This window comes from Triturus cristatus, chromosome 3_2 (genome assembly GCF_964204655.1).
Source record: "Triturus cristatus chromosome 3_2, aTriCri1.1, whole genome shotgun sequence".
NCBI classification, from domain to species: Eukaryota; Metazoa; Chordata; class Amphibia; order Caudata; family Salamandridae; genus Triturus; species Triturus cristatus.
Window position 1 is genome coordinate 1,237,270,870 of NC_140584.1, and position 72,089 is coordinate 1,237,342,958.

A 72,089-nucleotide genomic window follows, 5' to 3' on the forward strand; every position below is an offset into this window, starting at 1 on the left:
GGTGCACAATCTTATATTGGTATAGAAGACATATACATTAACCAGAAAGCACACCTCTTACACACATCAAGAGCCAATAAGGAAAGCTTGAGATCGGATAGAGCCAATAGAGAAGGTTGTAAAACAAGGTGTCGGCTAACTCGAAGAGGCCTCTCCTTCAACTGGGTTTGCCACCCCTCCCCACAGGTTAAGGTATTAACGTGTCTGTAACTGACTTGCAGGTGGCGAGATACGTTTGTGTGTTTTGGAGGACAGTTGTGAAACGAGAGAATACGAGCAGAAGACAGCGAAGGCCAGAAGATAAGATAAAGTCAGAAGAGAATAGTGTGAACCAACAGATAGTTGAGACAGGGATCAGAAAAACCAGACAGGGATTAGTGTACTCGGCCAGTCCCTAACACCAGCTTTGTAAACAGAGGCAGAAGGCTATTTTGACACAATATTGCAGGAAAAGCAGAAAAGACTTCGTCCGTCGTGCTGCCTGAGTGAGGGCAACACAAAATGGTGGCGGTTTACAAAATGGCGGGTCAATACGATCGAGATCGAAAATCGAATTTCCTCATATCGAACTTGAACTCTGCATTCCTTAATTGTATCCCTATTTGCTAGTGGTCCGATCAAGGGGGGGTGTAGTGAAGGCGGCGATTTAGATACATACATTGCTATGTTAGCATAAGCGCGTTAGATGTTAGAGAGCCATCTTGCCACTTTTGATGCTTTTGCACACGACACTGCAGATACATGTTATTATTTGAAAACTGCTTGCTTGCCTTTTCTTCACATGAGAACTGTCTGTTGTTCACATCCCTAGACGTGCGCTGCGACCTTGGTCTGAACATTGTGTAAAGAAACAGTCTGGGTCGCCAGACAATGCATGTTTTTGAGCTCAGGTTGATCGGCCCACTATTTAGCCATAACACGCACACAGCTGCAAATACCTGAAAGTCGAGTGGTTTTAATATTGCAGTCTGCATGCTTTACACACACACACTGGAGAAGAACTTTCCCAGGAGCAGAGCAAAGCTGATCCTGTGATGTGATTCAACTAAGCTGATCTTTACGGTATGGGGTTCCCCATTCAAACCTAGAGACCTTCTATTAGTCTAATAATACTAGTTTACTAGTGAAAGGAAGGTGTCCGCATTCCACTGTCATTTATACTATGATTTCTCCTTTCATTTTCTATGGTATTGTAACAATGCTGATGGTTTTATTTTTAATCATTTGTCTGCTAATGTTAGCCAATGTACTGCATCTTAGGACACGTAGTTTATAAAATAAACGTTTTAAACTTTACCGTGTCTTTGATTACTCTTGATGTGGACTGATATGAGAATAATAACGAACAGGTATTTCTGATTCCCACCATTCCTGAGAGTACTCTAAGTCGCTTGTTCTGGGTTGTCTATACATTGGGACCTCTGATAGAATACGGATAACGAATGGGACACTGATGCTGGTCGGATAGGGGTTCTGGGTTCTGAGGTGAGTTTTTGGTACACCACAATTCACTGAGGTCCTGGTTTCCTGCGCATAGTTCTGTGCATGAGCAGAATCCCTGCAACATAGTAAAGTTTAAAATGTTTATTTTCAACTACGTGCCCTATGGAACAGTACTTTGGCTAACATAAGCAGACAAATGATTAAAAACAAAACCATCAACATTGTTACAATACCATAGAAAATGAAGGGAGACATCATATTACAAATGATAGTGGAAAACAACCACCCTCACTTCGCTAGTAAGCTAGTTTAATGAAACTAATAGAAGGTCTCTAGGATTGAATGGGGAACCCCATACCGTAAATATAAGCTTAGGTCAATCACATCACAGGATCAGCTCTGCTCTGTGGCTGGAAAAGGTTTTCTCCAAGTGTCTGAATCATGCATGCAAATGCCATATTAAATGCAACCGAGTTTCAGATATTTGCAGCTGTGTGAGTGTTATGCCTAGAGCATGGGCCGATCAACCTGAATTCAAAAGCATACATTGTTATTTGACCTTGACAACTTCTGCACACAGTGTTCAGACTAAGGTCGCAATGCACATCTAGGCATGCGAATAACAGACCGTTCTCATGTGAAGAAAAAGCAAGCAAGCAGTTTTTCTTGTAATAAGAGCTACATGCAGTGTCGTGTGCAAAAGCAGCAAAGTGGCAAGATGACGTTTTACATCTAAGGCGCTTATGCTAACATAGCAATGTGTGTACATCGAACCCCTTCTCCACTACACCCTCCCTTGATCGGACCACAAACAAAATAGGGAAGCAAAGTAGGAACACAGAGTTCAAGTTCGATTGAGACAGAACCAAGTTCATGTATTGTCAATCCATATAATGGTAGTGACAGTTCGAAAAATTTATTGGGAAAAGGTAAAAAACTTAAACATCTCTCAGGGGTGTGACACATCGCAATGTGGAGTAAAAAGAAAAAGAAAACATCTGGATTAGGACGTGCGGAAGATGGACAACTGCCAATTTAATCCATCAACGTGTAGGCACAATAAGTAGCAACTGCCTCCAAGAGGAAGTCATTATAATGTTCTGTAAAAGATTCAGCCATCCAGTCAAGTAAAGTAAATGAACAGATATGTTCTTTGATAACCAGAGCCTCTAGCACAATCAGAGAACAACTTGCGTGTTCTTCAAGATAACTTCTTGCCAAGAAGTCATATGCTGCCGCATATATATTCCCTAGGAGTCCATGTGCCGCTTCAAAGGCCATAATCCCGATGCCAGAACAGTCCAACTCATGAGCCACCAAGGGACTCATTAGTCGATCATAATCCGGGGCAGGAGACACCGTGTTCGAGAGGCACAAATCCAGAGCCCATTTGAATGGACCATCTAGGCAATGGAAAACAGGTTGCAGGCAAGTAAAGTAAGAGAACTGGAAGGATAATCCATAAACTACGCTTAAAGTGGCCAGTGGTAATGTTCCATAGTATTCAAGCATCCGGTTGGGCATCTGAAACAGCCGCGGCGGGATGTCGTGTGATACAGATCATGCAGCCATTGCGGAGCAAACAAACCAACAGGAGCACACCAACAGTCAGGGCGAGAACCAACGGTAGCCCGCCGAAGACGCTGGAAAAAATAGAATGAAAAAATGCCGGTATCACACCAAAGATTGTTTGGAAGGAGGTCAAGAGGCCGGAGCCCACAACTTTGAAATAATGCAGCAAGCCAGTTGTTGACGAGGCATTGAATATAGTATGAATCAGAGCACCGAAATGAAGGGGGAGATCAGTATTTAAAAGCGCATGCACCTCGGTGCGGGTGTTTGCCACATGAAGGACGAATGTTTCACGGGAGGAAGTCAGAGCGAATTCTTTTTGAGACAATAGAGCCCTTATTCTGCTCATCTTGTTGAACTCTGCTTTCAAGGTTGGGATGGAAGGCCAGATGTATACATCCAGTATCCCATGCGGGGGCGGGAAAAGGACATTTTTACAGCAGACTACACGTTGTGCGACAGTTACAATGTACGGAATCCCCATTAGCATACCGCAGCATGCCTCATTATTTAAAAGCAAATAGCTTCTGTTAGCTAATAATGTAAAAGTGGGTGTAATTTCTGGCACAGGATTTCCCTTCAAAATGAAAGCTAACTTTGGTCCCTGAACGTTGCAGGCGCCATGAAATTGGATGTTCCTACAGACTACTGAGTGATCAGGTGTGGAAGTACATTCTTCTCCTTTTAAATAAACTTCTTTACCCTCTCTCATGCACCTGTATGTAAATGAGAGCGACCAAACTTCATGCAGGAAGGTAGTACCCAACGGTTCATATCTGCCTAGCGCATAATGTTTCATACATGAACTGAACTTAAACAATCGAAACGGCAAGGTGATTAAACCGTGGATTAGCCAAACAGATGAGTTTGATTCGGCCACTGAGAAAGTTAAAGGTTCCAACTTTTCAATATGCAGTAATGAGTATGTTGCATCTTTCATGGACATGAACTGTTGTTTTGCAGTCAGATTAAATGGCAGGAGTAAAGATGATGTATTCATGTAGTCCCAGGGATCTTTTCCAGCCTTCAATGTTTGTGAAGTCCAAGCAAACTGCACTATAGAACGCAATTGATTTTGACCATGGTATAAAAAGACATGTAATCCTGTACAATATCCCCAACAGATGAAACTATATTATCTAATGTGTAAATTCTGGAACAAAGGGTGTTAAAGCTATTATCGATGACAGCTAGCACTTTTTCCAAATTTGCTTGATCAATAGCCCTTAAGCAGCTTCAATTTGAGATAATTTCCAAACTTCGTTATAAACAGCATACACCCATCTTTGGACCTGCCACCCACAGGACCCCAAACAAAATCATTCAAATCTACCCTGTCTTTTAATTTCGATAAATGAAGTTTAACAGATGCCAAGGTGGAATGTTGCAGCCAGTTCTGACATAACTTCCTGACAGAATAGGTAGTAACAGAATAGGAAGATTCAAATCGGGGGTCCACTCTAACCTGTGTATAGCCAGGGTACAGACCCAGAAAACGATATTGACAGGAATCTGAGCTCTTCTGCCATATCAACCACCCTTCAGGGTCTAGGTTGGAAATGTTGAAGGATTTATTAGTAATGAATGACTGCAACACATCAAGGGACAGATCTGTGTGATTATTCCATTCGGATAAGCGCCCAGATCAGGAATATAGGGGAAATTAATCTTTTTAGAAGTAGCCAATCCAAAGCAGGTGGTTTGAAAAATGGTAGAATTCAAAAACAACATGTGGTTTTGGATAAGGCAAGCACGATGTAGAGGTTCTGTACCTTGTACCTGCCACGCTTTCGAACCCCAAACAGACTTAAGATCAATGGTATCTTTCCACAGCTCATAGCCCCCTATAGCCAATTCATCCATAAAAGACTTGGAATACAATAATTTAGTGTGGGTCAGTCTAACTTTGGAAGCTGACTCAGCAGCCACTTTAAAACAAAAGGCTTCAGGTTCAGAAACACTGAAACCAGTAAAATATGTAAATTTGTTCACTAGAGATTTGGAGCTGCCTTCAATGGGCGCAGGGCAATATTTCCATTGTGTTTAATTGACAAAATTTCTAAATGTATTCGCTTTATGCAGGAAATGATTGCCATAGTGGTGGTATCAAAACAACTCCCCATAATTAGCCGTGTCTAAATACAAATCTTCAGCATAATATTTCAAATCAGATAAAAGAGCCTCTACGGCCTGGACATCCCAATCATCAGAGCGGATGTTTTGTTTAACAACATCCCACATAGAAACACGAAGAACATTGGGGACATTAATCACCTCTGTGGGACCATGAATTTGAAATTTAACAGCATCCCACACAATCCCATCTAACACAGGCCAGGCAGTATTATTAAAAAAAATCTGGTCCCTCTTCATGATGTGAGATGAGGAATGGGGAGCTAAAGTTCCATCAATTAATCTAATTGTAGATCTTTCAATGAGATAGTGTCCATTCACTAGACGAAAAAATACAACTACAAATCCAATAGACATAAACACAAAATAGTTATGAGCACCAGCCAAATGTAAGTCCAAGGGGGAATTTAAAAATGTCTTTTAAACCAAAGAGCAAAAATAGAAATTTTCGATGGGGCATTGGAAGTCAAAGAGTTAGTGTCAAATGAAAAATGTGACTGGTCAACTGCACTTGAATGTAAACCAGGCAACGACACATCTGTGGGATCAGTGTACTCAGTATCTTCAAGTGGACCACCAGGCAGTGGAGGCAATAAAGGATTAGTAACTGTATGCATCTCGATGGCAATGTCAGGTCTGTTGGTAGGTGCCGGAGCCGAAACAGAATTTCTCAGCATTGCTGGATGAGAGACCGCTGGAGTCATACTAAGAAGAATAGGCCACTCGCTGTAGTTTGACATTGTCAATGGAGATGTACCTGTTATTCTTGCGACCAGGAAGTGGAAGTAAAATGACTGTTCTTGTACCCTGCACGCCAAGCACTGTTTCTGGAGCACAATAAGAGGGGCCAAACTCCTTCTTGTTCTCTACCTTCTCACGGACCAGGTTACCAACTCGAGGTAGCCAGCCAACTACCGGAATTTGAAGCACAGCATCAGTTGTGGAGGGCAAGTGTTCCTTTGCAAGACTGTCTCTGGTCTCTTTTAGATTCTATAATACAGCACAGTGATAATCTACCTCAAAGGGTGCGGCTGACACCGCCATGTCTAGACCACCAAGGTCCGGGACAAATATCTTTATGCCAAAGAGCATTTCGTATGGGGTCCGCCCACCCAGAGACCTTCTACGGAGATTTTTAAGTGCACGTTGAACGCTATACAGATGGGCCAACCAGTTCCTACCAGTATTTAAAACACTAGCTGTCAGGGAGTGCTTTAAGTCACGGTTCATTCGCTCCACAACACTATTGCCGTCAGGCCGGTATGGAGACGAAAATTTGACTTGGACCCCCAAAGATCTCATGGCTTCTTTGTACACCTTAGAGGCGAACGCAGGACCTTGGTCAGAATGAAGGGTACCACATCCAAAAATTCCCACAAAGACACGCAAATCTCTGATGACAGTTCGAGCATCAGCGCTCTGTTGTGGCCAGACCCAAAGAAACTGTTATACTTATACGCAGTATCAGAGGAGAAAGGAATGCAGTGATCTAAATAAACACACCCAAGTGGTTTATTAGCTATGTACAACTGTGTTTGAGGTGGGCGTGCAGCAGTGGAAGGTTTTATCTGCTGGTAGATGTCGAAATTAAGAACATAAGTACGAGTCTGTTTATACAATCCATGCCACCAGTAACGTTGTTGTAAGAGAGTTACAGTCGCTGAAACGCTGGCATGGGCTGAAGCCATACCTTCATGAGCTGCTGTTATCAAAGAAAGTCTGCAGTCCACGTTGGGAATCAATCTGTCACCAACATCGTTAATTCTCACATAGGGAACTTTATCAGGACTTAAATGATAAGAGTATAGAAGGGAAACCTCTAGGGTAATCACTTCCCTTCTCTGTTGCAGCAATAGCTGCCAAGATGACATCATCAATCTTACTTTTGGATCTTGTAACTGCTGCTACTAGATATGTTTAATGCATTGGAACTATTCTATATCAACAGTAAATGGAGGGACAACTTCAATTATTTCTTCACAATGAGGTACACTCTCTGGATATAATCATATATCGATCAATACCATTGACAGAAAACACGTTTGATTTAAACACAAACTTTTTTATGTATTTACATGTACAAAATTATAATAAAGACACTTTTTATGTTTCACTATACATAAACATAAAAAAAAAAAATCCAAAGAAATTTTAAGTCACAAAACACTACAAAGGAGGAACATAACCTCTATTCCTTATTTCCCTGCTAGAGATTGTGGATGCTCACACTTTTTTTATAGGAGCATTCCATTTTTCAGAAAACCCTAATATAAAGTACTATGAGGAAATATCTCTATCCTCTGAACAATTGAATTAGTAGTAGTAGTAGTATAAGCTTTATTAAATATTAAAATATCATAAAAGCAGTTCAATTTTCGAATAAAAAGAGAACCTATTTACAGAATTATTTTTAAAAACAATTAAACCATCGCCTAAAGCAGCTTATACGTTACAAGTTCCAATACATATCTTATTCTTGTTTAATTTATAAAAACCATAAAAAATCTAAAACTAAAAATATAGGCTGAAGCCCTATGTCAAGAATTCCTGTCATGCGAGGGAAGGAAAACGGTAACCAGCGTAAACGGACTACATCTCCCAGGATGCTTAGCGGTTGAGAGGTTATGTAAACAGGAGAGCTGTTACATAACTCAAGGAAAACACGCCCTTATGTAAACAGGAGAGCTGTTACATAACTCAAGGGAAAACACGCCCTTATGTAAACAGGAGAGCTGTTACATAACTCAAGGGAAAACACGCCCTTATGTAAACAGGAGAGCTGTTACATAACTCAAGGAAAACACGCCCTATAAAGGGAGGAACCGGGAGGTACAAGGCTGTCGGATATTGTGTTTACACCGACGTACCTGCTTCGTGAAGAGCAGTGTTCCGGAGTGGTGCTCCAGTAAGGCAAGAACGGAGGTAGGTCGAGTCGTTACTCCCTGGGCCGTGTCTTGCCCCATCGTCACCTGTGAAGGACCCGGAAGCTCTACCGGTCAACCATTGAGCTTCGCTTTTTGACTCGGCTGAGTCAAGGCGCAGTGGCGCTTTTGCTGGTTGGAGTCGTAACTCCCAGCCCGACCAGAGATACAGGGACTGCCAGCTGTAACGCACACCAGGAGGTGTTTGCCGCGTTACAGACTCGGAAGTCCACAGGATCGATCGAGCGGCTGCTCTCGGTTCAGTCTTCTTGCTTTTGATTGGGGTATCGGTGACGCATCACCAGGAGGTGACTCCGCGTCCCGGTGCAGTCGGAGGAAGAGGTTGAGCGGCTGCTCCCTTCAGGTAGAGACCCCGGCTGGGTGTTTCCCTGACTCCTCGATTCTCCCCAACACTCGTCGTGCCCCTCACAGCCTACCGATTGGCATTGTCGGCCATTTCATTTCTGCCCTCTGTTGGCATACGCCGGGATCGGCGTATATGCAGAGGACGGTTAGGACCATCCGTGCTGTGGGCTGGTAACGTACTTAGCCTGGAGGATTCCAGTGACTATAACTTTTGTTTATTCGTTGTATTGTTTTTGCCTTCATTAAAATAACTAACCCTTCACAAGTGGTTGCGTCCTCATTATCGTGTCTGTTAAACGATCCTGAGACGTTCAGGGCGTTACAAAATATCCGACCGTAATAACACTAACTGTCTCCCGGTCGATAACAGACATGGCAACACTTGATGATGTGCTGGCTGCTTTAGCGACCGTGCAAGTTGAAGTGGCTGCCTCTAGGCAAGAAACAGCCGATGTAAAAGCCAGACTGGATGCTATCCAATTGGACCCGCTCACGCCCAGCACCTCCCTCATGAACCAGACCCCTGCGGTAGTAGTGGAAATGCCGGTAGCCATCCCCTTGGCAACACCAGAGAGGTACAGTGGGGATCCTAACACAGTGCAGGTATTCCTCACACAAGTGGCGCTACATTTATCGTGCAAACCAAAGGCGTTCCCCACGAGTCAGGCTCGTGTGGCCTTCCTTATTTCCTATTTGGCTGGAAACGCGGCACAATGGGCCGTACCACTGGTGAGCAGGGACGACCCCATCTTATGTGATTGGGGTGCTTTTCGCGAGGAATTCCTGAAGGTATTCGACAGAAGGGCTGACTCGTACACGGCGGACCGTGAAATGCTTGAGTTGAGACAGGGATCCAACGACCTGGTGCAGTATCTCAACGCGTTCCGACGGCTAGTTGCGGAAACCAAGTGGCCTGTTGCTAAACAGACGGCGCTCTTCCATCACGGGCTGTGCGATGAGCTCAAAGACGCCGTGGCTCATATTGACCCTCAACCCAAGACATGTGAGGGCCTTATCAACCTGGTATTACGGCTGGAACATAGGCTGAGTGAAAGAAAAGGGGATCATGGGAGAAAAGGAAAATCCCTTCCATCCTATGTGACGGTGGGAAGTCCTGAAACTTCCACCGCATCCAAGGGAGAACCCATGGACATCGGCGCAATACGAGCGAGCCTCACAGCCACGGAGAAAGAGTCACGCCGTAAACAAGGATTGTGCCTATATTGTGGCAAAAAAGGCCACTACGTACGTGAATGCCCTGCCAAACCGAAGACGTCACGTTATCGGGCCAACCGGTCGGTAACAGCCGTGGTGGACATACCGGCGGAAAACTAGAGGACTCCCAGACCAAAGAAGGGGCATCTCGGAGTCACTCATCCATCCCTTCACTCTCCAACTCGGTCACTAAGGGACACCGACACCTGTTTCTCACGGTGCACGTGGGAGTGCATGACCAGTGGATACCCGTTGTGGCCATGGTGGATTCAGGGGCCACTGGCGTGTTTATGGACCACAACGAGGCATGCAGGCTAGGGCTAGTGCTTCTTCCCAAAGCTGTACCCGAAGACGTCTATGCTGTAGGCGGAAGGCGATTGGTGACGGGGCCCATCGGGCAGCACACGGGGGTCCTTCCGATGAGATATGGGAGGAACCATTTGGAACAAATCGATTTTAACATCATCCGAGCGCCCCAATATGGCGTCATATTGGGATTGCCGTGGCTACAGAAACACAACCCCTCTGTGGATTGGCCAACACATCGCGTCGAAATGACGTCACCGTATTGCATCCTGCATTGTGGAAAAAGAACGGAATCCCTTGACGCAGATGAGAGCGGGAGTCAGACGGTGGCTACAGCGGCAGAAAAAGATGTGGCTCTCCCCCAGGCTTATCACAGTTTTGAGGATGTATTTGATGAGGTGAAGGCGGAAGTGCTACCACCACATAGACAGTTTGACTGCCAGATCGACCTGGTGCCAGGGGCCAGCGTTCCCAGCGGCAGGCTGTATGCCCTGACGGAGCCTGAAAACGTGCATCTCCGGGGGTACCTGGATAAACTCCTCAAGCTAGGATTCATCCGCCCGTCCAAGTCTCCGGCCGCCTCGCCACTCTTCTTCATCCCGAAAGCTCATGGGGAGCTGAGAGCCTGTGTGGACTTTAGGGCATTGAATGCGATAACCATAAAGAATCGGTACCCCTTGCCTCTCATCAGTGTACTGCTGGAACAGGTCAAGAAAGCTCGTATCTACACCAAGTTGGATTTGAAAGGGGCATACCATCTGGTGCGCATGAGGGACGGAGACGAGTGGAAGACCGCCTTTAAGACCAGGTTCGGCCTTTTTGAGTACCTCGTCATGCCGTTCGGTCTGTGCAACGCCCCGGCAGCCTTTCAGTACTTTTTGAATGAGGTATTCAGAGAGGAGTTGGATATCTACGTGGTCGTATATATCGACGACATCCTCATCTACTCGTCCAGTGTGGAGGAGCACGTACACCACGTCAATGCTGTGCTCCAAAAGCTGAGGGAAAACAAGCTGTTTTGTAAACTCAGCAAGTGTGACTTCCACGTCACGTCCGTGGAATTCCTCGGAGTGATGCTGAGTCCAGAGGGACAGGAGATGGCAGAACGAAAGATCAAGGCGGTGAAAGAATGGCCGGTGCCCCAAAGCGTGAAGGACGTCCAAAGTTTCATTGGCTTCGCCAACTTTTACAGGCGGTTTATAGATGGATTTTCAGGATTGGTGGCCCCAATCACACAGCTACTGAGGAAGTCCAAGGAGTTTGTCTGGTCCCCTGAAGCGAACACAGCCTTTGAGGCCCTGAAAAGCGCCTTTGGTAAGGCGCCGGTGTTGGCTCACCCCGATCCGGATCTCCCCTACGTGGTGGAAGCGGACGCTTCGGATGTGGCGCTGGGGGCTATCTTGTCCCAACGCAACCACGACACAGGGGTGCTTCATCCCGTTGCGTACATGTCCCGCAAACTCAACGACGCCGAACGCAACTACCATATTGCGGAGAAGGAGCTTCTCGCAATCAAGGACGCCTTCACCGAATGGAGGCATTGGTTGATGGGGGCAAGACATGTGGTATCGGTGTACACGGACCATCGGAATCTACAGTTCATGACGGCCACAAGACACCTTTCTCCCAGGCAGCTGCGGTGGATGATCTTCTTTGCGGGGTTCAACTTCCGCATCACATATCGGCCGGGGACGGAAAACCGGAAGGCGGACGCCCTGTCCCGTCAATCTGCAGTTAAGGAACCATTGCCTGCGACCGAGCGTTCCATCATTTCCCCGAGGATGGTATTGGGGGTTATCCAACCGGATACTTTCCTGAGGGGAATAAAGAGAGGGATCAGGTCATTCGCATGGCGGAGGTGGCTCCTCAGTCACAGAGAATGGCAGCTGAAGGACGGGATACCCCTGAAGGGCAGGTGCCTGTTGATACCCACGCCTAGGCTAAGGAAACAAGCATTCATCTGGTGCCATGACTCTCCATGCGCAGGTCATTTGGGCTTTGAAAAAACGGTGGCTAGCATGGGACGGCATTTCTGGTGGCCAACCATGAGAGTGGATGTCAGGAGGTGGGGACAGGAGTGTCCTACGTGTGCTACCATGAAGGCCGACCATGGCCGAACCCAAGGGCTCTTACATCCACTTCCGACCCCGGATAGACCATGGGATAGCATATCACTGGACTTCGTGGTGGGCCTACCGGTAGACCAGGGGATGACGGCAATACTGGTGGTGGTGGATTACTTGACGAAAATGGGGCACTTCATCCCCTGCAAGAGAGTCCCTACGGCCGGGGAATTGGCGTCACTACTCCTAAAGAATGTGGTACGACTGCATGGATTACCTGGGGTGATCGTGTCGGACCGGGGGTCGCAGTTTACTGCGCAATTCTGGAAGACTTGGTGCACTGCGCTGCATGTTAAGACCGCCCTGTCCACCAGCTACCACCCTCAAACGGACGGCCAAACCGAGCGCCTGAACCAAACGCTCAAACAGTATCTGCGATGTTTTGTGGACCAGGGCAGGGAAGAATGGGTCGACTTGCTATGGGTTGCAGAGATAGCCTATAACAACGCCACTCACAGCTCCACACAGTCATCTCCGTTCTATAGCAACTATGGCCAACATCCCAGGTTCTTGCCATTTCTACATCCGTTCAGAGAGGACAGGATTCCCGCCACAGCGGACAGGGTGGCACACATAAAAGACACGTTGATGCGCTCAAGGGCTGTCCTAATAGAGGTCAAGAGACGATACAAGGCTGCGGCCGACAGGAAGAGAAGGCCCGGGCCACTGTACCGCACTTGAGACTACGTCTGGATATCCACAAGAAACATGAGGTTTCGAAAGAACAGTGTGTTCCATCCCAAGTACATGGGCCCCTATCGCATTACCAAGTGTAGGTCCCGTGAACGTGAAGGTGTGCTTGCCCCAGTCATTGCGGATACACCCTGTCTTTCATGTATCATTGCTCAAACCAGCACCCTCCAAGCCGTCTGGGACACCTAGGCCGGTATGCGTGGAGTCGGAGGTGGAGTATGAAGTGTCGGGCATACGGGCGTCCAAATGGCGCAGGGGGAAGCTGTGGTACCTGGTTGCGTGGAAAGGCTATGGCCCGGAGGAGCAATCATGGGAACCGGCTGAAGGGGTTCATGCTCCGCGCTTGGTCTCCTTGTTCCATCGGCGTTTTCCTGCCAGCGCTGGACCCGTGGGGAGCCGCTGAGAGGGAGGATGTACTGTCAAGAATTCCTGTCATGCGAGGGGAGGAAAACGGTAACCAGCGTAAACGGACTACATCTCCCAGGATGCTTAGCGGTTGAGAGGTTATGTAAACAGGAGAGCTGTTACATAACTCAAGGAAAACACGCCCTTATGTAAACAGGAGAGCTGTTACATAACTCAAGGGAAAACACGCCCTTATGTAAACAGGAGAGCTGTTACATAACTCAAGGGAAAACACGCCCTTATGTAAACAGGAGAGCTGTTACATAACTCAAGGAAAACACGCCCTATAAAGGGAGGAACCGGGAGGTACAAGGCTGTCGGATATTGTGTTTACACCGACGTACCTGCTTCGTGAAGAGCAGTGTTCCGGAGTGGTGCTCCAGTAAGGCAAGAACGGAGGTAGGTCGAGTCGTTACTCCCTGGGCCGTGTCTTGCCCCATCGTCACCTGTGAAGGACCCGGAAGCTCTACCGGTCAACCATTGAGCTTCGCTTTTTGACTCGGCTGAGTCAAGGCACAGTGGCGCTTTTGCTGGTTGGAGTCGTAACTCCCAGCCCGACCAGAGATACAGGGACTGCCAGCTGTAACGCACACCAGGAGGTATTTGCCGCGTTACAGACTCGGAAGTCCACAGGATCGATCGAGCGGCTGCTCTCGGTTCAGTCTTCTTGCTTTTGATTGGGGTATCGGTGACGCATCACCAGGAGGTGACTCCGCGTCCCGGTGCAGTCGGAGGAAGAGGTTGAGCGGCTGCTCCCTTCAGGTAGAGACCCCGGCTGGGTGTTTCCCTGACTCCTCGATTCTCCCCAACACTCGTCGTGCCCCTCACAGCCTACCGATTGGCATTGTCGGCCATTTCATTTCTGCCCTCTGTTGGCATACGCCGGGATCGGCGTATATGCAGAGGACGGTTAGGACCATCCGTGCTGTGGGCTGGTAACGTACTTAGCCTGGAGGATTCCAGTGACTATAACTTTTGTTTATTCGTTGTATTGTTTTTGCCTTCATTAAAATAACTAACCCTTCACAAGTGGTTGCGTCCTCATTATCGTGTCTGTTAAACGATCCTGAGACGTTCAGGGCGTTACACCCTATATAAAAAAGAGACCCGGTTCTGTTACCAGCAGGTAAATGGACTCTAGTCACAATTAGTGTCTGAACTAATAAAACAGTTTGGCTTCCTTACCAAGATCTTGCTTCTTGTTAACCAGGCACAACCCAAGAATTTGGCCACCCCGCATATCAAAGTGAGTGATGAAGTATCTGTGCATAAGATGCGGAGGGCGTGGCGATGACTCATTGGACCCAGTAATTGGCAAACCGGCTTTAGCCACCTGTTTCTGGCAAGGCTATACGCCGGGCAGGCGAACAAAAGATGTGCAATAGACTCATTTTGGTAAGTACAACCCGGACAGGGTACAGGTGTCGTATTTGACCCTCTCCAGCCTGCAACTAAACTGTTGGTAGGGAGAGTCCCAAATCTCATCTTCATGTATAGTGCCCTATCTCTGGGGGTCTGGATAAAATCCAAATAAGGTTCCATTGTACAGGTGGTTTTGCGCTGGAAGAAACCCTCAGCCAATTCCCCCAATCTGGGATTTTGAGTGACCTGTATCTGCACCTGTTCCCAGTATATTTTTTTAAAAACCTGCTTTGTTTGTGGGGTCTGGCTGCACCATGCCTCATTTAGTCCAATGGCGGTTAAAAGTTTCCGAAGATCCGTTAGCCATTTGATCTTACTCCCAGTATCGGCTGCTACCAATTTATCAAGAGCTGCCGCATAATTGGACAGTTCAGCAGTCCTTCTGATGCGAGTCCAGAAGAGAAGAGGGCGCAGGCGTGCTGTATCTTGGATGGAGTGCCTACCTCGGTCAAAGAATAAAGGCTTCAGAGGCGTCGAGGTAGGTAAGGAAAGCATGTTTCTCATGAACTTATCTTCAGATGTGACAAGGTCACCAACATTCTGAAAGCCCCAGAGCTCAGATCCATACAGGGCCGATGAAAGCGCTTTGCCAGCATAGATCGCAAGCACAGGGGCCACTGGCCTTCACCCAGAAAGACGCTGTTCTCTCAAGATAGCCCCAGAGATCCTCTTATGATTTAAAATCATCTTGGCTAGGTGGGGACCCCATTTCATATCCTTTGCAATGCGAATCCCCAGGTAGTCAAAACCCTCCACATTATCCAGCTGGACAGCATCCAGGGTAAAGTGATTTTTAAAACGTATGGACGAGTTGATGCTCATAATCTTGGTTTTAGTGGTGTTGACTGTCAGCCCATGCAAATCACAAAAAGTGCCAAACCTATTCAAAAGCCTCTGGAGTCCCCCCGGTGATTTTGAAATCAAGAGAGTATCATCTGCGAAGAGGAGGGTCGGAGTCTTCTCCCCAGCCAGGGAAGGAGCGTCGGCCGGCTCAAGTCGCAGATAATCAACCACCCCGTTGATGTATAAGGAGAACAGGGTGGGTGCCAACACGCATCCCTGGCGGACACCCTGTTCACAGCGATTCTCTCGGTCAATTGCCCTTGGGACCCCCATCTTATTTTTGCATAATTGCCATTGTGCAAACGCTGTATGATGTCAAGAACCAGGGAGGGGATACCTAATTGTTGTAGGATATGCCAAAGTTTCCCCGTGGTACAAGATCAAAAGCGGTCTTCAAATCTATGAAGGCCAGATACAGACTGCCTTTCCCCAGTAGTACTGTCTTCCAATAGAGCATGAAAAATCTGAACACCCGATCGATTGTTCTCAACTTATTCCTGAAGCCCGCTTGGAAGTGGGAGAGAATGGTGTTATCTTCCATCCATGTTCCCATCCTGGCTAGTAGGACCCTGCCAACCACTTTCTGAATCACATCGATTAAACTAATCGGTCGGTAGTTGGCAGGGTCCTCCCTATTCCCCTTTTTGAAAATGGGGACCACCTCAGCGCCTTTCCAGGAGTCAGGCACAGGTGATCCTTTCGCTATTAACTTCAGGGTCAATAGGATGAAGGATGCCCATGTCTCAGGATAATGCAGGAGCAAGTCTCCAGGGAGACCGTCAGGGCCCGCCGCCTTGCCTGGGGCTATACTATTTATTGCTGTCACCACCTCAGCTAATTCAAAGGAATCTAGATGTTGGGCGGGGACGCCAGTGGTGGGAAGGCAAACGGTGTCAGGGGAAAGAGGAAGGTCATCATCCGCAGAGTACAACTTTGAAAAATGGGCCAGCCATTGGTTAGCAGTTACATGGTTAGAAATTGGAAGGGAGGTACTCCTAACCCTTTTATTGATAAGATCCCAAAAGTCTTTTGAATCTTTCTCAATGGACGCTTGTTTTAGGTCTTGCCAATGGTTCTTGTCCCAGATTTTCTTAGCCTTCCCCTGAGCCCCGGAGTATTCCTTCCTTGCTTTGGAGACTGCCAGGGGATCTTTTTTCCTGACTTCCAGTATAAGGGCCGCCCTTTTTTCCTTACATTTGGAAGAATACCAGGGGTTACCAGCCTTTGCCCGTGGGCCTCTAGTACCTGAATTACCTACAACAATAAAAAAGTCACTCAGTTTAGTAATAAATTCATGGTAAGTCGTGTGGAAATTTGGTTGAGCCGGAGCTGATTTGGAAAGGTTTGTAAATTTGCTAATCTCAGCATCTAAAATGCCCTTAATACTTTCCATTTTATGTTCCTGGATGGCAACTTTCGGCCATTTGAGGCGTCTGCAGCAATTGGTGGGGATTACTTCTCTGCTGGACAGAAGCGGTCGAGTACTTGCCTCAGCGCCAGATACCTGCGAAACATTGTTTAGTTTTAAACATAAAGGATTATGGTCGCTATCTGTGGTAGGTTTAATTTCCATGTCTAGCAGATCGCGCCATAATCTAACATCCATAAGGATGTAATCGATCCTGGACGGAGAGCTAATCCTATTAAAAGTATGAGCCCTGTGTAAATCAGAGGATGATCTCCTGTTTACCGCTCTAAGATTAAATTCCTGTGAGAGTGCATTTAATTGGATGGCCCTCTGTGACCACTTCCTAATGGGGGGTAGCGCGAGGGCGGGAATATTCAATTTAGCATCTTCTTCAGCGGTGCCAAGAAAATCCTCATCACCAAGCGGTTCGAAAGTACAGTTTAAGTCTCCCCCTATGATAGTGTGAGAAGTAGGGAGAATGCCGGAAAGCATACTTTCGAGAGCTGAAATAGTTGCGGAGCCCAGGGCACTCTTAGAGCCCCTAACATAGATATTAAAAAGATCCAATGTGGGTCTATTGGAAGCTCCACGTACTGCTAAGTGCAAGATGTCTTGTGAAATGCAATTATGGGAGGAAATTGACCAGTTCAGGGAAGTACTAACCCATATATGGAGACTCCCAGATGGACGTCCCTTGCTTGAACTAATAGCCGTGCAAAAATAGGTGGAATATCCTAACTTATGTAGGGGTTTTAAACTCCAAGTTTCCTGGAATAGACAGATCTCATATTTTCCAACTCGGGCATTCCATTCTGGTAGTAGTAGCTTCTTTTCTAGTCCCGCTATATTCCAGGAAAGAATGTGAAGTATGGGCTTATTTAATGAATCTAATAACCTTGGGTCACCTGTAATGTCATGTGATGTCAGGTTACTATGGGATGCCCTGCTCTCACAGAAGTCTAGAGAGGAGAGGGCAACTGGGGCAATGTGAACACTAGGGCAGGTTAATGGAAAAGCCACACTGTGGCCAATGCTGGTTGGTGATGTCAGTCAATCCACCCTGTTCAAGCCTGAATCCCCCCTAGTTTCCCCAGGTGACAGATGGGATTTCACCCCCATTGGGGCCCAAAGGGGTGTGCGCCTGATTTGAATAGACGAGGGCTCAGCGGAGGAAGTGCGGAATTCCAAGGCCACTAAATTCTCACCCAAAGTAGCGTCAGCTAATTCCAACTCAATACAGTCAAGCGGGGAGTTATGGACCGACAACCTCTTGGCCCTGATAATGCCCTCCCTAATGATGGATCTACAGCCCCTAACCTGGCGCAACCAATGTATGACCTTATTGCGAAGCGATTCGCCACCTTCAAACCCCCGATTGAGGGGGGGTTTGGGGACTTTAACCATTGAATTAGTACTTCTTAATCTATTTACAAATAGTTTTAATTTGTAAGGGGCTTCTTCAATTCCTAAAGTCGACGCGTTTCAGCCCAACTTGCTTTGGGCCTCATCAGGACTAGGCTATATAAGGAATGGACCTGGGTACTGTAGGGGCAGAGAGCTCATGCTCCTGTGCTCACACCACTGGTATAGGGCACCCAGCTAGAGGGGTGGCTGATGTATGCCAGGGCAGTGTAGGTGGTGGGCATGGCACACAGGGATGTGTGCCATGTCGACTCTTTGTTTTGTCTTGTACCCAGACACTCAGCCTGCAAGGGTAGTGTGTGTGTGTGTTAGGGTACAGGGCCTCTAAGGGTGGCACAATGAGTGCTGCAGCCCTTAGAGGCCTTCCCTGGTCACTAGGCCCTGGGTACCTAGGGTACCATTTACCAGGGGCTGACATATGGCCAGGGTTTGCCAATTTTTGTTTGAGGTTTTTAGGGAAGGAACATAGGCCCTGGGCACCTGATTGTCAGAAATGTATGTTCTCCTCCAGCTAAGTTACCATCTTTATGTTCTCCTCCGGGTGTTGATTTCCCTGTGATTCTCTGGTTGGAAGCTGACTTATTTGGAGTTCTGTCCTTCTCGATGTCCCATATCCCAATTCTGCTGGTTCTGTCCTCTGCGTCCACCTCTGTTCCAGTTGTATCCTCAACCCCTCGGGGGTCTCCAGTGGGTATCCTCTAAAAAGGGTTGATCGACTGTTGGATGGCCCTGTGGTGGTTGGTACCATGAATCCTGGTATTGATGGCTGCTGCTGGGCCCTGCTTGCTCGCTGTCACTGCTGGTGCTATATGATGAATCAGAGAAATTAGTGAACCTACGGTTGCCTCTATAGCCTCCTCTGCCTCTGTAGAAAAAACGGCCTTGATTATCTTGTTTGAAGTAATCTTCCTGTAGGTAAGGGTATGTTATCTTTTTGTCATAGTAGCGGACGTCTTTAGCGAGTTTATCAAGTTTCTTCGCTTGAGTATTGATGTCGAATTCCTTAATGGTCTTTTCTAGCCACTCCAGTGCTTCCTTTGCATTGTCCAGGGTAGAGTGACCACTTATTTCTTGTTTGAGGTCACTGATTGCTTTCATCAATTTCTCCACTTGTTCAAGTGCTGTTTTCACCCTCAACACCATCCAATGGAGTGAACAATTGTTTGCCACAAAACTTAACCATTCTTTGAATTTGGGGTTGTCTACGAAGATTGCAGGTTCATTACGGACCTGTAAGCCCGTTGGTATGATGTTCGCTTGGATATATTTGGTTAAGAGATGTCCGTGGAGGTGAGTTCGGATCAGTTTTTTCTCTAGGTGCTCTAGTTTATTTATTTTCTCATTTAAAGAGAAATCAATGTTGAGAGTATTGGATGATAGAAAAGATGCCCCAGATTCACCTTCTACTAATCTGGTGATGCATTCCTCGGTGTAAGCGAGTGTTTCCCTATCTGACATGGTATGTCTCACTAATTTAAAGTAAAGAAAGGAACCCTGCAAGTGTGCACTTGCTCTGAGAGTGTTGAGTTTCAATGGGGTGTCCAACACATGACAGTAATGTCCTTTCTTTTTTAAACAAACACAATTTCACACGCTCCTAAAACAACCTCTTTTCCAACTACCCCTAAACAGCAAACCTTCAGGATCTTTCATATCATCCCTTGACGTCTGCCGGCACCTTTCTGATTGGACAGCCACATACGAGCCCCCTAGCAGCATGAAGCTGCTGCACGAGCGCCACGCTGTCATTACCTTTTAAGCGTGAGCTTTGGCAGCTGCATGCATCTCTGAGTCCACCGGTCGTGTAGGAGGTACTTCATAAGCGATCTACAACAACTATCTTTGACATGCTTTCTGCTAGGTGATACGCGCCGATGTGAACATACTTGATAAGGGATTTATTTTTGATACCCACAGCAACAGTAATGTTTTGATTAGACACGCTTAGTGCCCCTCGATGTCTCAGCACTAATGAATTTATTACCCCCATCACTTAATTCTTGGCAGCCACCGCCTGGAGCTTATTAGCGGTATGCGAGTCACACGCTCCTACAGCGGCACGCACCAATTGCCAATTTTTCATATTAATAAGGGCCCGCGTTTTGCAGACGCCACTGTGATCGTATCGACAACTGGAGTTTCTCCTTTCTAGATACTCTTTTAATGATCTTCGCCACCATTTCTTTTCCCAAATAATTTTTTAACACATAGATCATGCCCCTCAGATGTGTTTTATTAAGTTCTCGATGGTATATTAAATGGTCATAGGGATGCGTAGGCAACCAACTTGCACTACCTCGAGTTAGGCACCAGTGTTCTCACAGGAACACGAGGAGCACCCATGACATCCCCTGCAGGCACGAGTGAGGCACTCCCGTTTTTAATGTGTTTCACTGTACTCGCTGAATTGTTTGTTGTTGAGCCCATTTTGGTGTGTATTTCCTCCGTGTATCAGATTGTAAGCGGATTAAGTCCCTTGGTTATCTCATGACATCACCTGCAGGCCCGAGCACACGAGTGAGGCACTCCCTTTCTTAATCTGTTTCACTGTACTCGCTGAGTTGTTAATTGATGAGCCCTTTTGGTCTGTATTTCCTCCATGTATCAGATTGCAAATGGATTAAGTTCCTTGGTTATCTTCTGTCTGACGCTCGCCTGTTCTATTTCCTCCGTGCACTAGATCTAATGTGGATTAAATCCCTAACTGCGATTGATTTGTCCTCAGCAGTTCCTTTTCCAGAGTAAGCGTTACATTGAGTGTCATATCCGAACTTAATGGAGCTTGAGATTAGGATCGTTGATTGTACTCACATGTGTTTTCCCTCTGACTTTAACAGCTACGTATGAGCCATTCGCGTCCTTGAACGTACAACAAAGTCACACTGCTGTTACCCTAAGTAGGTAATATTTACCATACAAAACATTTTTAAGTGCCAATCCCCTTATATTTACAGTTTTATCTCTCACACACACCTTTCGATTATTCACAGGTGCTCTTCATGACCTTGTCCTGATGAAGACCCCACCGTGAGGACTAATCTACCCTCTACCACAGGGGTCGAAACGTAGACAGTCCAAACTTCAACACAAACTCTAAAGACAAATTTGTAAAATAATCATGTTCATTAGAGTTATGTATTTATCCAGGAACAATTGAACTGTGTTAGGCCGGAAAGGTCCTATACTATGTACAAATGATGTATATATGTCACAATATACTTTCCTTGTCCTTCACTCACATATCCAGCACCCTCTACCCACTTCTCTTCCCTTTTTCCTAAATCACCAAGAGCACTGTAAATATTTTGCATCACAATGTACTGGCGCAACTGCGTTGCCACAAATGAAATGCTTTGAATTTGAATCGCATTTGAATGCCCTTGGAAATAGGAGGGTGAACCAATGTATGGGTTCACATGCTGACAATTGCAAACTCAACATACTAGCAAACATTCGCGTTCAGGAGGGCGAACCAATGTATGGATTCACACGCTGACGATAGCAAACTCAGCATACTAGCCAACATTCACGTTCAGGAGGGCGAACCAATATATGGGTTCACATGCTGACAATAGCAAACTCAACATACTAGCCAACATTCACGTTCAGGAGGGCGAACCAATGTATGGGTTCACACGCTGACAATAGCAAGCTCAACATACTAGCAAACATTTGCGTTCAGGAGGGCGAACCAATGTATGGGTTCACATGCTGACAATAGCAAACTCAACATACTAGCAAACATTCGCGTTCAGGAGGGCGAACCAATGTATGGGTTCACACGCTGACAATAGCAAACTCAACATACTAGCAAACATTCGCTTTCAGGAGGGCGAACCAATGAATGGGTTCACACGCTGACAATAGCAAACTCAACATACTAGCAAACATTTGCGTTCAGGAGGGCGAACCAATGTATGGGTTCACATGCTGACAATAGCAAACTCAACATACTAGCCAACATTCGCATTCAGGAGGCCGAACCAATGTATGGGTTCACACGCTGACAATAGCAAACTCAACATACTACCAAACATTTTAGCCATATGACTGACTATCGCGATCACTGATCTTCTACATAAAGACCAGAGTGGCTTCACGCCAGATCGATCAACCCAACACGACATTTGTAGACTTTGCAATCCAATAACAGGGCCCGACCCAATTCAGGAACACTTGGTAATACTGCAAAATGACTTCAGTAAGAAGCATCCACCAGTCTCTCCTGGCACCTGTTTTCACTATTGAAAACTTTAGGCTTTGGGCCTATATACCTTGCATACATCGAGCTCCTATATACCTTACCATGATCCTGTGTCAAAGTTGGGGGATCACTTTCCCGCTCTTTCCCATTTCTGAGAGGTACAAGGCAGGGATGTCCACTATGGCTCTTTTTATTGGCATTGGCTGTGGAGCTCTGAGCACACCTGATCAGGACAAATAGGCATATAAAGGGCTTTGTATGGTTGGAGGCCCCTGAGGACAAATTTCCTTTTATGTAGACGACCTCCTCCTAGATGTGGAAGAACGGGACCAGCCTGGACCGGTAATAATGGAGACTCAGGGCACCTTTGGAGATTACTCTGGACTTAGAATTTATTGAAGCCAAACATGGCTCTTCCCACTGGGGCTGGGAACCAACAAAGACTAGGGCTTGAATCCAGGATTGTTGCTTGCAGTAGGTGTTTGGATGAAGCCTCCCTTCTTAAATAGGAGGTTTCCTTATTCAGGGGACCTTCCATTATGTGGTCACTGGAATAATGGCCGGAGACACTAGAGGGGCCTCCAACCCTGAAGGAAGGTACCAGAAACCCAGGGGTACAGGGGGGGTCATTGTTTCACCTTGTCAGATCCAACTAATGCATATGAAAATACATCCGTTGCTCCCTGAGGAATAGAGCAACGTCAGTAGTCTGTGTGGGAATTGTATCCAAATTAGAGTACTGCAACTAACAGTCTTCAGCATTTGCAAAGAAGGCAATTCTGAGCCTTCAACAGATCCAAACTGTGGCCACCAGAGATCTGCTTAATCTGCCCACAGTTTGCAGCACAGCAGAGAATATTCAATTCTTACAGTGTTTTCTGGAGCAGAAACAGATTCAGTTTACAGTTCTCCACTTCTGTCACAGAGCGTGATGAGGTAAGGGGCCAGGAGAAGGTCAGACGAGATTGCTCTAATCTTAACTTCTGTTCACCAGGGAGAGAACCTGGCAATGATTCTGAGCGTTCATCGTGTGAGGCAGGATGGCAAATCCTTTTCATACATTGTATTGAAATTATGGACTTCATATGTAGCCACCTCCATGCTGAAGAGAATCACAACAGATTCCATGAGGGGCTAGCAACGCGCCTGTTCATCTAACATAATCCGTGGTACCTAGCACCTTGATGCCTTTATTGATAGCTGCTGCACCATATAAATGATCATTCATTCACTCATTTATTCAATAGGGTCATAAATTGTTCAAGAAAAACTTAGTCTCTAGAGAGGGGCATGGAGGGGCTTGTTGTGGCCGTCCTACTAGTCACTAGGTATATCAGCGGAGTTAGTCTGATGGAGAAAGGAGAACCTGATGTCCCAAAGAAAAAGTGTTGTCTGTATAAGATATTAGCTACGGCCCACCTCTAAATCAAAGTTTGGGGAACAGGCACATCTGCAAGTTTATGGTGGTTGTTCCGCTTCCACTAAAGACTAAGGGGCATATCAGCAACAACCGGCGATAATTATCGCTAAGGGCACTTAGCGCTAGAATAATTATCGCCTGCTAGCATGGATTTTTATTGCTGAGATAGTGTCCTATGAGCAACGCGTATCTCAAAAGTGATAAAAATCCCAGCGCTAACTGCCAACTTGTGATTATCACTGAAAACCCAGCGATAATCCCACGAAGTTTGGCGATTGCTTGCTGATAGGGCCTCACATACTTAGCCATGATATCCACCTTCCATAGGATATCATGGCTAAGTAAGTTTCAAAGCCGGCGTAAGGAAAGTAGCGATAACAGAGGTTATCGCTACTTTTCCTGTCGCTATGCTGCTTTGCGTGAGGCTTGATGATAGGAGAAATGTTGCTTAGCATCATTTCTCCCATTATCCTGGGGAGGAACGGCCACTTTGCATCTCATTAGAGATGCAAAGATGGGCGTTAAGGGAAATGGAGATAAGGCAAGGTTTCACGCGATAGCGTGACCTTGCAGATAAGGCTAAAAAAAAATTATCGCCGCTTTTTGTCTGAAAACGGACGCAAAAGCGGCGAGAATTTTTAAACGCCTGCTTGCTGATGTGCCCCCAAATTATCCTCTGAGACATGTTAGGATTATTTTGAAATATGGAGGAAAAAACACAAAAAGAACACTATTATCATTAATAAAAAGCATTTCTGTGCACGAATCCCAGCCAAAATTCAATAACTCCACTTGTGAGTTTGGCACTTTCTGCCACGAGAGTGGGATCTCAGATTTCAAAACAAGATTCGGTCAAATATCTCACCTTCACTGTGCAAAATACCTCTGTGTGATTGCCTCCATTTGTTTACTGATGCTTCTGGTTTTTAGACTCTGTGCTCTGGGACTCTGCTAAAAAGGCTTCAGGGTATGTGCTCTGACCCTTGAACCATGCTGATATTGGCTATGCTCCTATTTGGAATGTTTAACTTGCCTGTAAGTCCCTAGTATATGAGACAAAGCGTACCCAGGGCTTGTAAGACAAATGTCACTTGTGGACTGCAGCACGCATTGTGCCACCACTATAGTGAAATGCAAAGCACAGCCGGCCACCGGTAACCTGGCTGAGCAGGTTTAAATTCCAAATTCAACCTGTTGAACTAACTGCTTTTGATGGGCCTAACTCTCCTTATGAACAGCAATAAGCCACCCCTAAGTAGGTCTTAATTAGGCAGAGTGCATGGTATTTAAAAAGACGATGTGTAAAGGTTTAATGCAAAATATATTTTTCAAGTGACAAGCCCCCAAAAGCAACTTTCATTGTAGCAGGGTGAACCATTGGGATATTTTAAGATAAAGTAAGTTATCTCAGCCTAGGAAATAACTTCGAAGTTCATTCTTGAACTTTTAAAAATGTTTCTTTCAAATCTAATTCAGTGGTAAGGTTTGGTGTTTACAAAATATTTTACAAAAGATGTTTTCCTAAAGTCCCCTTCAACCTGCCGAAATCTTTTAGAAGGTCGTTTGCATCACCCAGGAGCTGAGTAGCTCTTTGGTGACGTGTGAATTGTTCTCAGAACTGAGACAAAGGCATTGGGAGTGGGGATGTGTTTTGTTCCTTTGACAGGATGGCTATCTTGCCAGTGGCCATGAACATAATTATCTTCAAAGAGGTCTACCCTGTCACAGGTAGATGTAGCTTACTCCTGGACCTGCCACCTCTGTTGTCCTGTTAGCCAGCCAGGCATGAATGCCAGTGGGAGAGGAGCTGATCCCAGAACCAGCTTTGAGTGACCACAAAGAGACCCCAAGAGCTCTGCACAGGGTAAGACAGGTTCTGCTATCTTGGGTTTAGGAAGAGAGGGGCACTGTAGAAGTGTGTGCAGTAGGGCACACTGGAACGGCTTCCAAAGTGGAATGAGGCACCCCTTGCACCCTCTTCAGAACACTACTGGACCTGTGGATGGCAGAAGAAGGACTGCAACTGCTGAAATGACCTGTGAGGAGAGCTCTGAGGCCTGGACCAGCTCACATTTGGACCCAGTAAAAAGACATGGTCTTCAAGGATCAGTTGGCTTACCTCCTGTTGAGCTACAGGGACTCAAAATCTGCAAGGAGTCCACTTTTCTGAAAGTGTCCAGGCTAACACTTTCAAGTGGACCAGCCCTGGATGGACACTGAAGGTGGATTCTATTGGTGTGCATTTTGACCCCAAAGTACTGTTCTTGAGGTACAATAACCCTTGACTGGTGTCACAATGTACTCTTCCTGCATACATCAAAAACCTAGAACTTCGAAACTTTTTTTCAGATTTTATGCTCGTTGCCAAAAGTACCACGAGGGTGCATCACCAGTGGGCCTGACTTAGCAGTTGTTTCCTCTACGGCCTTCCTTGCTGCAGTGAATCTCACTCAGTGTGTCCGACACTTAATAGCTTCTAACAACGTATATCCAAGCATTGCCCTGCTGAGGAAATCCGACTTCCAGAAAAAAGTTTAATGCAGAAGGTAGAAATCTTCACTAGGTCTGACAAAGAGCACCATCCTATTTGCCTGAACGGCTTCATGGTTGTGAATTACGGACTTTTTTCGCTCTGAGATTTTCCAAACGACTTTTACAGCTTCACCAAGACCTCATCCTTCATCAACGCATCACCGATGAGCTTGCCTTCAGATCCAGTCTGCAGCCTTTCCCCACTGAGGACCCAACCTTCTTCAAAATGTTTGAAGTCCGAAGGTAATCCTTTCACTGTGACCAACCTGGTCCTCGCATCTGACCCACACTCAATCGCGTTCAGCCTCAACCATTAGCCGTGACATGGTCGATCAAAAACTGCTGTTCACTCTTGATGCTTTGTCAGTTTTGAGGATATTTAAAACTTTGAAAATTCATATTTCCATTGCCTTTATTGGATTTTTGTCATATTTAAATCCTTTTGTTTATTAAAGTATTTTCTATTTGTATAAATTGGATGTGATTTGATTGTGTTTTTTGCTTTTTTAATTGTTTTGGTATTTCAAATTGCTTAACACATTTTCCTAAGTTAAACCTTTCTGATCTGTACCAGAGAGAAAGATACTTTTATTTAATTTTCTTAAAGTCATGAAAGGGTGGAACAAACTGTCATGATCTGTACAATGCAACACAATTAATCTAGATTCAAATTACAATAAAACGATTCTACATGATGTAATTGATTCTAAGGACCAACATTTTTGTGATAGACACTTCAGCCAGTATTATATAAGTTGTTCGCAAACGTGTCCATTCCTCCTGCATGGGAGTGCTTGGGCTGATAGGAAAACAAAATACTGGGGTGAACTCAACAAGTCTGCGGGTAGAATACAGTTCATCTGTCATTCTTTTCTAGTTGTTTTTCCGCTAAGTTAAAAAATGTGTTGCTTTCCAAGACAGTTGAACAGAGGAACCACCAAGACATTTTATGACTACGGCTCTGCAGGTCCTTGTTTGTTCTCTCATAATTGGCCGTAAGAGGATCTTCCTTAAGTTTTGTCGAACCGGACAGATGCATAGTAGGTGCAATATTGACTCTTCTCCATCATTGCCACAAAGGTGGCAATCCGTAGTCGACCAGGTCCGTTCTGTACCATTGCTACAGGGGTTGAGCTGGGGTTTAAATTACTGAGACCTTTAGTGATTGAAGAGGAATAGTGCCATTATTACTTGTGGTGGACCACCCCCCACTCTAATAATCCTCATTCTCACACCCATGAAGTAGAGTTATCTGTATCCTGACTCCTATATCGCCATGCTGTATCTCCCCTTGCTATGACAGTGCCTCTTGTCTGTGATCCCCAAAAATCAGCGTCACCATGAAGGTTTCTATATCCCAATTTCTTTCCATATATGAAATGAAAAAGCATTTGTTAAGCGTAGGGCTACCCAAGGGCATCCCAGTGCTGAGAATGGCAAGTAGTGGGAAGCCAGCCGGTTATGGGGAATAGCCAGGTTTTTAACAATTTACGGAAGGCGAGATGGTTGGGTTTCTTTTGTAGATAAAGAGGGAGGGTGTTCCACAGCTTGGCTGCGTTGTAGAACAGATGACCCCCACTTCTTGCTTTCCTAAACCTCGGAACAGTAGCAAGGTGCAGATCATCTGAGCAGAGGCGTCTGTTAGCACGGTAGGGCCGAGCAAGAGAGTGATTGATGGCTGGAAATGAACTCTCTCCCTGATAGGGAGCCAGTGAAGAGACTTCAGAGCGGGTTTAGTTGATTGATATTTCGGGACATCCATAAGGATTCTGGCTGCCCAATTTTGTACAGTCTGAAGTTTTGAAAGGGTTTCACATGGGGCCCCTAAGTAAAGGGTATTCCCATAGTCAAGATGCGACAAAATAAGAGCCTGGACCATAAGTTTCCTTGCTCATGAAGGAAATAGGGGAAGGTCTTTACGCAGCATCTGTAGGATGCCATATCATGAGGCTGCCACATTACGTGCCTGGACCTTGAAAGTCAAGTCTTGGTCAAGCCAGATACCCAGGCTTTTTTTCTAGGTCCTGGGAGTCGAGGCTGGGCCCAGAGCAGCTGGCCACATTGTATTCAGGTCAGAGGGGGACCGATTCCCAAGAATCATGATTTCAGTTTTTTCACCGTTCAATTTCAGGAAGGAGTCATTCATCCATTTGGCTACCTCTTCCAAGCATGGACTAAGGCTGGAAGGAGAGTTATCAGCATGGTTGAGGCCCACCACAAGTTGTGTGTCGTCTGCATAGGTCACTATATGAACCCCAAATGGCAGCACAATTTCTGCTAACGGGCACATGTAAATGTTAAATACGTGGAACTCAGGGATGATCACTGAAGCACTCCGCAGCCGAGCAGCATCTGTTTTGAGGCTACATCAGCCTCGAAGACCTGGAAAGATGTATCGCCCAGGAAGGATTGTAGTCATGCTAGTGCTGCCGCGGGCACTCCCAGTTTTCTGAGTCTATGGACCAGGATTTGGTAGTTGACTGTGTCGAAGGCTGCACTGAGGTCGAAGAGAATGACCACAGTGGTACCTCCAGCATCCAGGATTTTTTTAGACTCTTCAACAACTGAGAGCAGGGCCGTTTCTGTTCCTTGAAGAGGACGGAATCCCGTCTGCGAAAGGTAAAGGAGACTATGCATCTCTAGGAAGGTGGACGGCACAGAATTAACATATTTTTCAGCTATTTTGCTGATCTCTGGGAGTGAAATGGGACGATAATTTCCCAGGGAATCCAGGTCAAAGCTGTTTTTCTTTAGGAGTGCCTTCATCATGGCTTCCTTCCAAGGTGGAGGAACCACTCCGGAAGCAAGTGAGGCATTGATCAGCTCCAGAATTATGGGGGAAACAGTGACTGCAACTTGTTCTAAGATTTTCAGGGGGGCCGGGTCTTTGGGAGACCCGCTTTTCACCTGGGATGAAATACTACCAAATGTCTCACGGTCCAACAAAGGAAATGTGTCCAAATATGGTTCAGTACTGTTAGGACTAATTTCCAGTATTTGGCTCTCTGTCAGAGAAAAAGAGGTATAGATTGTTTGAATTTTGTTAAGAAAAAAGTCTGCTAGTTTGTCACAGCATGAGCCTGAAGTGTCGGAGATCATTGGGGGAATGGGGATTTTGAGCAGTGATTTTGCAATGCGAAAGAGCTTGCACGCAGAATTAGCTGCCAACGAGATTTTGTCATCATAGTACGCCGCCTGGGCTGATTTAATTTCCACTTTGTATAGTTTGATAGCCTCCCTATATTTCAATTTCTTTTCAGGGGAAGTCCTTCCTCCAAATTCTTTTGAGCTTCTTACAAGTTTGTTTTAAGGCCCGAAGGGGGATATTTTCAGTTCCTGGCGATAACTATCACCAGCGCCAGTTAGCGAGAGTTTTATTATCACCTTCTTTCCCTGATCATTATTGCTTGTTATCGAGGTATTATCAACACGTCGGTAACAGGCGATAGTGTCAGGGAACGGCGTAGAAAACTCCCGCTATCTTCTTAGCGATGGCGATAGGTATTTAGGCGATACCTAGTGATCGCCGCGTTAGCGACTGGAAAGGTGCCGCTAACACGGCGATAAACCCATGATGTTATGCCCCCAATTGATATCTTCAAGAGGATCGAACGTTACATCATTTCTTTTCCAGTTGTGAGTACTCTTTATGATCAATGTGCCAGGGTCAATTCCGAACCTAAAAGTCAAAGGTGTCAATAATTAATATATCGTGAAAGATCATATGGTATAAGACTGTATCAAATGCTTTAGTCATTTTGGCAATAGCTGCAAGATGTCTGGCTGACATTTAAAACCTCCATATGCAATTCCACTATTGTTTTTCTCTGGGCAGTGGATGTCCAGAGAGGGTTGGAGGAGCGTGCTGCTTCCATGAGAATTCCTGACAGTAACCGAGAGCCAATAGGAATGCTTGGAGACTGCGTCGTTCTCCAGGGGGGCAGAGAGGCCTGACGTTGGGGTACAGTGTGTGGCACAGTAACGCCTGTGGAAGATGACTGAAGGGCTTGGTTAGGCAGAAGAAGCGTGTTTTGCGGTTGTGCATGGGAAGAGACTTTCTCATAGTGAGGCTTGTGGCGAGGAGAGTTAAGCGGGTGTACTAAGTAAACAAGCATTAGAAAGTGAACAAGTGGGCTTCTGCATGACAGCTATTGTGTGACCGAATGAATGAATATTGATACAAAATGCCAAAAGAAAGAGCATGTTTATTGGAGCAGTGACACTGCACAGCGGTGCATTTTCTCGGTGAAAGCGTGAGCAGCACCACGGGTAGTAAGTTCCATGCAGAAGAGTTGAACATAGGTACAGTTCTTTATAACATAAGTATTTTCAAAGCGCTCGTTCACGCAAATATCAGATGTTTATTGTTACACAACTCGATGGTACTCATTTTATCGACCTCTGAAGGATGCAACGCTGAGTTGTTTGCCGGGATGTGAACCTGTGACCATGAGGTCAAATACAGGCCCCTACAGTGGACTCATCAGTCCACTAAGCCCCCAGGCCCGGCTGTATGGACCCTCCGAGTGCATTCACCCTGCGACATGGAATCGCATTTCACCCAGTGCTTAATTTGTGCCGGTGCTTTCTGGTGCTTAGCACCGGCACTTATTTCTTAGGGCCGGGTCTACAGAGTACAATGGTCACAAAAGGTGTTCCTATAGTTCTTCAAAAAAAGGGGGGAATGGTGTCAACAAGAAGGCTGACATTAATTAGAAGCACCGTGTAGACCTAGTCGGAAAATCCATATGTCGGATTTAAATGCCCTCACACACCCTTGCAGGTGTCATGCTTCATCATTTGGGCTGCTCCTCTTTGGGTCGGTGGTGCAATGCCCGACGGGCTCCCTCGAAGGGGCACTTTAGCGGAGATCTTTAATCCGACTGCCATATTGGTGAAGTGCGGGTGTGGGGCCTGATAGATGAAGATATGAGGTAGTGTGATTAAAAAAAGGTAAGGAGTGTCTAGTGGGAACGAATTTTATTCAGGTAGCCTCCTACCTAGGGTTAAAAGTGTGTATACATAGCACTTATGCGGGTGTAATGTCCCTGGTTAAAGTGGCATGTAATTGTCAGAAGTTGGTCAACATGTTTCTCGCACAGAGTATCTCTACTAGCGATTCTTCAGGACCTTATCAAGAAAAGATATAGCTACATTTATAAACCAAATCTGGTCAGGGTTGTAAATCGTCTACGTATTTAGACTCTATACCTGTTGGTGTCAGGAACTACCCCAATCGGTCATAAACCTGTCATCAACAGTACTCGGTGGACTATACATGAGATTGTATTCCTAAAGGTCATAGGAAGCACTTTTTCCCATGTTGCGTGAGTCGACCTACCCTCTCCATCAGTCCACGAAGCCACCAGACCCGGCTGTATGGACCCTCCGAGTGCATTCACCCTGCGACATGGAATCGCAGTTCACCTCAGCTGTTCCTGTGTCACAGCAAAATCTTGGCAGATTTCTTATTTTTCACAAGTAAGTGGAGTAATGGACTGTGGGGTGACTGCATATGAAATGCAAAGGTATCTGCAGATTAAGACAACTCCAGGGATACAATAAGTGATAGCTTCCCACGCAAGCAGATCCTTCCTTCAACGCAATACGAGGTGCGAGGCAGCTCTAGGAAAGCCTGTAGGTACTTATCTCTCTAGCTTACAGTACATGATTTGTGAGCATGCCTGTGCTATAAAACAAATCAGTCATTGTGTCTTTTAGTTGTATGTGGGAAGTGCCCTTGAGAGAATGTGCCAATCAGTCTTATCTCCAGGTGACAGTTCCTGCTTAGCTTGTCAGGTCAAGCATTAGCAACCGTGTGTACATAACCAAATGACCTTTAGTAAATACGTCATGAGGCTCAGGTTCAGGCAGAACCCTAGACTCCCGCTGGAGTATGATGCTGTGCACCATGGGAACTTTGAGGCCCATTCTGGAAGCTTTAGAGCCAAGCATTGCAGGTGTTGTTGTTTGGTGTCTACAACACGACAATCCTTTGCTAGGGGTCGGTAGTCGGGGAATAGGAGGCTGGCGGCCTGAAGAGCCTGAAAGGTGGACATGCGAGACAAAACAGTAAGCTGTATGATAATCTCATGAAGTTACTTGTGTGCCACTTAATTAGGTTGATGGTAAAATCTTCATGTGGAGAAAGTCATCCATGAAATTTAATAGGAGACAGGCTAGGATTAATTGGCTATTGCATAGTTGAAATCCAACTTCAAAGGAGAGCCCGATCGGCCTTTTAACAGCTCTAAAATGTTAGCAAAAAACATTTCCCTGCTTTTATCTCCAATTGCGTAAATCTGAGTGCGTTATCTGTGGTTCTCTTTTATTTGATTCCTGGCAAATATATCTAAATGAATGTTTAAAGTCAGGTCACGTCTCCATTCTGTGGCCTTCCTGGATTGTTGGCTTTGGCAAGGAAGAGAGGGGCATATTATCAAGGACTGGCGATACCTATCGCCAATGCCAGTTAGCGCAAGTATTTTTACCGCCGTCTAACCCTGAAAACTATCACCACGTTAGTGGCGTATTACCAAGCCGTTGCTACATGGCGATAGTACCAGGGAACGGCGGTGAAAACTGCCGCTAACATGAGCGCTATAGGGATAGGAAATCCTGTGTTAACCGACAATACCTAGCGATAGGCCCATTATTGGCAGTAAAGTGCCACTAACGCAGCAATAAATATCTGATAATATGCCCCCTTGTGAACATAGTCAGTGCACTTGCACGCCAGGGACCACCGCTGGGAATTAAGGACCTGCACCAGTCGAAGGAGGGACACCCCTGTGAACTGGAAGAGGTGACGCGTGGTCAATAATTCATGATTGGCATGTCATTGTATTGCATGTTGGGGGCTGGGCACTGCAGTGATCGGTGCTAGGGTGGGCGTGTGAATGCCCATTGTTGCCTCTGGTGTGCGTGGGCCACACCAAAAGAAGAATACACAAACAACCACAACATGCACTTGTAGGCACACATATGACACAAGAGCACACGCACATCACCGCGCACACACACACGCACTCATACAAGACAGAAGCATGCCTACTCGCACATGCGCTGCACAAGAGCACACACACACATAAAAACACACTGACACACACATACAAGACAGAAGTATGCATACTCACAAAACCAGAGTGCAGTAACATATACACACCTAAAACATCCACACACATACACTCATAGAAGACATAAGCACGTATAATACACAGCACAGGAACACGTAAACCCTAACATTGACAGTAGCATGGTAAACACACTCAGGCCCCAAAAAAAATAGGCATGTACATACAAACACGTGCACAGGTACGTGCAGTCATTCCCTCACTGTAACATCCAGGCCAGATTGATGCGCATACACACAATACATGCATGCGTGCCGACACTGCACCAGAAGGGCTCACAAAAAGCACAGGTGTACACCCCAGCACAGATTAAGGTGCACACCAAAGGTGGTAACACTCACTAAAACACTAACCCGCATGTGCAGTTCATCCAGTCACAGAGTCAAATATACACATGCACCGAACAAACACAAGCAAACCAGAGAGGTACCCTGTGTGCCATCCTTGGGGCTGCCACCTTTGGTCCTTGTCACACCCACGCCCCAGGAGCTCGTCTCGTTCACTACACTAATTTACAGTGGAAAAAGTAGCCACCCCAGGGCTGATGTCCGAGTGTTGGCTATTTTTGTTTCTTTTATTGTTGATTCCTATCCCTTTGGAGAAGGTGAAGAGAAGCTGCGCGCCACTTCCTGTGTGGGGAAGGAATGAGGGTGGAGTCTCCGGTAGTAGGTGCAGTTCCTTGGCTTCTGACGTGGACATGGTTGACGGCGACATTGCATATACCTGCCTCTCTGCGCGAACTGCAGGGGATGGATGCATAAATCATGCCCTACGCCAGCCAGAGATAGCCATAGGAACGCCAGGCCTCCGGGAGCGGGCACCTCTAACCCCACCCACCTCAGAGGGCTGATCTGTGCGTCTACCCACAGGGCCTACCAACGGATGGGGGAGGGAGCGCTGTCTGCCAGTCCACTGATGTCCATGCAGCACCGACAGCCCTATCAGGGCCAGATCGTTTCAGTTGTAACACGAACAGATCATGTTCAAAAACGGTCACATCTTTTAGAACCTGCAGCCCGGGGCAGACGTGGCAACGAAGGCAGTCTTTTCATTACAGGGCTGCCTGTCCTTAAAGAAATCCTCATTTTAAGGCTGTGGCAGAGGAAATGCCGATGAGAGGGCGGGCATCGGCCCTTGAATGGGCATGATTCACGATCTCGATTGCATAAGCTTGCACTCAACACGTTTAGGGGTATGTCTCAGTAGCACTATAGAATGCCTGGGGCAGGCTTGTTGGTGCCCCTCTCCTGGGCTACACTCCCAGGCTGGCCAGTGCCACCTCAAAGACTACAGTGCAGGCTCTCTGGTGCCCCCAAACACGGCAGCCTCTCAAGACCACCATGTGTCCCATCATGAACTACACACCTAGGTTCACGTGCACCTCCCACCTCGCCTTCCCCCAGGCGATCAAGCACAGTGTACCCTCCCAGGTTACACGATGCCCCCTCATGGGATACCTACACAGGTTGATCTGTGACCCCTGGAGGACTGAATACGGAGGCTCTGCAGTGCCCTTCTTGGGGGTTCCTTTCCCAGCCATCCCAGGGCCGACGTCAAAGTCTGCACTTCCCTAGGTGCTCTTGGACCAGCCACCCAGGCTTCAAAGTGTGCCCCTCATGGGCTTCAGGACTCCCAGTTCTACCCTCATGTGATGCCCTTCATGCCCCCAGGTTCCACCCATAATGGCTGTTCCCCAGGGTGAATAAACCATAAAGATCCACCCCAGAGAACAGTTTATTTATGAATAAGTAACTTAAATGGCCTCCCGGGTCGAGAGCGTTCTCCACAATGGTAGAGAGGAACACACAGTGTTGTTAAAATACCCCTCACACACCGAAAGAGCCCTTGGTGTCATGCTTCATCATAGGGGTCTTCCCACCCCTCTACGGGACGGGGCGTGCTACTACCTACGACTACGTGGGAGCACCTTTTGGTCTGTGAGAAAAAGACTATGTGTTACGTGAGGAGTGAGGGTCAGAGGTGGATAGGTATGTGGCGTTAAAAAATACCTGGCTCGTGAGTTATAAAGATTTTTTAATGGACTTGTGAGCTGGTACTAGTAAAAATAGGGGGGCGGAGGTAAATATGCCTCAATGAGCTGTTCCTCCTTAGTCTGTCTACATGTTTCGAAGCTCCCCAAGCTTCTTCTTCAGGACTTGAAAGATCCCTGTCTACACTCACGAATGTACTATGTGATGCAAAATTATGCTAAGAATCATGAGAGATTGGGTGCATATCGACTCCCAATGCACCAGTTGGATACATAATTAAGTATCATGAAAATTACTCTTTCAAAATGCGAGGTCAAATTGCCCCATGAGCCTTTAACGGGATGCCTGAATAGTCGACTGTTACTGGGATAGTTTCCCGTCGTCTTAGGTCCCCCCGCTGCTCCGATGTTCCCCAGGGTGCCCTCCTCATGGACGGACCTTCCAGGTTGCCCTCGTCATGGGCTGCCTTCCCAGGTTTCCGGGTGCCCTATGAAGGGCCGGCCTTGAAGGATACCCGGTGGACTCTCGTAGGCTCACCACCCAGGTGCTCAGATGGGCTGACCTCCAGGGTTTACAGGTACCCTCCCTGGTTGCCCGGTGCTCTCTCACAGACCTCCTTTCCAGAGTGCTCTGCCTCCTCAAGGACAGCAATGCAAGGCACCTGTTCCCATCCTACCCACTATCTCCCCTCCATCCCTCAAGGGCCACCCTGCCTAGGCTCCCAGATGGCCCTTATGAGCCCCCTTCCTTGAATGCCCTGTGTTGCTTCCTCACCCCCTTCTAGGGGTTTCCTTCCAGGCTGCACTGTGCACATGCTCTTACTGCCTGCCTCTGTGCCCCTCGGGACAGGCTTACCCTTTTCATACTGGCTGGTGCTTCTTCATAATGCCCCTTCATGCTCAAGGCTGCCTGACATCAAGCCGTTCACCCAGACTAACCCCCCGCCTTCCCTTATCAAAGCTTTCCGTCTCATCACCTCATGGTCAGCCCTGAAGGACCGCCCAGTGGCACACACCCTTCATGGATGGCCAACCCAACACTGGAGGACACCCGACAGCACCTGTCCCTTATCACCCAGACTAACCTCAGAGTCACCCGATGCCCTCCCACCTGGCTGCCCTCTCAGCTGTCCAGCCCCCCCAGCACTTCTCAATGCCGGCCGCTGTGCGCCCATGCACAGCGGGCGTACCACTCATGTGCCAAAGGCCATACGTAGTGCGAGGCATGCCATGACTTCGCATTCCATTTCAATGCGTACTAATACTAGGAACATTGCAGCAGTAGAGTAGGTTTATCATAGTGAAGACATAAATATCACTGTTCCCACTTCAGTGAGTGCAACCCAAAACTTACCTTTGCACCCCAAACCTCACAGTGAACCCTGGAATTACATTTTGAGCCACCAAAACACACCCAAATTTCATATTTGACCCCAAAATTCAATACAATTTTTCATATTTGAACCCAAAATTCAACCCCATTTTTTGTATTTTACCCCAAAATTCACATTTTTCATATTTTACCCCAAAAACACCAAATTGTTCAAAATTTTCCCCCAAATTCACCCCATTTTGCATATTTTACCCCAAAAAACACCCCATTTTTCATATTTTACCCCCAAAATTCAACCCATTTGTCATTTTTTACCCCATAAACTCCCCATTTTCATATTTTACCGCCATAAAAATATAAATGTTCAAATTTTACCCCAAAACCAATACACACATGAGTAACTTTAATCACCCCATTACTGATCTGCAATGCATTGTGATCAAATGCGATGTTAAAGCACCCGCGTTGTCAGAATTGCATTGTTAACGATGTACTACCAGCTTTGTAATGGTCGTCTCCCGTGCCAAAGGCAACCCATAGGCTACGACGTTTGCGTCCGTCTGCTCCTGGACCATGCTCAGCACCAAGCAGCATTCCTCTTGGACACTCCACCGCTACAACGCCAGCACCCTCGTCGCCATCAACAATGGACGCCACCTCACCTGCCAGGACCAACCTCTGCTCCATGCCGGACATCGCCTTCACCGTCACTGTCGGCTGGAGTATCACCCACAAGGAGCACCCAACCGTCAAGGAGGAGGCATTGCCGTTACGCGTCACCTACAGAGGCACACTATGACTGACATTGCACTCTAATGTGCCAAGGGTGACCATGGACCATGTCAACTCCCAGATCCGGACCAAGCTCAAGAACATCCTCTGCAGCACCCTCATGTGTAGGCGCCCCGGGCCATGGCCCCCCATTCTCAAATGCCATTGTAGACCTCATTGCACCCCAGGGTCTCTCATCCACCAACAACATCCAACTCTGTGTACTCAAGTTCCACCTGGACAACCCCAGTGACCAGAGCACCACCCCCTCCTTTGGAGGGTCACCGACATCAGAAGCAAGCAGCAAGTCACCTCAACAGGCCACATAGCAGCACACACGGTCGGGCACGTCACCTTCGCCAGCGGGTACTTCAACTGCAGCCACAACACCGGACTCTCCTGGACCGACCATCATTAGTAACATCACGTCTTCACCTTGCCCACCGGACGTCACCGCCATCATCGCACCCCCTCGCAGCTGGATCAAGGCCACCCTAAGAACGTCTTGTTAACTCTCTCCGCACCAACACTCCACCAATGCTTCCAAACGTTGACACCGCAGCGCGCAACCACCACCAATGGATTTCCAACAGCGTTGACATTAGGGCAACCCTCCTGAACAGCACTGCGTCAGTACCTTCCGCCTGCCTAATGGCAGGCGTGAGGGTGAGGCAGTGCCACAGGGATAGGCTGGCCCCATACATTGCTTGAGTTGCATCATGGTTGGTTGTGACATGACTGCAGCAATGAGTGACTTTAGCGCCAGCAGATACGTGAGGATTCCTGACGTGTCTTTCATTACTTTGCATCATGGAGCACTGTCCAGTGATTACAACGCATCCATGCTGTCGCAAGAAGGGCATAGTGAGAAGTGTTGCAACGCTGTCTTGTCGCAGCGCAGTTTTCATGACTGTGGCACAGGAATGCGTACTATCTTATTTATTGTGTACATTCCTGCACTGTAGTTTTGTCACAGGGCAGCGCTGCAACATTGCTTGCAGCGCTGGCCAGAGCCAAAACCTGCAGAGATATCGGCCCAAGTTTTATCACCATTTTTAAGACAAGCTATTTTCTGGTCTTAAGTAACTGGCTCTAACTGCAGTTAGAGACAGTTTTTTGGCTCTTCAGAATTTCAAGGAGCCCCTTGATAATATGGAGTAGTGGTGTTTGCATGCCATTGTGCACAGGAACGCCTACTTTGCTTGTCATTAGTGATACAAATCACTAACATGCTTTGAGAAAAAAAAAATGGGCCGCTATCGCCCAAAAATGCATGTTAAAGCTCGTTAGCTACAGCTTGCTAATAGGGTGATAACATTTTCGCCGCTTTAGCGGCAAAAAAGTGCCACTAAAGTGCCGATAGACCCTTGATAAAATGCCCCTTTGTATCCATTTATTAAAGTTCTCATTAGCTGCTACAGCATCAGAATTGGGCGCAGGATTTGATATTTCTAGTTCTAAAATCTATTGTTCTATTGAAAGTTTGGACCAGGGACGTGACCTTATGCTGATAGGTTTAGTGTAGGACACTGCAGAGTTGGGAGTCCAAAGAACTGGGATGAGAAAATGGTCGGACCATGGTACTGGGATGGGGTTCCCTCCTGCTAGGTCTTCCAGATTGGAGAAAATAGAGTCCAACAAGTGCCCTTTTGTATGAGTAGGATTGGCAACTTTTTGCAGAAAATGATAGGCTGCGAGTTCATTTGTGATCTCCGCTGAGGGATCATTGAAATGGAGAATAAAGTCTCGCAATAAAGTAAAATTAGCGGGGGTGCTGGCTAAGTTGGCCACCAGGTCGGGAATGGATTTTCCAAATTGGCCCAAGGACCCGGGAGGTTGGTAAATTAGGAAACCTGACAGGGTGAGCATAGTTGTAAAACCTATGGCGAAAGCAAGGTTCTCACAGTCTGGTAAAGGGCTTCCAGCTGTACGACAGATGAGGTGGTTTTTATGAATAACTATCCCATCACCTTTCCCTGTAGTCCGATCAAGCCTCTGGATGGAATAGCCCAAGGGAAGAGCCTGGACTAGATCGGGTTCCGACCCTGGGTTGAGCCAGGTTTCAGTCAAGAACAGAACCTCCGACTCTTCTTCTTCCAAAAGAATACAGATTTCCACCATTTCCACCGCATGCTTTGGCAGTGACCTGCAATTAAGCAGGAACATTTTATAAGATTTGGAGTTTTGAGAATTAACGTGTGGGGCCCAAGACAGTTTAAAGGGGCATTGCATACACTCAGTAGAACTGGTGGCAGGATGAATGGAGTTTTGGCAGTTCCCCGTGGTGGCCCATTTAACTGAAGCAGCTCTTCTGCTTTGTAATCCAACCGTTTGGAAATGATAGATGCAGGGTTTCTAGCCCCTGGTCCCGGCCATAGCAGATGGGCGCGGACGGGCGCGGATGGGCGCGGACAGGCTTGCATTTAGCATGCCTTCGGAGCGCCAGCGCCAGCGTCTGGTCCGCTGCGCATCCGTTGCAGCATTTCTCTTAAATGAGAATTCCGCCCCCGGAAGTGAGGATCTGATGGGAGGGGCCATGTCCTTCCGCAACAATCGGCTGTTAAAGCAGCGGCGGACCGGGGACCGGTTTCTGGAAAGTGCGAGGGCTGGGGTAAAAAGGTGACTACGTTAAAATGCCCTGACAGCGAGGCTTGAATTATTAAAAGTAATTTTAAAATAGTGCAATACAATTGTTAAAAACTGGTGTTTAAATCAAGGTACTGGCTTCAAAGTTTGACACGCGCTGCTGCATATAGACTCGCCTGCCGCTTGCAGGCGAGGTCATTGCTTCCTTTTTAAAACTGCTGTTCTTTTACTTTCATCGCCCACGGAGCTGCTGGCTGTGACGATTTGGAGGCGCTGAGGTGCATTTGGGGATTAGCGCGTTGCCGGGACTGCGAGGACCAGCGTGCCCTGCCTGACTTTGTGCCTCACGCACCTGGTTCCTCTTCTCGGCCCCTCCCCCTACTTCTCCATCTCCTACATTAAGCCTCGCGGCCCCCGCTTCGCGGGTGCCGCTTGCAGGCGAGGTCATTGCTTCCTTTTTAAAACTGCTGTTCTTTTACTTTCATCGCCCACGGAGCTGCTGGCTGTGACGATTTGGAGGCGCTGAGGTGCATTTGGGGATTAGCGCGTTGCCGGGACTGCGAGGACCAGCGTGCCCTGCCTGACTTTGTGCCTCACGCACCTGGTTCCTCTTCTCGGCCCCTCCCCCTACTTCTCCATCTCCTACATTAAGCCTCGCGGCCCCCGCTTCCCGGGTGCCGCTTGCAGGCGAGGTCATTGCTTCCTTTTTAAAACTGCTGTTCTTTTACTTTCATCGCCCACGGAGCTGCTGGCTGTGACGATTTGGAGGCGCTGAGGTGCATTTGGGGATTAGCGCGTTGCCGGGACTGCGAGGACCAGCGTGCCCTGCCTGACTTTGTGCCTCACGCACCTGGTTCCTCTTCTCGGCCCCTCCCCCTACTTCTCCATCTCCTACATTAAGCCTCGCGGGCCCCGCTTCGCGGGTGCCGCTTGCAGGCGAGGTCATTGCTTCCTTTTTAAAACTGCTGGCTGTTCTTTTACTTTCATCGCCCACGGAGCTGCTGGCTGTGACGATTTGGAGGCGCTGAGGTGCATTTGGGGATTAGCGCGTTGCCGGGACTGCGAGGACCAGCGTGCCCTGCCTGACTTTGTGCCTCACGCACCTGGTTCCTCTTCTCGGCCCCTCCCCTCCACTACAATTAAGATTGGAACTGCTCACGCGTTAGCGGGACGCGAGCGGGGCTAAGGCTGGGGCTAAGCCTGGGCAAAGGGTGGGCCGTCTGAGGCCGTCCGAGGACGATCGTGGACGGGACGGGCCACACCTTTAACCTCCTCAGCTTGGTGAGAGAATTGTTTGTGTATTGCCTAAAGTTTTAGTAAATTGTGGACATTTTTTGATCTTAGAGCACATTTGGACTGTATTTTTACGCCTATTTTCCTCTATAGCTTATAAGATGCCTCTTGACGCTGAAAATCCCCGTACCTTAACAGTTAACACCTCTAAAGGTCCAGTGTCAGGAACAATCGATCAGTTCTTCAAACGCGTAACTACCGTTTTGGAGAAAGAAATAGCGGACACTGAAAAGCGTTTATCTTTAGATCTCCTAACAGGCAAGCGTTCCTCATTGGGTATGATTGGTAATGCTCTCTCCCCAGATGTGCTAAATGAGGGCACAGGTACCTTCAAATCCCACTCTATGCATGGAAGGACAAAAAAAGTTCCACATATTGATTCTTCAGGCGTGGTTCCTTTATCTGATAACATAAGTAGCCTAACACTCTCAGGGCTATCAGATTCTCCGAACCTAGTTATCACCCCCCCGCCGATTGTGGAACCAGAGGTCAATAGACAACCAGCAAGAAAGAGACGATGTACCTCAATGAAGTCATCTGTGGCTAAAAAGAAGAAGGCTAAACCCTCAGCCCAAAACCCGAATCTACTAGGTTCTGTACCGCAAAAAAACTCCCATTCAACTATTAACGCTTTGGGAGTATCTTCTAGCCATGATATTATGACTGACCTACTTACAAAAATAGAGATTTTGTTTAAATCCCTTTTACTTCCACTTTTGGAAAGGTCTAGATTGATAAATGCACACCTGGAAGATTTAAGTAAACAAGTGGAAAGAAACAACTCAGTTACCTCTGAACTGCTTAATATTTACACCAAAAGCAGTTTTAATGATCAACACCCTTCTACATCTTTCGTGGCAACGCAACCCCCACCTACTGATAATTTGCCGATATTGACTATTGCTCGGGGGGAAAACTCTGTGGCAACATTATCTAATAAAACCACAGAGTCTGACAAATCCCACCATGCAATAAACGGCAAAGAATTGGACGGGGAGAAAAAGGTAGTTAATAGTTCTAAAATCGGCTTCCCAGAAGTAACTGATGAGACAAAAAGCAAAAATGCTAATATTTTCCCGGGAACAAATAATGTGAGGAAGAGGCCTATAAAAGATCAAGAGAATAGCGATTGGTTACCCCAGTCCCAATATATTCCGGCAAGTAGAAGAGTGGACTTACCCCCAGAATCAGCCCCATACACAATTATCCTGACAGGGGTTCCTGAACTACCAGAAGGTGTAAGGGAGGACTTTTATGCGTTAAAAAACAAAACCATTTATTGGTTGACCCATAATAGACCCCTCCCTGCACATATAAATGGAGAAATTCTCATGGTGAGACGTACATGCTGGGTAGGAACAAGACCAAAGGAAAAAAAGGGGGACGTGATTATCATAAATTTTAGAGATCACAGAGCGGTTAGATGCATAGGGGATTGGTATGAAGCTAGAGGGGAGGAAGCAATTTCCACACACCTTGTCAACTACTTCTACCCAAGAGAATTGATTTCCCATCTTAAACCCTACGCTAGAAAAGATCCCCCATCTAATCGGAGGGCAGTAGAGCGTTATTCCTCCTATCAAGCCCCTCGCAATCACTTTTCCAATCCCCAGTTAAGTGATGGGTTCCTGAATAATAACCATCAGTTCTGTCAGGATTTAAATCCATCTTCTTGGAATAATTATCCTTACACACATCAGAGGTTCAATATACCTACTGCTAATCCCTACGCAGTTTTGTATAGTTTGGAAGATGTAGACTGACTCAATGATGGAGATACCCAACCATGGAAACCCATAGAATTTTGTCAATCTCCTTCTAATGTTAAGGATCCTGTAACTGAAAACGTGGAAACTCAAATAACAGAAAACACTGGTCCTCAAATGGTACAAAATCCTCTACAAATTGGTGGCATAGTCACTACCCCAATGAGGAATATTTGTAGTGTCTCTCATGGACAGCTGGGGCCCGTACAATTAAGAGCTTCAGAGAACCCCATTGTAGTGGAAGCTATTAATATAAACAAAAGCTCTAGTATAAGAGAATCTGACATTATATTACAAATTATGTCATGGAACATCGCTGGCCTACGCCCCAAAATAACGGATGGGTCCTTAATGGACTTTGTTGAAGACCACCATGTAATCTGTTTACAAGAGACATGGTCCACCGATGAACAACATTTGATGGGCTATAAAACATATTTTTCACCGGCAGTTGCGGGCCCTCATGGTAGGGCAAAGGGGGGCTTGACGATATTTATAAAAAACACCATACCTGGGTTAAAAGTAACCCCCCTTAGACTCCATACTAATTATCAGGTCCTGAAACTCACATTTATAAGGAAGGGGGTAGTATTTCTAGTAAACTTCTATGATAACCTCCCTGAATGTGAGAGACTAGAACTGTTTGGGGCACTTCGTAATAAACTCCTCACATTGACAAGAAAAATACAAGGGTCAGAAGTCCCTAGCATCGTTTGGGGCGGTGACTTTAATCACCACCCCTACAGCGTGAAAAATAGTAACATTTGTGGGGTGGGGGAAGAAACTGATAATCATGTGACTCATTTTAGTCACACAAAGTTAGGAGATTCTCTTAATGAAATGATGTCAGAACTAGGCCTAGTGATTTTAAATAAAATAAATACTTCTTCCGGACAGTTACAGCCTACCTATTTGGGTAGGGGCTGGGAGACAACAATCGATTATTTCTTGGTCTCAGCTACATTGGAAAATAAAACTCAGGGCTTTAGATTAATAAATAATATATTAAGTGATCATGCAGCCCTGGTTTTTACCTTGACCATCGATGTGGGGAAATTTAACCCATATACGATGATGACTGTTCTTGCTCAGAATAACATCCACCTTACAAAATTAAATGGCTTCACCATAGGTTGGAGCAAGATAGAACCAGAGGCACTAACCAAGAAGGTGGTCCAGGCGGCATATCCCGCAATTGGGAAATGTTTAGACAGTGATACTAATCAAATAGAATTACTGCACAATTTTAGAACAATATTGGAGAAAGTAAAAGATCTTTTAACCCTCACTAATAAAGGGGAAAAGGGCGAGAAAAGAGGGTGGTTTAGTCATGAATGCACCCTAGCTCATAAACTCTTAAAAAAAGCCTTGACAAAACCCGTAAGAGATCAAGAGGAAATTAGTGATTTAAGGAGGTCCTACCGCCTAGCCTGTAAAAAAAGAAAACAGGAATTAAAAAAATCTTTATGGGATCAATTATATGAGAGTTCTCAGGCAAAAAATGGTGAGATATTTTGGAAGGTGGTAAAGACCCCCTTCCTGATGGATAGTTGTGATCAGCCAAGAGTTGAAGCGGCGATTGATGGCGTAACATGGGTAAACCACTTCTCTAAAGTCTTTAGTAAAACACAAGTAGTGGACCCATTAGAAAAGACGAATGATAGTCCTCAAGAAGTCTTATTTCCGATTCCATTAACCTTTGAATTACAAGAAATCATAAATGCCGTTAAAGCAAGTAAATCTGGAAAAGCCCCCGGACCAGATGGTGTACCAGTCGATTTTTTTAAATTTAAACTTGACCTGTGGGCGCCAATTCTGAAGGGGGTGTTCGATGCGGCAATGAATCACGGGTTAATTGAAACTTGGACTCAATCAATTATGATTCCGATTTTCAAGAAAGGAAATAGAGAGGAGGCCTCCTGCTATCGGCCAATATCATTACTAGATTCTCTTGGCAAAGTTTTGGGTAGGGTGGTATTACAGCGACTTCAGGAGTGGGCAGAAGACCATAACATATTATCTGTTTTTCAGTTTGGTTTCCGGGAGGGCTTTGGTACAATTGAACAGGCATTGAATTTAAGCCTATTGATGGGAAAATATGTCACAGCAAAGGAAGGAAGACTATATATGGTCTATGTCGACCTTACTGCGGCATTTGACTGTGTTTCCCATTCAAAGCTTTGGTCCGTTCTTACTGAAATGGGCATAGATCCAGCCCTGGTAAATCTCCTTCGTGCATTGTACTCTAACGCATCGTCCAGGGTCCGTTTTGGAACAAAGGGTGAAGTATCCGAGTCCTTTAGGGTGGAACGCGGCGTGAGGCAGGGCTGTGTCTTGGCCCCCTTTCTCTTCTCACTCTACACTAATGGTCTGGAAGTAGAGATGCTGAGAGGGGCCCTTGACCTCCCCCAAACAAAAGATCACCTCATTCCAGCGCTTCTGTATGCGGATGACGCTGTAATTTTAGCGCGTACTCCGCGAGAATTGCAGAAATCCCTAGATAGGTACTCGACGTTTATGGGCACCCTGGATCTGAAAATAAATATAAAAAAAACCTATGTGATGGTGGCAGGAAGGGATATGAAAAGAGGAAAGTCCATTTTCCTAGACAAAGAGAGGCTGGATTCTACAACCCAATACCCGTATCTTGGAGTCATGATTGATGAAAAACTTAATTGGAAAGCGGCTATTGAAGCTCGTAAACACCATCTTATGCGAGCAATAACGGCACTCAAAATTTTTTCCCAGAAATTAGGAAAGAGACCACCCATAGAATTGCTTCGCATCTATGTAGCGAAGTGCCATTCAATCGCACTCTACGGGGCAGGCCTGTGGGGGCATAAAAATACGACCGCGCTGCAAGTTGCAGAGAATACCTTCATGAGATTTCTCTTGATGACTTCCAAACGCGCATCCACTTTTTCCTGTCATGCTGAACTTGGTATGGCCCACATTGAGGATCTGGCCAAAATTCAACCTCTCCTCTTGTGGCGCCGTATCTGGACATCATCAAAAAATGTCCTTACTAAGGAGATTGCAGCAGACTGTATGTCTCTGGAGCATGCAGGGAAAATTGAGTGGCTGCTTTATGTAAAGAAGTTTTTTATTGATGTGGGTCTGTCTAAATATTATGTTAACCCTGAACTAATGTCCGAGATCTCTAAGAAAGAATTAAAAACAATAGCTCTCTCCTTTTTGGAAGAAATACGGTTAACCAAAGAGATAAGTAAGACATCTGTTCAACACTCCATAATAGTCGCAACCACAATGTACATTGAACCATACTTGACCTATGTTGATTCCCAATTTGAGCGCTTCTTGTTAACACGTTTTAGACTGAATGTTTTTCACAGGCTCGTAGCATTTCCTAAATGTAACTCATGGAAAGAGGTTCTAGGGGCGTGTCCCTGTGATGAAACTTCGGTTCAAACAACAATGCACATTGTCCTGTTCTGCAAGTTTTACGCTGAGCACCGTAATATATGGCTAATTCCACTATTAAGAACTCTTGGTTTCAGACGATGTCGCCCTGCTATGCTGCACCTACAATTTTTGAATACTGTACTTATCACAAAAACTGTTGTGACATTTTTAAAGTGTATCTATCATCACAGAACAAATCTTGGTTAAAATAATCGCTGTTATTTTAAATAATTCTATACACTGAGTTTACTGTGGATGATATGTTTTTTCTATGTACTTTTATGGTTATAACTGTTTCTATATAACCGAATAAAGATTTAATAATAATAATAATAATATAGACTCAGAAAATGGCCAGACCCACAGTCAACAAAACTGCTAACAAATTATTAAAGACAGGGGTGTCTTGGCTGAAACAAAAAAGATAATTAAGTGTTCCAGACTGCTATAAATATAATAGTTGATTACAGCGGATGTATGAAATCTTTAATTTTTAAATGTTCATTATTATAGTGAAAGGAGTTTGTGGCCCAAGGCTACCTTGAAACTACACTACACCCTTCTACTTGTTATGAACAGTTTGTCTCCATCCTCATTATCCGAAGCAACCTACAATGATGAGAGGACATGATCCACATCTGCCTCTGTGGCCTCAGACCAGTTAGGTAGGACACTGTCTGCTCCACATGGTGTCTGGTGAAGGGGAGAGGCTCTGATGCCAGCTTTCTCTACTTTGGAATGTTCTTCTTGTCAGCCACTGTGTTGGCAGTGCAATGTAGGATGAAAGCTTGTAAACTATAAGCTCGGTACCTGATGCCTCTAGTAGTAAGGATATGGCCAGTTCAACAATGAAGACGAGTGGGGATGTGCTTGTTCTTGGGTGACACTTTCCCCTCTTGAATTGTGGACAATAGTGGCTTTATATAAGCACTTATGGGCTATATCAGAGAACAGGAGGTTTCATTTGGTGTTAAGAGGCACCTAAAACTATGCAGCCCTGCAAAATACTCCTGTCTGGGTCAGATCACACAACGTTTTTGACTTCTGTTAAACATGTGGAGGATGGTAGGGCAAAGCTTGCTGCATATGTATTCTTCCACCACATTATAAAAGTAGATTTCTGAAGGAAGTAATATGTGTCTAGATTGTTTGTACATATTTATTACGTTTTGTTGTGGTAATTGGTGCCTTCTTTTGTTTTTGTGTGATTTGTAATAGTGTTGTATTATTGATTGTAGTGCCACATTGGGTTTGACTGGTTTTTGATGTTCCCTTTTACATTTCTGCTGTGTTTGCTTTGTGCTTTATTTTTGTGTGTATGCTCTATAATTACTCTATAGATATCATCAAATGCTGCTACACATGTAGCCAACAATTGCACATTCTCTATATTTTCCAGTGGAATACAAATATTCACCACTTTCTGAGGTGGTACCATGCCCACAGTCCATCTCCTCAACATTGTAAGACACCAGCGAGCCCAGTGCTGAGGGATGGCCCAAGGGCGGGATCACAAAACATGATTGGCACTATTTGTGGTCCTTGATGGTTAGTGAAGGAAGTTCTTGGTGCAAACAGTTTTTCCTTTGTATTATCAAAGCAGCTTCCTGGAGGTTTTATTATGTGACATATTTGTTTGTGGCATTTTGTTGTGGTGATGATATGTTAAATCATCTTTTTGTGCTGTTGGGTTTTTGTGCTGTATTATTGCAGTGTGATGTTGTACTGTGTTGTTTTGTTATATTTGACCTGTTCTGGTGCATCCTATTATGCTTTAATTGTCATCTGATATTACTTTGTACATGTTATTGCTTATGTTCTGTTGTTTACTTTAGATATGCCAACAAATACTGCTACATTTCCATCTAAAAGTGGCAAATGCCTTTAAAGTTGCAGTGACAATTAACCATGTACCCTGTTTCTGGTGGTAAACGGCGCTGGTCCGGCTCCAGTACTTAAGACAAGCTTTCAGCCCAAAACTGTGGCAAAGACTGTGGAATAAATCAGCGCTTGCGGTGCTCAGTTTGGGATGTGCCTCTTAAAGTGAACACTGGACTTGATAACTTAAAATTGTCATAGTATTGTGCTGACTGGTGGCCTACGTTCAAGAGCTCCAGAAGTGAGCCAGACTTTAGCATAAATCTTTATTGAGTTTAAACATGTGGATATCTAGGTCATTGGCCATCAAAGAATTACAAGATTAGTGAGACAATCATACATAGGAAATCACTATTAAATCACTAATGAGTTCAACAATAATCCTAAATAAGGCTAGCATGGTGTGTTGTAGGCCAAGACCCATGCCCCCACTAACCTCCATCTCCTTCAACCCTCAACTTCAGAATTTACAGCACCCCCAACTCGTCACCAACTTGTAGTCACCGGAAGTACAGTTCTAAGATTCCCCCTACAAAAGTCAATCAAAAATGCCCACGGCTCTCCAACAGGGGTGAAACACTGACAGATGCACCCCACAGAGCGCGTTCTGTACACGTCTCTCTTTTGCCTTGTAGGCAAGGTGAGTAGAGTTCATGTTACTAATGAGCTGGCTTATCGTATAGAGGGGCCTGAGCCTTTGATGCCACTGAAAGAGTGGGGGGCAGGTTGCACTTTTACAAATAAAAGTGGTCAGTTTGGCAGCCCCTAAACATTACAATATAATTTGCCATTCCTGTTTCCGCAGTGTTTGTAAATCACCCCATTTCAAGCCCAGTAGCAATGTTTCTACTGTGAAAGGTCTGTGAATCCCCAAGATGTCCCTGAGCCTGTGTGCCACTTGTTCCCAGAATGGCCGAACCATAGGGACGGGCCCACCAAACGTGCAGTGCCTCTCGAAGTGGCCCACATCCCATCCAGCACCTTCGGACACCATGCAATACATGTAGTGAAGTCGGGGCGGTGTGTAACCCCGCCCAAACCATATATTCTAATGTTTTCCGTGCACAGAAACGAGGCATAAAAAGAGTGACTATCCCTTCTCTACCTACTCATTTGTTAGCTGGTGTCTGTTTCCCCAGGGCTCATTTCCTTTCCTTGTTGTATTTCCAGGTAGCAGGTAAATCCTTCACTAAAAGCAGCCATAGAGACCAGGAACTATACCCACAAGCATGGGGAATAGGTAGTCAAAAGCCGTTTTGTGCCCGAGGGGCCACAGTATGGCTGACGGGGCTGGTGAGCCAATGCTGAGGCTGAGCAGAACGAAGTTGCTCATCTCCAGAGGCCACAATTGATCTTATGCTGAAGGAAGGTCTTAGGGCTGTTGGAAAAGCATTTCCTTTTCTACGAGGGCCAGATGGCTGATGGATGATATATTCATTGACACCATATCTATATCTTTCTTCACCTTTTTCTCACACAACCTTAAGATTTGGGCATCCATTTCTCACTTTCTCTTTTCTGTTTTGGTCATGAAATTTACTGATGATGACAAAGTGAGCCAACTGGTGGGTACCAACCAGTAGCTCCTTCGGTGATGCTTATGTGAGGTACTTTCTGATCTCTCAAACCTTTTTCTGTGTGTAGTGGGTTGACAAACTCTAAGGGCCTCATGTAGGTGGGCTGGCATTTACCACTTCATAAATACCGAATCATACCGATTCGGTATTTATGAAGTGGTAAATGCTATGTAGGTAATTGGTCGGTAAATATTACCGATTCGGAATAATTCGGTAATTACCGAATCGGTATTTAACGAATCGGTAATGAGGCATACCTTCCCATTGATGGGAAGGTATGCCTCATTACCGAATCGGTAAATACTGATTCGGTAATGGGGGAGCACATGCAAGGGTGGCAGGGTGTCACATTGACACCCTGTTGCACCCCTGATTCGGCCATGTGTGCACATGTGGCACACATACATGCCCTGAGGGCATGTGTGTCTGCCACATTGCACACATCTACAGGCAAAATAATGCATTACACACTTATTCGTCATTTACCACCAACTATTAGTTGGTGGTAAATAACGAATCCCCACACACACCACACAGTCCCCCTACATCTGATTTCTGTATTCGGAATTTACCGAATCGGTAAAATTACCGAATCGGTAATTTTACCGATTCGGTAATTTTACCGATTCGGTAAATTCCGAATACAGAAATTCTCCCCCTACATCTCAAAAGCGAAAATACCGGTCGGTAACGGTATAATTACCGAAAATCGGCCGTTACCGACCGGTATTTGGCTACCTACATGAGGCCCTAAATGTTTAGAACGCAGAACACTTGGTTTTGGGCACCGCTGTTAAATAAGCGGAGCCTGACCTAGGGCTAGATAGAGTGCAAAACTGGCCCTTTTCTTGAAATATAAATCACATTTTTAAGTTTGTAGTGTTCTAAGTATTCAGGTCATTTGTGTATGGGTAGTTTATTTTATACCTGGACGCCTTTTCAAAGGACTGAAGAAGAGCTAAAGTTAATGGGAGAGATGTGTCATCTGCATAGAGTGAGATTTTAAATTCCTGTGCCTCGAAAGTGCTTCCAGTCTTCCGAATCGGATTGTTGTTTAAAACAAGCCAATGGTTTTATTAAGAGAGTGAAAAAGATACCCCTATCTGGGGCCCCTGTGGAGCACTAACGGCACAAAGGTCAGTCCAATCTAAGCCAGTCTCACTTCCAGCTGTGAACACTTGAAGTAGCTCATTATCAAAAGGAAGGACCAAAATCCATCTTCAATAGAGCGAGACGTAGAAAAGACCAGTCCACCTGGTTGAATGCCTTTTCAGAATCGAGAGACAAAATGACTAATGGGACTTTCTTAAAGTAGAAATTTTCAACAGGGTGGACTGAATCTCAATAATATCATGAGTCTAGCATGCCTTAATTAACACCCAAAAAGAACCTCCCCATCCTCAATACTTTCAATTTAATTGTCAATCTATTCTCCAATTTCTTCCCTGAGGAGAGGTTCTTGCAATAGTGAAGGATAAAGACGCCAACCCCCCCTGCTGCCATGCAGAGCCCCAGTCTACCTGGACTATGTCTGGCTTATCATCGGAGACTATAATCTGTTGCGGGGATTCTGCTCATGCACAGAACTATGCGCAGGAAGCCAGGACCTCAGTGAATTGTGGTGTACCAAAAAACTCACCTCACTACCTAGAACCCCTATCCGACTAGCATTAGACAACCCAGAACAAGCGACTTAGAATACTCTCAGGAATGGTGGGAATCAAGAACACCTTTTCGTTATTATTCTCATATCAGTCCACAACGTGAGTAATCAGAGACATGGAAACGTTTAAAATGTTTAATTTTAACTACGTGCTCTAAGATTAGAAATAATACCATCAACATTGTTACAATTCCATGAAATAAAAAGGGAGAAATCATATTATAATGGTAATGGAAACAGGTCCTAAAATACCTTGTGTACCACCCTCCCCTGGCCAATAAGCTAGTTTTATAATAATAATAGAAGGTCTCTAGGCTTGAATGGGGAACCCCATACCTCCAAGATCAGCTTAGGTGAATCACATCACAGGATCAGCACTTCTCTCTGTGTCTAGAAAGGTTTTCTCCAAGAGTGCCAGCATCATGCATGCAATGCAATATTAAAGGCACCCAACTTTCAGATATTTGCAGCTGTGTGCTTGAATTCAACAGCATACATTGTTATTTGACCTTGGCGGTTTCTGCACACAGTGTTCAGTCTAAGGTTGCAGTTCACGTCTAGAGATGTGAAAAACAGACCGTTCTCATGTGAAGAAAAAGCAAGCAAGCAGTTTTACTTATAATAACAGCTACCTGTAGTGTCGTGAGCAGAAGCAGCAAAGTGACAAGATGGCGTTAACATCTAAAACTCTAATGCTAACATAGCAATGTGTGCAGGCAAAACCCTGTCTCCACTACAAATCCTTCTGATGTCCACTGCCTGCTTCTGCCCATGATGGCGTTGCTTAAAAGAACATAGTTGAATCGAGACTGTGGCAAGTGTGCATGAAATTAGAAAGTATAGCCTGGAATGGAGAGGGGCAGCTCACGCCACACATCTCTTAGACCAAGATTTATTAGTGTATGCGTTTAGATGCTTCAACAAAGCCCCTGTCTGGGGCGGCCCCCTTCTCTATTCTTGGGCAGATTCCAAATAGCATTAAAGTCTCCCGCCAGGGTTATGTCTCCAGTGTAGCCTTCAACAGGTCTACCAGGAACTGCGGAAAATAAGCATCCTGGTCCGTATTAAGAGCATCGACTGTGGTCAAAGTGACAGGGCATCCTGCAGTTACCCACCAAAACAAGAAACCTGCCATCTTTATTAGTCCAAACATTTGTGATGGTGAACGGTGTGTTCTGGTTGATAGAAGTCACAATGCCCCACTGTTTAGTAGGTGCAGATGAATGGTATGTGTATTTGTCATGCACTGTATTGTAGTATTCCCTGGACCCTCTGCAAATGATGTGTATCTTGGAAGCATATTATATCCAGGCCTATATTCCTAATGTGTTTCCAAATAGCCTCCGTATTAGGAGCATTAGGAACCTTTCATTACCGCTGATTACAGGAAAACGATAGAGAGGCAAGATGGCGCCTGAGTCGTCGCCACTGGTGCAGCTCTCCCGGTCCGATCCTGAAATGAATCAGAAATAACCCCTGTTTTTCTATTCTGAACGCCGGAAAGATTTCCGTTAGAACTTATCTGAGGCGTGGGGTCTGCAATCCCGATCCTGAAAGTTCACTGGGCAAGAAAGAACGAGCTGCTGTAGAAGTGATGCTGATGCTTTTCTCCCGACTCCTCTCGACGTTCGCAACACACCCCGCTCCGGCATCATCGGCTGTTACTGCCCTGCGGCGGGACTCTACCGCAGCGTGCTCCTTGGTGGTGTTTTGCAAGATCTATGGAAACTTGCAGAGCGCGGGGAGAAAGACACTGACATTGACGTGTAGGAGGGGCAGGATTTTCTGGACATGGAATATACATTGTATCCAGTCCTCTGCAACCAAGCAAGGAAGGATGGCAGGGCGGGGAGCGAAAGCTGATAAAATTAAAAATTTACAATTGACAGACCCACCGGGGAGTGAACTCTTACAGTCTAACTCCGCAGCAGCTGAGAATCGCTAAAAACGCCCAGACACATGAGGAGCCAAGAACAGAGAGCAGAGAGAAAAGCAGAGTGAAACATCCAATTCCATAGAAAAAAGCAAACAGACCAACAAACAGGGTAAAAAATACAAGGGAAGATCACTAAAGGTGCAGATAATGGTCAAACTACCCAGAATTTTCATGGTGAACAACCACTTATTTCGAACATATTCGCTCCGATAGATGGGAAAACACATACAGTAATAGAGGGGGAAGTGGCTGACACAGATGATTCTATGGTAGCTCCCTTAGCAGCTGCACAGTCCACTGAGAAGGCAATAGAGAGCAAAGTACCAATCTTCCAGTCTAGCCCAGCTGCTATTCTGGGGATAGTCCAAGAAGATGAGGGGTATAAACAGCCACTACCCTGCCACAACGTAATGTACAGTGCCCACAAGCTCTCAATAACACAGCAGCCGAGATGGGCAATCTGCTGAATGAAGACATTGAGACTCTGAGTGGGTTTGTTAAGGAAAAGAATCTTGCTCTCCCACCTCATACGCCAGATAATATAGACAAATTTTACTCGCTCACGGACGAGTCTGGAATGTTGGACGGAAGTATATCCGGCGCGAGTGAAGGAGGAAGCCAAAATTGGGATAGCAGCACAGACTAAGAGCTATTCTTGAGTCCTTCTGCTAAAAAAAGAATGTTGAGAAAGAAAACTAATCGACACAAGAAATGTGAGAATCCTGATCAGGGCAGCACGATGGATCTCAGATGGGACTATTCCGCTTCTCAATTGTCAACACTGACAGAACCAACGATGTGCTCAAGAGGGAGCCATACACACACAGGGGGCACCATTGATGGAGGGGCTGAGTCCAAAGGTGAACCTACTTTATCAGAAGTATTGCAATCCATAAAGAACTTTCAAGAGGATGTCAAGATAGACAGCCGAAGGTCACACCTCGCCATGCAAAAGCTCAAGGGTACCATCAGGAAAGTGGGCAAGACATGTGTTGAGATTGCAGATAGAATAACTTCAGTTGAGGTGCGCACTGAAAATCTCGAGAAAGACCTCGTAACCCTGAAAACACAAGGTGAGGGGCATGATTGGATAATTAAAGACCTCATGCTTAAAGTTGAGGAGCAGGAAAACTGACTACGCCGTAATAATTTACATGTTCTGGGTATTCCGGAGCGGGATGAGGGGAGTGACCCCAAGACCTTTATGATTACACTCTTTAATGGAGCTTTCCCGGACTTACACTCGTGGGACTGAGATAAGGAAATACAGCGGGTTCATCATTTCCCACTAACACCATCTAAACAATCTACCACCTCTTTGCAATATCCTAGAGCTATGCTAATTAATTTTGGCAATTTTCTCTTGCGACAACTGCTGTATGACCTTGCAAGGCCTACAAATAAGATGGAATTTAATGGTATCACATTTTTTACATGCTCTGATTTCGCCCATGCAACATTGGAGCGCAGATGGAGGCTGAGACAACTCTTTGCGCCATTACAACAACTGGGCGCAACAGTCTATCTACAGAACCCTGCTCGCTTACAGGTTATTTTCAAGGGAACTACACACAGCTTTGCATCGGAAATCCAGGCCAAAGCTTATCTGCAAGAAACTTCAGCTCATAAATAAGATAAAGTTGGTGACTTAGGATATATGAAGAATCTTTGAACACAATTTTGTGAAGCAGATACGGGCTGTACTTCCAGTATAACTTCAATTATTATTTTTTTCCCTTTCTTTCCTGGCTTCGTTGTTTAATGAATAGAGTAAATGTCTCTAAACTTGAAGGCAACAAAAAAAGGCATTGATGGGATTTGTACAGTGTAGTACTATGAATTACAATGAAAGTAGAGGGATAGGACAGGGGAGGGGCACGGGAGTCTTGAATGCTCAGATGCCATCATCCTGGACCTTTCAGTGCCAGGTAACCTCAGTGGTAGGTGGTTGGAGAGGGGTGGGGGGTTTTAGGGAGCAGAGGGGGTTGAGGGGTGAGGGGTTGGTATTTTGGAGTTTGACTCTAAGTTGCATGGTTTTGTTATGGCAGATAAGCATTTGTAATAATGAGTAAATTGTGCGTTGCAACGATTATTATCTGTGGTCTTAATGACATTAAAAAGCGGCGGAACACTGCGGTGTGTTACGATTGTTAAAAGCTGATATAATATGTATGCAAGAAACCCACATTGAAAGAGCACAGATACATTTGTTGGAAACACTAGGATATAGATTGGTCGGGCCACAACGCAAAATTCTAAGACACGGGGAGTAGCAATATTGGCAGCTAATCACTCTATTCAATTCACTTGTCCAATAGCTGATCAGAATGGGCGGTGGGTTATCACAGAGTGTTGTAGGGATGATGGGGAGCCAACTACAATATGCCCCATCTATGGAAGCACTCTCGGTGATCCAACGGTTTTTGACGATATAAATATTGAGTTAGCTACATGGCCACTGCCTGTTATTACTTGTGGAGATTTTAATATAAACTTGCTTGCCAGTCAAAATGTGGCTCTTGATAATGGATCGGACTATAGCGGGCGGAAACCCAAGGTTTTCTAAGCTTTAAGGACACTATGTCTCGAACAAGCACTCTCTGATATCTGGAATTGGCAAAATCCCACTGATCCGGGCTTTACATTTTTTCTTTTCCACACCACAAGCATGCTCGATTAGACTTTATTTTATCATCACATACTATTCTTCATGAGTGTTCAATTGAGAAAGCTCCGCGCATACTAGCAGATCACAGCCCCTTAATACTAGAACTTAAAGGGTTTGGCTCTAGAACTAAGGATAAGTCTAATTGGAGCTTTGAGCAAGCTCTATTGCTGAATGAGGAATATTGTGGGCATATGAGGAAATGGATACCCCAATTTCTTAAAGAGAATATAGGGAGTGCCGGGGTGGATATAGTTTGGGACACTCTGAAAGCGGGGATACGGGGAAAACACAGCTTCTCACTTACTAAGAATAAGGAGAAGCAATGCTTGCTTAATGACATGCAGCGTAGTCTGGCTGCGGCAGAAGAAGATCTGGTTGTAGTACTTCAGGAAGGTAGAGATGCCACGGAAGCACATATGAAAGTGAAAGTAGCTAAATTAGCAATTCTCGAAGTAATAATAAAGAGAGCGGCAGATAGATTAGCGGTATGGCGAGAAAAGGCATACAAATGTAGCGGGCAAGTAGGGCACCACCTCGCAACTAGAGCCAGGCAAAGAATAGCTCGAAATATAATAGCCAAGATCAGCGACCTTGTAAAAGGGAGAACCAGAGACCCAGAAGGTATCAGCAAGTTATTTTATTCGTACTATCAAAATCTATATCATAAGGATATTCTTGATAATCTGGGAGATGTTACTTTATATCTTAATCAAGGTTCAGGGGCACAATTCTCCAAGGAAGATCAAAAACAACTCGAAGATCTTCCCCAGTGGGTGGATATTCCGCTTTGCATCAATAGTCTTCCGAGCGGTAAAGCTACTGGGTTGGATGATATACCTTTAGAGTTTTACAAAAAGTTTGCCCTACAATTAAAAGAGATAATGTTACAGTTGATTATACATGTATTTAAAGGAGGGAAACCATCACAATCCTGGACACAGGAAAAAAATCATTATCTTTCTTAAATAACACAAATCACCACTGGAACCTGGCTCTTATCGTCCTATCACTTTAATTAATGCCGATAGTAAGATTTACTCAAAATGTCTCGCCATTCGGTTAGCTGCTGTCATTCATAAGGTAGTCTCACCGCGGCAGCATGGTTTCATACCAGGACGTGGAACGACTAACCACATTAGGAGAGTTATTTCTCTATTTGACGCCGCCAACATTACCGGAGCCCCAACTGCACTTATACTTTTGGAGGCTGAGAACGCCTTTGACAGTTGGTATGTACCTGGGGTACTCACATCAGTTTAGAGCGGAAGCAGATAGGCTGGGGGCCTGGATAGCAGGGCCACAGCCTGGCTAGAGTCATAAAACAGTCAAAACATCAGCAAAAAGTTGGGGGCAACTATGCAGTCAATGCCAATCTCCTACAGTTATACTTTAATCCTAGAGCGAGACTTTCTGTAAATGGGGTACTCACAGACTTATTTGAAATAACCAGAGGTACCTGACAGGGTTGTCCAAGCTCCTCGCTGCTATTCGCACTGTACATAGACCCCTTTTTACGGCAACTTGAAAGTAACAGGAGGATTAGGCCTATGGAATCTCAGGGAAGGAACACTAAAACTTTGGCCTATGCCGACGACATTGCGATAGTAACCCCTGACCCTGAAATAGCCATGACTGAGATAGAAGCAGAAGCAGTGAGATTTGGGCGACTCTTGGGGTATTCCCTTAATAATCTAAAACCCAAATTGTATGCAGTAATATAAACATGGCTAACGACGCTGGACAGGTAGAAAAAACCACATATCTTGGGGTTAATATTCTGGCTAATGTCGACAAAATTGTTGAGGGCAATATTGATCCTTTGATCGCTAAAACAAAAACTGATTTAATGAGAATACATAAACTACACTTGTTGATTATTGGTAGATGCAATATAATTAAAATGCTTTTCTTTCCTAAATTTTTGTATTTTTTAAGGGCAATTCCTTTAGAACTCTCTACTCTATGGATGAAAAAGATTGAAGACTTATTTTCTCGCTTTATTTGGGCATATGATAAGCCAATGAGAGCATATACATTTTTATCTTTACCAAGAGAAAGTGGAGGCTTGGCATTACCAAATATTAGGTTATACTACTGGGACACTACCCTATTAGCCAATCTAACCCTCATATCGGAAAAGCCACCAAATAGTTCTATGGAGGAAATAAGTACACCTATAGAACTTATAATGGGCAAAGACGCATGTGGGTGACTTTGGAGATTCCTTAATGACAGCCACTACAAGTAAGTCTGATTCAAAACATTACTAGGCGGGTATAGAATTATGAGATTAGCTCGTAAATTGTTAGGGCTGGGTCGACTGAACCATTAGACACCGATAGATAATAACCCTAACTTGCCGGAAATTTTTAAAGATCTTATTATTAAAAGATGGTGTGAGGCCGGCCTGTCTAAACTTGGCGATTTCTACTCTTTTTCCGACATAGTTAGTTTTGACAATCTTAAGGAAACTCATAATTTAGAATGGAGAGATTTTTATAAATACCTCCAGGTTCAAGATTTTCTGAGCAAAAATGGTGGAGGCTCAATTGGATTTGCCAACGATGACATGATAGACAGATTAAGGAAAAATAGACCGCTTTCCATTGGGGAAGTTTACAGTTACTTTAATTCATTAATGTCTGATGATATGGAGGTTCGAGCAATAAAATGGAAAACTGAGATAGGCCTTCAGGAAAATTGATTTTTCTATTCAGTCGAATTAGCACAGGAAATCCTAATTCTAGCTTGGCTTCAGGCACAATATTACAAGTCCTATTTTTGACTCTACTACACCACCAAGACAATTTCTAAATGGGGGACTGGAAAAGAAACTCAATGTCCTTGCTGTGCATTGTATCAAGCGGATTTAGATCACATGTTTAGCTCATTTCACTCCTTAAGTGGCCTGAAACAGGAAATCTCTACGGGGCATATTTACAAGCTGGCGATAAAACATTATCGCCGCTTTTGCAGCCGTTTTCGGCCGAAAAGCGGCGATAATTGTATCGCCTAATTAGCAAGGTCACGCTAACGTGTGAAACCTTGCTTTAGCGTCAGGATTTCGAACGCCCAGCTTTGCATCTCTAATGAGATGCAAAGTGGGCGTTCCTGACCTAACATGATAGGAGAAATGTCCCTAAGCGACATTTCTCCTATCATCAAGCCCCACGCTATGAAGCATAGCGTCAGGAAAAGTAGCGATAACCCCTGTTATCGCTACGTTCCTTACTCCTGCTTCAGGACTGACTTAGCCATGATATCCTATGAATGGTGGATATCATGGCTAAGTTTGTGAGTCCCTATCAGCAAGCTAACGTCACATTGCTTGAGATTATCGCTGGGTTTCCAGCGATAATCTCACGTTAGGCAGTTAGTGTGAGGATTTTTATCACTGAGGAGATAAGCGTTGCTAATAGCACGCTATCTCAGCGATAAAAATCCACGTTACCCGGCGATAATTATCCTCACGCTAAGCGCGCTGAGCGATAATTATCGCCGGTTGTCGCTGATATGCCCCTACCTTCTTTAAGAAAGTGCTAGGGGTGGATTATATTCTCGCTTCATCTCTGATTTGACTTGGGGTAGACTGGCAACTACAAGGGAAGCCAGGAGAAAAACTGGTATTTATTGGTATGGCGATATTGTGCCTATGTTTAGCCTCGGCGTGGCTGGATCCAATCCCTCCTAGTTTTCACCAATGGCTTTCCCGTTTATTGGCAAATTATATTTTTGAGAGCTATTTATGCAAAGAGGGGGCCGCGGGCACGATGTAAAGGCTTAAAAATGTGGGAACCATTGTCTAGATGGATTGATAATTATTAGTGATGTTTTTCATGCATTAATAACTAATTTGAATGAGTCCAACCTCTCCTGGGTAGGGAGGGCGGGGTCAAGTGCGGGGGGTAAATGAATAAAATGTGCATAATTTGTACACTTCTTCTGAGAAATTTCTTTTTTTTTTCTTTTTGGTTGTCTTTCACGTTCCTTATTTTTTTCTATTTTTCTTTCTCGTATTTTGTTTTTCTAAAGGAAATGGTAACAACTGTATATTGTTTAATTATGCACAAATAAAGATTTTTTTTTTAAAAAGGAACCTTTCATTACCAATAAGTATTTTCTTCATTAAGCGCATTTGAGATAAGGAAAAAGAGGTTGATGTAGGGCAATGTAACTGAACTCTGTAGGACTTGGCAGGCCCTCTAACCTGCAAAATCCAGTAACAAAACACTGAAAGAGCCATAAGTAAAAACTAGGAAATAAACTAAGTAAAAATTAATAATGTCACCAACAAACCAAAGTGATAAAGGCAAGTAGGGGAGAGCAGAATGTTGGCCCTAATCATCACATCCGGAAACTAAGAAAGGTTTTAGACATTTCTGAATATGAAGCAAGAAGACCCACCCTCCATCAGCCCGCCCTAACAACCACTAGATGAGGACTATCTCCCCTCAGCATTACCAGCTCACTGTCGCGGCTGCTCCCATGAATCAGCAGTGGGGCGGGGATGGGGGGAAGGAGTGGATGGGGGAGAAAATAAAATTAAAAACATCACTTGCCTGCCGGCTGGCTGGCCATCATCCACCTCTCTTCTGTCCCCTTCCTGTCTTCTGTTAGAAGCAGGAGGCAGGATAGGCTGCCCTAAGCCAATCACAACACTGCAATGCAGCATTGTGATTTGGTCTGAGCACTGTTGTTTGGCACTTAGATGAGAAATAGAAGCCTGGGCATGTTCTCCACCAGGGCTGTAATGCAGCCTGGGTGGGGAACAGGAGGGTGCCAGCACTCCTCCCCCTGTGCAGCTTAGCCCCACCCCACAAAACTGTCCCAGCACAGACAAATAAAATGATAACATCTCGGCATTTTATTTTTCTTTTTTTGCCGTCCTGAAAAGCTGTGGGGCGATGCACCTCCCCTTAGTAGAGGAGCCGCTCCTGTCAGCGAAGCCAGGGTTACCACTCAAGTCTTCATGCCCGGCCATTAAAAGCATAGAGCAATTGCAGTGCCCCATTTTGTCTCTAGCAACGCCTGTGCCCCACAAAAATCCCACTATGTGAGCAAAACAAACAGGGGTAGAGAGGGTCATCATGTAAGCAATGGCAAAGATGCAATTCAGGGATGGAGCTGTTTTAGATCCCCTGGACTCTACAGCAGAGCACTTCAACGAACCGAACCAAATTGAGCGGCCCCAATCTGCCAAATGAGAATCTTCCCAGGCCTCGACCTTCTGTTCTGCTCGATGTTGGCGATTCCAAATCAGCTTCGGGGGGGTGGGGGGGCTGGCATAGCAGCTGAGATGCTTGTGCTACCTCCGTAACCACATGCCACTTGAACCCCAATTTAAAGGAGAGGCTGAAGGGGTAAGTCAACATGTACATGACCCCATCCTGAGGGAGTTCTTAGTCCAGCTTAAAGTGGGCTCGGTATTGGAGGGTAGGCTGAGTTTTGGGTGCAGGTGGCATCCTGGAAGCTGATGGCAGGAACCCCTCAAAGTCATCAGAAGTGACTCCTCTTGTTGTATTGGGAAACAAAAGGATATGTATATAGAAAAGGTCATCCTTCCCTCGGGCCATGATTGTGATCAGGCTGTCTATTGGATTGTTTTTGCTGTGTCGCCATATGGACGTAATAACAAACACATTTGTATCACGCATGTGAAGGCCTTGTACATAATGCCAAGGCAGTATGATAGTGTTCTCATGAAGTTCTTTTGTGCTAGCAAGGTCGGTGTATCTTAGGCCCAGATATTCAAAGTCATTTAGTATTTCTTAATGGGCCGAATCACTCTTTCGGCCCGTTAAGAAATGCTAAATTGCCTTTTCAGAGGTACAAAGTGCCAAAACCGTACGCTATTTGCGATATCTACATGATAGAAATCGCAAATTCTGACCACCATTTAGGAGTCACAAATACGGATTACCTATTTGGAAGTCCTAAAGCACATGTACAAAGCATTTCCTAAATGAGAATTGGGCATTTAGGAAATCCAATTACTCTCGACTCCTAGTCAATGGTGACCATGTGCAAATTTAAAAAAATCTTTTTATATTGTGACATGAAGTGTACATATGTCCTTACATGTGCACTAGGGAATTCAGGGTGCCTCCAGAGGGCTTTGCATTTCTTAAAATGTGATTTCCTATAGGAAATCACAATTTTAGAAATGCAAATCATTTCCTATTTCGCCGATAGGCAGGAATGCACTGGTATTTCCTATCTGCAGTTCCCTCAGAGCGATTCTTAATCTGCAGGAATCGCTATTAGGGAATCACAAATTTTGTACATATCCTTTTGTATTTCTTAAATAGCTATTCCTATGGAGTTGCTATTTAGGAAATGCAAATGGGAACCTTAGTACATCTGGCCATTTGAAGCAAACCTACGTGTCGTGAATGCTAATGAGTGTCAAAAGTTGATGTGACAAAGGGAAGGCAACTTTAGTTAAGAACCATGTACATGTAAATTGACACTATTTCCTTCTAGGTCTAACTCAGGAATATGACAGTCCCAGAGCCTGAGTGAGCATCCTGCGAGGCGGAAGGTTGTCCCATGATTGCTTGTCCTCTGGCTCTCTCTTCACACATGTAAGAGCCATGCTGGGAGATGGCACGGTGTGACGGGGAAAAAGGACCGCAGCAGCTGGCTCTCCCACCAGCAATAAGCAAATGTCTGGTAGGCAGGAGCCAACCTGACTGCGCAGGCTTAGAAACCCACGCAAACTTTTGAGGAAGCATGCGAGTGCCCTATAAGTGCAGTAGGAGCACCCACTAGGGACCTAAAAGGGAGTGGCCACACTAACTCGTTGCTCTGGGTGAGAGGAGTTGGCCTAATGGCTAGGGCGGTCGACCTTAAATCTGGGGAACTTGGTTCAAGTCTCGGCAATGACGCTGAACGTCCTGTGATTTGGGCAAATCACTTAATCTCCCAGTGCCTAACAAAAATGAATCTGTCCTCAAGTATTGCAAATAGTGCTATGTAAAGTGCTCTGATACCCGATTCGGGTCAAGTTCGTGCTATATAACACTCTATAAAGAATGAATTTAACAAATCTGCTTTTTTATTAAGCAGCTCTCCTTGTTGTATGGCTTGCTGTTGCACAAACGGTTCGAGCTGCCTCCAGCAAAGGATCACCAGGGTACATTACCCCTTGTGTGCCCATGACGAGCTGGACTCGTCATGGGCCGCGGTTGCGCTGTGCCCATGACGAGTCCAGCTCGTCATGAACCCCGCCCGCTAATGTAACGGCCGGCACAGGGCGGGGAAAGGGCGTGGCACACAAGGGGTTAAGGGCCTCATTTATATTTTGGGGGATGGGTTACTCCCTCAGAATTGTGAGCGATATTCCATCCACCGACATATAAATTCCATTGGGTTTATATTTTGGCGGATGGGATATCCAACACCATACTGATGGAGTAACCTGTCCACCGACATATAAACCAGGCCCTTAATGGATTACTGGACCTTTGTGACTTTTTCTGCTGTACGCTGCAGGGGAAGTGGTTTATTATAGAGTGCGGTTTATGTCACCTCAGCGTGTAATTACTCACTACCTGTGGTGGGTGCAGTGAGGCTCGTTTGTGAAAACTAATCTCAACCCAGTCTCATGTTGATGCCCCACTTGTGAGAGTTTTCCCGAGGGCTAACTGTAATTTTCTAACTTTGCAGACTCATAGGGGGTGTTACCTTTAGGTGGGAGCACCCAGTAATGGATTAATGTTCACTTCTGACATATGCTGTGTCCTGCACATTATGAACTCAGAGCTTGGAACACAGCTTCTCAGGTTCTGTGGTGAATAATTTGGGTACCAATAAACTAAGTAATAGTAAACAACACCTAGAATTAGAGACTGTATGGGATGAAGCATTATATAAGTGCTTTAAACAAAGGAATTATTAATGGCTGCCAAACCCATAGTCAGCTCAACTCAATTTAGGGGCATATTCACAAGGAGCTATCGCTGAATTATCGGCACTTCTTCGCAGCTAAAGTTGTGATAAATTTACCCACCATTCACAAGCTGGTGCTAACAGCCCATATCACCAGATTACCTGTGATAGCAGCCGCAAAAAACATCACCACAGAGGACCCCCGCAACTATCCCTAATGAGATGCAGAGTGGGTGTTCCCGTGCCAAAAGCCACGACAACAACACACCTCAACATTCTCAACAACTGGACAGATCGGCGATAAAAACACAAAACAGGCGATAAGCCGCGTTAGCACCAGGAATTCTACACCCACTCTGACCTGGTGTAAAGTCAGACGGCAGCCAGCACCACATAAGAGAGACCAGCCCAGGGCCATATCGGAAGGGCAACAGATGCCATGGAGTCACCCATCATGCAGCTTGGACACCCAAGAGGGCCACAACACCCACTCACACCACCCCAGGACCACAACCCACACCCAGAACATCCCCCTGAACCACCACAGACGCAGCGCTGACAAAGACAGTGGATGTAGGAGAGTAGGATATGCTTCACATGGGTACCCCCACTTTTTGCTGGTGTTTCACTGTTTTTCGACCTTAGTCTGGCTGTGGCCCTGCTAATCAGGACCACAGCCTAGCTGCTTCCTCTCTAAAATGGTGTGCATGTACATTAGGTACATATCTTATTGGATTCTGGAGTGCCTTATAAGCCCCTAGTATATGGTATACTATGTACCTAGGGCATAGGTACCTCAGAGGCCTACCAGGGACTGCAGCATGTATTATGCCACCCCTGGGAAGCACTCCAAAATGGCACCACAGGTCTGCTACTGCAGCCTGGATAAAGGTGTGCTTGCACCCCTTACAGTGGTATAGTCTACCTATATCCACATATATATACAAACACATATAAACCTATAAGCCACTCCTATGGCAGGCCTTGACAATCCTAAAGGCAGAGTGCTTGGTTTAGTGTAAGAGGGTGCCCAAGCATGAGCTGAGCCCCTCTGCAGCTTTCGGAAATACTTCCTTATGGCTGTTCTGTGATACAGCCATACCATATACTCTTAAGTGCATTATAACCTCGCAGTGAATGCTAACTTTGGAATGGCTGCATCAAAACATGTTGTGTTTGGTGTCAAATGCTTTGGAAAACTTCCCCGCCATCAATTATGGCAGCAGGGGTAGCATTCCACCCTTCTAGATGGGAGAGACATGTTCACACTGGCTAAACCCGGTAGGACATTCCTGAGCCCTGGCATCACAAAATGGAGGCCTCTGCCACAGACACAGGTCTGGCCTTCTGCTGCTGACCGAAACTCAGGCAGGGGAGGCCTGGAAAATAGGTTTTCTGTCGAGAGGAGGCTTAACCACCTCCCCAGACAGGCTGATGTGTATTGGGGCTGGGCGAGAGCACTCTCTGGTGCTTTGAAGTCCTGCACTGGGGGCACACTTGGTGTCCCTGTGTATATACCAGTTCAAACCGGTTGCAGGGGCTACCTGCCCCTGCTCTGGTGCGAAACTGGACAAAGGAAATGGGTGTAACCACCCCTCTTTCCAAGCCCACCCATGGGTGAGGCCTTAGAGTTAGTCCATCCCCTAAACTTACTATAAATATAGGAATCCAGTCCTTAGGACTTTAGATTACCCTGGGCAAAACTCTGCAACAAATACCCTGGACCTTCGACTTTCTATCGCGACTAGAAGATGGAAGAAATCTCCCTTGGGGTCAAGCAGTGACTTCCCTGCTTGGCAGGCACCAAAGAAGCAACTGACCAGTCTACATCGCTGGAGCTCCCGCCGGACGCCGAAGTCTTTGTATCACTAGAGGTGGATTTCCAGACTTCCCCGAGGCTACCCTGAGCCCCAGCAAAGCTGAGGCTTGTTGTTATCGTTGGTGACATGGAACCGTGACCCCTGGGCACCATGATCTTTTGCAGCAACACTATTTTCCTGGACCTCCTCGAAGTTGTGCTTTGGGCTCCAAGTAGCCCCAGCCTTGAGCACCTCCTGCACCGAAGATAGTTGGCCTCCACTCCACGAGTGACCCGTGGACCAGCTTCAAGTGCGACCGCTCAAGGCTCCTTCGCGATCACTATCCCGTTGGCTAGCAGGTCCCCACGAAGGCAACTTCTTTTCTGCTTGGGCATTCCTGGTTGCTCCAGATGTGCCCTTACTTACCCTTGCTGGGTGAGTCCCTCAGACCTTGCTGGTCTGCACCGCAGTACTTTCTCTGAATTCCAGTGACTTACCGTTGCCAAAGCTTGTTGGGTCCATTCTGGTCATCGACACTGCAGCACTTGACAGACTTCGTGGGACAGCTCGAATCTGGCTCATGGACTTTGTCAACGCCTCCTTGTCCTCGTGGCTGAAGGGTCAAGACACCTATCAACTCACCTGAAGCACCCGACATCTGTGGGCATTAGTCCATCCTGCCCTAGGTCACTGGCAAGTGACCCAGACTCTCCTCCTCTGCTTTCAGGTTCCTTACATCCTAGATCCAGGCTTGGATCTCTCCGGACACTTCTCCTCTTCACGGCAGGAGCAGTTCTTTGCAGGCTTCCATTGGAATCGAAGACGCGACCCGACACCAAAAGACACCTATGCACCCGGCTTCCCTGGGTGAGGTAACTCGAGTACTCCAGTGCTCTCGTGGGTGCTAGCCCTAGAACTACCTAAGTCCCAAAGGGTTTGGTCCTGACTCGATTAGAAGTGTCACTAATCTTTACATTTCCAACCGCGACATTGCCCATAGAAGATAACGGGAATCTGCGGTTGTGTTTACACACTGCATACAGTCCCCGTGGGTCCCCTGTGTCACCATCTTGGGTGGTTCCTTGGGGTTCCAGCGATTCTAGAGGCTATAGGCCTAGTGTCTATTCCAGTCGTGGTTCTTATACCACTTTTTTGGTATATGGTTTGGTTCGCCCCTAGGGCCCAAATGTGTATTTGTGCTATTACTGATGATTGCTATCTTGTAAACTAAGTACTTTGAACTCCAGTCTCATAAAGAGACTAGAGGGGTGTGTTTTTCTTAAATACATTTTTTTGAATATATACCTGGTGTGGTTGTCTTTTCATTTGATCATTCAAGAGATTATAGACTGGTAAAACATGCTGCTTTACATTCCTTCAAGAGTTAGCCTGAAGGCTGCTCTCCATAGCTACCACTAGGATAGCTTACAATAAAGGTTGTCTTTAACCTATAACCATAAGGGGTTGTTTGGACTGATACAAGGTGCCACTAGAACTAGTGGACAGCATATATCAGGCCACCTTCTCACAGCGGACCCCCAGGAAGCGTTCCAGCCGTACAGACCCAACATCTGACAATGTCACCATCCACCACATGCTGAAAGGGACAACCATCCTACGCATCCTCACCATCATCGCCTAACAGGCCTACGGCACCATCCCACCCCACACCAAGCTGCTGGCTCGGCTGCACCTGTTGGTCCCTGGCACCCCCAACCAACTCCCGCCAGAGTCGGAGGAGTATCACAGCCAGCCACATCCAAGTCCCCCATACCTGTCCTGGACATCACCATCACCATCACCCTGTTACTCCAGTTCCCATATGTCCAACACAATGCGCAGGTCACGCTGGAGACCAAGCAAGGACCATACACCCTAGCAGAATGCACGCACGTGTTGGGGGCAACCCACAGCACACATGTCCTACTATTCCCCCTGGTGACACAGCACCCAATCACCGCAACAGAAAGCACACGTCCCACCCCAATGTGTAGGCAACAATGGAACACCCTGGAACCTCCAACAATGTCCCCTTCAAATACACAGCCAGTGTGCATGATTCCTTCCTCCTCAGACCGGCCATCATCAACCAGCGTACACAGGATGGCAACAAGGGAAATGCACAGCCCCTTGGCAAGTTCCAAATGAACACACCACTCACCTCAACCCCACAACCATGCAAATCACAACTCTTGCAATGCTCACGTCACAAAATCACAACCAACATGCACAACAACATGCCCACCCACCAGAAACTACAGAACAACTCACAATGGTTACCTGGTCAAGCAGTGAACATGAGCCATCAACGGCATGGCACCGTAGCCACACAACAGCCGAATGTGGGGAGAGGTGGCAACCAGGCATGTACGAAGGATGCAGTAGTACCATGATTGGGAAAGCACACAATGGCAAGAGTGGCGGAGATGTGCTGGACAGACCGCAGTATGCAGAACACACCCATATCCATGGCAACATACACTTCTGGTGTATGGAGTGTAGTGGACAGTGGACGCAACCATGTCACCACAGCCAGTGGGGGACCTCGCGGAAATCTTGCCTGTTATGCCCCCCCTAAGCGTGACAGGAGTGGGATGGCCCGGCATACGCCACTCCAGCGTAGGGGTGTGAATAAAAAGCACGCAGCCCTGGGCGTGGACCTCTTCCAGAAAGCCCAACGTCTCTGCCAGGGCGGCGTCTCACACCCGGCCACGGGGCCGACACCGTCCTCATGAGCGGTGTTGCCTGCGACGCTGTGCCCGACCCCAGCACGCTGGACCACGAACCACTCAGGCCCGCCCCAGCGCAGCCAGGCCTCACTGATCACCTGCTGACACTGGTGTGTGTCAAGGAGGGCCCACCATGTTCCGGCGCAATTTCCAGGCCCATGTTCCGCGTCCATGCAGCCTCCTCGGACCATCACGGCCTCCACAACACCGGCCCGCTTTACTCCTTTTTCGTTGACGTAATTTACTGCCGCCTCAGGCCTACTCTTCCACCCAGTATGTCCCATATGTGAAACTGTGTCCTGAGTCATGAATGGCAGTGACCTCAAACCCGGGCCAGAGGCAACAGCACGATACTCCTTTCGATCAGTGAGGCATAGTTCCATATGTGCTACTTGCGACACGTGGTGAAACTACCCCTGTTCAACGCCAGCATGCAACATATGGTGCTTCCAACCCTTTTCAACGCCAGCCTGCGACATGCGGTGCCACTAACCCTGTTCAACACCAGCCGACGTCACGTGGATGAGGGACCAGGACTACCCTGCGGACCAGTAGGTCCTACATCCAGCACCTAGGCGCAAATGAATGGCAGAGGCCACACCAGTGGTCGCATGGAGAGGAAGATGCAGCTCGGTCCGGAAGGAAGAAGATCATGGTTACGGAGGTGATCGAACACAACCGACAATTGCCCTTGTGTCACTAACTCTGTGCCTCACCAGCCAACAACAAGTGGCTGTGGGCCACTGCTGACTGCTGCCTCCGGCCTACACTGCGGTCCAGAAGGTCACAGACTCTTCATTTTGCAATGGCTGAGTGAATATCAGCGTACCCGCATCAACGCAGACAGCATTCCCTCTTAGCCCCGGTGCCACTAAGTCTTTTCCCCGACTATCAAGGACACTCTCTGGTCGAACTTTGGTAGCGTCTGAGCCTATGGACTAGGGGGCAGTTTTCATCATCATGTAGCTGGTACCTAATTGGTGATGGCAACGAGGCTGTTGCATTCCACTCCTCCATTTGCTGCTTCCGGATAAATTCAAACCTTTGGGCGCCATGCCCTGGAGGACACCTTCCACTGTCCCCCCATACCCTCCGCAACATACACCTCAGACATTGAAGGTGACCCGCTCAGATTGCATGGCCCATCTGACTGCATCGCAAGTCACCGTCCCGTGGCTGGGTGCCTGTGCCGGCCGCTGTGTATCCGGGGCCACTAACTCTGTACTGGTCAGGTCCGGGACCCCTGCTCCTGAGATATTGGATGGCCCCTGAAGTGTTGGCCTTGGGGTCATCAACGCCATTTCTCTGTGACCCTGCGCTGTACACAGCCTCCAGGCCCAACAGCGTCCCACCAGTGCACACACACCAAATCGAGTCCTGACCGTCCCGGATGTGGCATCAACGCAGGAGGCACATGCCACCAACGCAAGGACCACCTCCAACAGCCATCTGTCGCAGTTGACAAGGTGGTCCTGACTTACGGAGTTGCTCAGACCTGTTGTGGATTCCATCATCGGCCTGATACCCTGCCCAGCACTACAGGTGCCAGAGACTCAGTGCACCGCAAGTCATTGTTCGTTACTGATTGAGTTTTCAGCTGTGGAGAGGTTGCTCAGCTATGTCACCTCAAACAGTGTGGAGGCCCTTAGACGTTGATGGGGAAGATGATGCAGGTATGACACACCCCACTGCATCTGCATCAGGTATCTGTCGGAGGGACACAATCCGAGACTTTTTCTTCACATGGGCGCCCTCATCTCTAGTGTCCCATCCCCAGTGCAGTGCAACTCAAGGACACTTCTGTTTGCATGTTGGCTGTCCTCTGGACTTGCTCTGGCTCCCTCTATGTTGCTCAGCAGTTGAGTCTTTTATGCATGTGTTTTCTGTTTCCGTTGCACTGGTGTCTAATGTTCAAGTGGTTGCCAGCCCCAGACATTCCATGCATGCTGGCTTACACTCACCCCACACACATCCAGCACAGGCGTTACTGTACATGTGGCCCTGTCAATAAAGGTGCCGGGCGCACGTGCCCGTAGCCAGTTCAACATGACGTCTACGTGTGTCCCTGTGCTCTTGTTGTATGGATGAAGCCCCTGGGCCCGAGGACATTACAGTGTGCTATGTACATCGGATGCACACATGTCACCGCAGGCAGGGGGCTAGTGCTTGGACATGTAGCTTTGTCGTCACCCACTCAATTGGCAAGGGGAGTGGTCAGGGCTGTCGTATGCCGCGCCAACGTGGGTGTGTGACTGCAATTTATGCACCCCTGGGCGTGGTTCTGTACTGTGAATGCGCATCTGCATGCATCTCTATGGCAGTGTGGGTCTCCTGTGTGGGGTGTGGGTGGTCCCAGAGGGTGATAGACACCAACGTATGTGTTCTAACTCGCCTTGCATGGGTTGGGCAACAACTCCCACCTGTTGGGCCACCTCCTTTTGGTGTGATGACACCTGGCATTGGGGTACCATGTGTGGGTGGGTGAAGTGTCGTGAGCCAGATGTGCTTGCATGTTCTTCCTGCTGTGTGGACTGTTGCATGGGCTCTGTTCTCTGAGTAGCTTGTCTGCCCTGGTCCAGTGGGGGGGTTGCGTGGAATATCCAGGTGCTGTTGTAGGGCGTCGGTGTCGACGATGTGATTGTCCTCTCCGGCATCACAGATATGTTGTCTTGTGTGCTCTGTTGGAGGTGCTGTGTGCCCCTGTGCAATGTGAAGGGGAGATGCATGTTGACATTGTGTTAACATGTATGTTGGCGCATTGTTCTGGTTTACATGCAGACTGTTTGGCAATGTACGTTGTGACTGTTTATGAGGTGCTGGATTTTTCTGCGTGACAGTGCAGATTTGAACTACATGACGGATGTGATGTCGTACACGTACATTTCCATTTCAGTTTCCAACTCTGTCAGATGTATTAGGCATGTTTCTGTGCATGTGCGGAGCCAGTTGTGTCCTCTGTTCTGCAGAGTCGGCTATGCGCATTGTACCACGTTGTCGTCGATGTGGGTGTGCTGTTTGTGCTATGTGAGTGTGCTACAATATGCCAAGGGGATCTGGGCCATGGACATGGGTGATTGTGGGTGTGCAGTGTACTACAACTCATTGTGCATGTATGCCTTTGTGCCCACTCCCCCATCCCCCCAGTCCCTGTTCGTTGCACTCCTGCTGATTTTGTGTGAGGTCCTCTCGAGCTGTGTCCATACTCCCGACTCTTTGCACCGTCTCC